The sequence below is a fragment of the Bufo gargarizans genome, chromosome 2 (assembly GCF_014858855.1).
Source record: "Bufo gargarizans isolate SCDJY-AF-19 chromosome 2, ASM1485885v1, whole genome shotgun sequence".
NCBI lineage: Eukaryota > Metazoa > Chordata > Amphibia > Anura > Bufonidae > Bufo > Bufo gargarizans.
This window is the reverse complement of record NC_058081.1, coordinates 60,454,141-60,514,932: the sequence shown is the minus strand read 5'-3', so window position 1 is coordinate 60,514,932 and position 60,792 is coordinate 60,454,141. Positions and strand designations below refer to the sequence as shown.

Sequence of the window (60,792 nt, the reverse complement as noted above, 5' to 3'; positions counted from 1 at the left end):
ACTGATGTCCTATCCTCATAATAGGTCATTAATATCTGATTGATGGGGGTCCGAAACCCGGGGCCCCTGCCGATCAGCTGTTTGAGAAGGCTGCGGCACTAGCAGTAGCGCCTCGGCCTTCTCAGCTTTGCCTAAGCCAGTGACGACCCTTTCATCAGTCACATGACCTATGCACAGCTCCAGAGAAGTGAATAGGGCTGAGCTGCGACACGAAGCACAGCCGATGTACAATGTACAGCGCTGTGCTTGGTAAACATGGAGAAGGCCACGGCACTCCCATGAACGCCAGTGCCTTCTCAAACAGCTGATCAGTGGGGGTCCCGAGTGTCAGGTCACCACCGATCAGAAACTGATGACCTATCCTGAGGATAGGTCATAAGTTCTAAAGTCTTGGAAAACCCCTTTAATGTCAGGACATTCCCTTCAAGGAGCATGTGACGTTGTCCATGTGCATAATATTGTGCACCTTGTCTGTTGAAGGCATCTGTGTTGGTCCCATGTTCACGTGTCCTCATCGCTGAGAAAAATTATGTTTTAATATATGCAAATGAGCCTCTAGGAGCAACGGGGGTGTTGCCATTACACCTAAAGGCTCTGCTCTCTCTGTACTTGATAGGGGCAGGCAGGCATGATAACATTTACACTACCTGGCCCTGTCAATCCAAATGCAGAGGGCACAGCAGTTGCAGAGAGAGCAGAGCCTCTAGGTGTAATGGTAACACCCCCTTTGCTCCTAGAGCCTCATTTGCATACAATAAAACATCATTTTCTCAGCAATGTGGGCACATATGAACATGGGACCAACACAGATGCCTTCAGCTGCCAAGTGCACATGTAACAGGTACGCCAGTGTCATGGGTACAAATATGCTGAGAAGATGCCCTTTAAATTTGAAGGAGTGCTACGAGAGTCGCAGGAGGTTGTATATTGGCCTTCAATTCTTCTTCATTCAGATCAATTAGGTTGAAGACCTAGGTGTTTAAACATATAGCACAGTATAAACTGTATGCAGTTGGCCTCCATGTTTGCTTGTCACTGTTCTCTCCACAGGGCATCTCTGATCTTAAAATTCGGGACCAGATTATTCCGACCCTACATAGCACTAGTCTGTAACCTGTTGGGGATGCCGAGAGTTGTATTTTTTACAGCAGCCTACGGAATATAGGGTGGAGACCACTGCTGTATTCTGTATGATTTTGCAGCCCTGTGTGATGGAAATATAGGTAGTGGACATGTCCCGCACTATAATGACAATTCAGTTATTTTTAGGTGTCCTATTTAAGTACAGCAGGTAGGTCGGCTACAGTGAACCCCGCTGTGCGGCTCCTTCATCTCTTCTTCACGCTCCCGTATTAAAAGCCATTTCCTGCTATAAAATAATAAGAATCTAGTATCTTACCGTAATGTGGTTCTATGTAGGACTGCAGGTAAGGGTTGCATGAAATTAGAAACCACACCTCTTGCCCACAGGCTGAGCCTGTTACTGCAACTGATGTGCAATACCAGACACACTCCATATGGCCAAAGTATGTCCCATTCCAGAACCACGGGGAAGCAATATGAAGTGTAAAAAGGCGTCACTCTTCTGGGAAGGATTTCTATAAGATTTTGGAGGGTGTCTGTGGGAAGTTGTGCTCATTCATCCAGAGGAACATTTGTGAGGTCAGACAGTGATGGTGGAGGGTCTTGAGTGGTTGTACCGAGCCCTGACCTCAACCCCATCCAACACCTTTGGGAAGAACTGGATGGCTGATCATGTTGGGAATGTCTAGCTCATAATCAGCCATCCAATTCTTCACAAAGGTTTTGGATGGGGTTGAGGTCAGGGCTTGGTGCAACCATTCATTCACCCTCCACACCAAACTCACCATCTTATGTCCTTATGGAGCGTCCGTTGTGTACAATGTCTTGTGTGCTGTAGTATGAACAAGGGGCCAAAGCCTGAAAACTACAGTAGGCACTGTGTGTTCGTAGCTAGCAGACTTTGGGCATATTCCAAACCCGGATTAAACCATCAGATAGATCTTTCTAGTGATGACGTGCTTTACACCTCTCCAGCTGCCACTTGGCATTGTGCATTCTGATCTTGGGCTTGTGTGGAGCTGCTTGACAGGTTGTCGGTTTCCAATGTGGATCAGCACATGGATGAGATTTATTTTTGCTGCTGTTGTAAAATGCTGGACTTTCTTCTCAGAATTCTGCAAAGGAAACTCTGCATCGTACACGTCCAGCCTGTTTTAAGTAATGATCTGTCCTCAGACAGAGGACCCCTAGTTGATTAGCAGGGGTTCATACCTTTTTGTGCCCCCATCGATAAGCTGTTCTGTATAGTCAGCGCCGGTACTTACACTGTCAGCATTATAGTGGACACTGTCCACAACTGCACCTCTGCTCCTATTCACTAATCACGCTGCAATTATGAGCGTAATGTAAGTACTGGTGATGACTACACAGACGAGATGAACGGCAGGGTGTTGGACCGCCAATCCTGAAACATATCAAAAGTTTTCTGAACACTCAGTGATCCTTTAAAAATAAGTTTTCTAAAAAAGGCAACCCCACTGAGCTCTGCTAAAATAAGTCCAATGCCCAAGAAACTTCAATATCCTGCAATGCCACACATGGAGCTGAGATTTGGGAAGTTGTTTGCAGGATCCTTATGCTGTACATAGAGCTTCTTTGCAATGCTCCATCAGCCATCAAAAGGACATTATTAAAAATGCTCCCCTGTTGAAGTTGAGACCACAGGTGGTAGCGATGAGACAGCATTCCTCCTCCGGTTGTAAACTTCCCCTGGTGGCACCTTGAGACATAACATTATTTCAGTGTTCCAGTGCTGCTTCTGTACGTATTTCCTGCACACAGTGATGTGTTGTGCATGCTCATGACTACGGGGCATTTATAGACCACCCTGTACGCAGTGATGTGTTGTGCATGCCCTTGACAGGTCACAGTATATATAGTATACCTGCCCAGCAGTCATGTGAGGCTACTTTCACATCTGCATTTTCCTTTCCAGTTTCGAGATCCTGCAGAGAAATTTATAACCAGATGAAAACATTTCCATTTTGTCCCCATTCATTGTCAGTGGGGACAAAACTGAACAAACCAGAATGCATTCCGTTCCGGTTTGTTACGTTCCCATGCATGACACAAAACCACTGCAAGCAGCGTTTGTGTGCGGCATGGGAAACTGAACATGCCGTATCCGGTACCAAAAACCAATTCAATGGTGCCGAATCCGTTTTTTTCGGGCACGATAAAAACTGATCCGGCACCCATTGACTTGCCATAATAATTTTCGATATAATACAACTGGTTCTGTTCTGAATGATCCGTTTTACCCCGGTTTTGAGATCATCTGCCGGATCTGAAAACCGGAAAGGAAAATGCAGATGTGAAAGTAGCCTAAGATAGCCCTGCACACAGTAATGTGCTGAGCATACTCATGAATGTGGGACAGGCATAGGCTACTTTCACATTAGCGGCAGCCTTCTCCAGCAGGTGAACAGCCTGCCAGATCCGTGCTGCCGCTAGTGCAAGCTTTCCGCCAAAATAAGGCTCCATTCACACGTCCGCGGAGAGGTGCGGACCCATTAATTCTCTATGGGGACGGAATGGATGCGGATATCCGTAGTTTCAGGTGCTGCACATCTCGTATCTTCACAGCATATGCAGCACCTGAAACTACGGATACTGGAAGCCTGTGCTAGCATTTCTCCTGCGGTGTTGCGATCAGTGTGTGAAGAGTGGGAGAAGAGGGATGCATTGACAATCCAACACAATGGGCAGCACATTGAACACATTTTATAAGTGGTCAGAAACTTGCAAATAACTCATGAAAGAATAAAGTTACGTTAAAACCAAGCACACCATTGTTTTTCTTGTGAAAATCCCAATAATTTTTATGTGTCACATGACCCTTTTCCTATTTAAAAAACAAAAGTTGGATTCAAAATGGTCACCACCCATCTTGAAAAGTTTCCCCCCTCACATATTAACTTTCTGTTTGTGGCAAATTAGTATATCACCAACCATTCCCATTTTATTAAGGTGTATCCATATAAATGGCCCACCCTGTATACAGCCCGCACACAGTGATGTGTTGTGCATACTCATGACAGGTCACATGACTGCGCAGCAGACATAGACAGCAGAGAGCCCCTGTACAAAAAATGCTATATGGGCCCTTTGTATTTAAAGAACTAATTTACTTCTTCACCTCTCTGGTCTGTCCTTCATCTGATGGATCAAAGTTCATCAATAATTCTCAGGAACCTTGGTGCCCTTTTTATTGTGGTGTGGGCCCCCATAGCTAACCGGCCCCTGTGCACAAGCTGCCCCAATGGTATGTCTGTCCCTGCTGTGACAGCAGTGTAGTGATCTGTGGCCGCATGCTATCGGGTCACCTGTCGTCAATATGGCTGATACACTGCATGCAGGAACAGACGGATTCCAAAGGCGGGTGCAATGGACATTTTTGCCCTTTTTTTAATTTAGATTTCCATCTTTTCTTGCTGACCAAAATAAAATATTCGGAGGTAACGTTCATCATTAGATAGTTGAAGGAAGATTTATAAAACTGATGTAAAAGAAAACTGGCTTAGTTGCCCTTAGCAACCAATCAGATTCCACCTTTCATTTTTCAGAGCTCCTAAGCCCTCATTCACATTTCCGTGTCAGTATTACGTATATGTAAAAAAAACTGTCCTTATTCAATCCGTGTGTCCGCTTTTACCTTCCGTCTGTCATTCATAAACCACAGACGTTGCGTAGCTGAAAATTAATTTCAAGAGCATTTCCTATCTTCCGTGAAAAAACGGACGCACCACAGATGCCATTTGTGTTGTGTCCATGGTTTTCACGGACCTGTAGACTTCAAAGGGCGTGTTTGGTCCGCATCACAGACCAAAGTAGTGCGTATCATAGTGATCTTACAGATGTGTGAACAGACACATTTAAATGAATGGGTACGTGGAAAATGCGGGCAGCACGCTTCAGTGAAAAACGGAAATGTGAATGAAGCCAACGCCTGTCTTCCTTTACATCAGATTGATACATCTCCCCCTTTGTGCTTATCACTGATCTAGACCCGGCGCCATCACGTGTAGGCGCTGTACGTTCTGCATGTTTGGGACGTGTTGGGTATAATTATAAGTTATTGTACTACTCGTGTTTCCTGAATAAATCGTGTCATTGCATGCGTAAAATACATTATTGTTTCTATTTATAATATGTCTTGATTATCACCTCCATTTATGACTTTATTTAAATAGATATTAAAGTTTCAACTAAAAAAAATAAGTAAAGCACCTGGGCCACATAAGTAATCATATGAATGAATTATTACTAGATGGACCATGAGGTTTTCTTCAGCCGTCAATCTTCTATGTTCCTAAATGGAATAAAACTATAGAAGAGCACTCGGGTATTCTGGTTACAAGTAAGCTAAGCAGCAGTGCTCAATGTCAGGCAGCAGCTGCAAAAGCAAGTACCATTTTAGGATGTACAAAAAGAGCTAAAAACCTGTGATCCTAATGTAATGTTACCCCTCTATAAACCCCTCGTAAGGTCACCTCTTGAATATGCGATTCAGTTGTGAGCTCCGTATACTATAATGGTTCGTGCACATGAGCGTGCGTGCCCGGGCTGCTATCTGCCATGCACGGCCACTGTCAGTGTGCACGGTGTTTGTGGACTCATCGACTTCAATGGGTCCACAAGAGATGGTCCGCACCGTAAAAAAAAAATAGGACACGTTCTGTTTTTTTGCAGTGCGGAGGCACAGACCCAAATCCCACAGAAGATCTTCAGAGTGCTTCAAGTCCATCCCTTCGTATCTTAAGGATTGCGGACCCACTCAAGTGACGGCGTCCACATCCGTAATACAGAGCGCACATGGCTGTTTGCGGGATGCAATACGGGCACACAAGCTCGTGTGCATGAGCCCTAAAAAGTATAGGAGAGCTAGAAAGGGTTCGGAGGCAGGGATCAGAGAAATAAATAGGATGGAGGGGCTCTTCTAATGAGAAGCTTGAAGAATCAGCTTGGAAAAGACACCTTAGAGGTGATCGCATTCACATGTATCAATATAGGCGTGACCAATACAAAGAACTGGATCCGGATTTATTCCTTCCATGGACTTTACGGAGGACGTGTGGAGGAATGGGGATTCAGACATTAGGGAAGGATTCTTTACAGTGCCCTGCCCCAGGAGGTTGTAATGGCAGATACTATGCCAGCATTTATAAAAGGGCTTAGATGCTTATATAATAGCAAATGGCATGGAACTTAATAGACATGTTTTTTTTCCAACCTTCACTTTTGCTATATATTTCTACAGATCTCTGCTTGCTGTCTTGCAGTTGGAACCTTCATAGCTTACTTTCCATGTGACATCAGGAGCACAACTTATTACAGCTACAGAGTAGATATCCAAGCGCTCTCCTCTAACAAGATGTGCTCGGGTGTGATCCTCACATGACCAGGGCAAGGTTTCCTCCTCTGAATGAAAACTAGGACTATTCTCATGCAAAGAGTGCAAGCAGAGATCTTGAAACTCATGACAAATTTGTGAATACGCTTTATTTATTGTAACACCACTTTGAGCAACAGTTCAGAGGGTAGGGTGGTTGTAACTGGAAACGAGCAGTGTATAGTGTGATGGAAAAATGAATCCAGCCAGCAAAGGAGGCAATATGGACAATCACAGTACATTAGTAAGTGTCTTGTAGTAACTTTCTTTACATGATAAATGCCAATGGCTGAAGTGAGACAACCCCTTTAAGTTTGAATTAAATTTACTTTCTTTTGGAGGGACGGATGGCCCAAACCATTTATGGTCAGGGCCGGCGCTTCCATTAAGGCAAGGGGGGCAATTGCCCCCCGAGTCCTTAGGGGCCCCCCGCACCGGCCCACAACTAACTATATTTTCGTGGGGGCAGTGGCGGACAGTCACACGGAGATGAGCGCTTCTATTGTAAAAGCGCTCATCTCCATAGTCATCTGTATTGCCATCATCAGGACAGTGATACAGATGGCTGTGCAGCAGGGGAGGGAGAGGTGTGTCCCTTCCTCTGATAGGCTGCAGGCACTAGGCCGGCAGCCTATCAGAGGGCGGCGCGATGACGTCATCACGCGGCCTGAGCCGTACAGCGCGGGATACAGGCTGGAAGAGGCCTGCATCGCTGACATGGAGGTAAGTATAAGTATTGTTTTTTTATTTTATTGTGTACAATACTGGTGGCTACTGGCACATGTTGATGGGGGGCTCTGGCTACTGGCACATGTTGAGGGGGGGGCTCAGGCTACTGGCACATGATATAGGGGGGCTCTGGCTACTGGCACATGATATAGGGGGGGCTCTGGCTACTGGCACATGATATAGGGGGGGCTTTGGCTACTGGCATATGATATAGGGGGGCTCTGGCTACTGGCACATGATATAGGGGGGGCTCTGGCTAAACATCAGGAACACTTCTGATATAGAACACCCAAACACAGTGTAAGCCTAATCTTAGAAAGTATGTCGGTGTTTGCATAGTGTATTGCTCCGGTGCAGCCAAGACCATGTTCACACAGCCAGATTACACATTGGAGAAGTCTGTTGTGCCTTTGCAATGGAAATCTGCAGCAAAAATCCACTGACCCATGGAATTCGGCATGGTGTTACAATTTGCACCATTGAAGATTTTTGCCTGCAGCTTTAGCCCCATACTATGGGGATACTCCGCGTGTAGCCACCCCCTCCGATTTCCGCAGCAAGAAATGACACATTCAAATAGTCATGATTAAAGTGCACCGGTCAGCAGATCTGTCCCTATGACACTGGCTGACCTGTTACATGTGCACTTGGCAGCTAAGACATCTGTGTTGGTCCCATGTTCATATGTGCCTGCATTGCTGAGAAAAAATAATTTTTAATATATGCAAATTAGACTAGAAGCAACGGAACAGACACCCGCACCCTGGAAAAAGTCTATGGTGTACCAATCTGCCTTAGGCTACTTTCACACTAGCGTTCGGCTAGCGTTCGATCGGATCCGTTCTGAACGGATCCGATCATAATAATGCAGACGGAGGCTCCGTTCAGTACGGATCCGTCTGCATTATTTTAGCAAAAAAAAGCTAAGTGTGAAAATAGCCTGGGACGGATCCGTCCAGACTTTCAATGTAAAGTCAATGGGGGACGGATCCGCTTGAAGATTGAGCCACATTGTGGCATCTTCAAACGGATCCGTCCCCATTGACTTACATTGAAAGTCTGGACGGATCCGCACGCCTCCGAACGGCCAGGCGGACACCCGAACGCTGCAAGCAGCGTTCAGCTGTCCGCCTGTCCGTGCGGAGGCGAGCGGAGCGGAGGCTGAACGCCACCAGACTGATGCAGTCTGAGCGGATCCGCCTCCATTCAGACTGCATCAGGGCTGGACGGCTGCGTTCGGGTCCGCTCGTGAGCTCCTTCAAACGGAGCTCACGAACGGAAACCCGAACGCTAGTGTGAAAGTAGCCTTAGACTTTTCCTGCCATTCATCAGCGCAGGGCGCACTATGAACAGCACAGGCAGCGCACTGAATGTAGGCAGGCTAATATAGCTAAATTATAAAGTACATGGAAGATATACTGTATTGGACTGTAGTATTCAGGGTAAATTACCACGTTGGCACTTTGCGATGAATAAGTGGGTTTTGGGTAGCAGTTTGGGCACTAGGTCTCTAAAAGGTTCGCAATCACTGACCCAGAGGCTCTGCTCTCTCTGCAACTGCCGCACTGTCTGCACTTTGATTGGCAGGGTCAGGCAGTGTAAATGTGATCACGCATGCCTGGCCCCGTCAGTCACAGTGCAGAGGGTGCTGCAGTTGCAGAGAAAACAGAGCCTCTAGATGTAACAGCAACGCCATTGCTTCTAGAGGCTCATTTGCATATATGAAGACTTTTCATTTTTCTCAGCAATGCGGGCACATATGAACATGGGACCAACACAGATGCTTTCAGCTGTAACAGGTCAGCCAGGTTCATAGCGACAAATCTGCTGACAGATGCCCTTTAAGAAATTCCTACCATTTTCTGTATTCACAATGCAGAGCTTGGATAGTCTGATCCTGCTGTCATGTTACCTCTTTCCATCTGTTCCCAACATGAAGGAATAAAGCAGCTTGCCTGCGGGATCAGACTACAGGGGTTAGTTTGTAGTCTGTAACTATGTAGACCCATAGAACTGCATAGCTGCTGTATACACAAAACAGTGTTTGTTTTAGGTACAGGGGCAGCCTGACGGAGTTCACCATACGCAGAATAGCCGGTTAATCCCGGGAATCGACGGATCCCCAATGACTAGGGGGAGATCCGACAAGAATCTGGTTGCTTTCCAGCATAAATGCCGGCTTTTGGCCATACAATAAGTCCTGCATGCACAACTTTTTGTCTGGTCAAAAGCCGTCATTTTCGGATCCCATTGTAGTGATTACGGAAACGTCAGTTCCTGGCATTAGCCGGCATGAGAATTGGGGATTTCTAAAAGCTGATAAGACCATAGCCTGATCTAATCAGCAATGAAGTATGTGCTCCCATGTCTACGCTGGACCGTGTCAATGGAGTGTCATCTGTCCTTCAGAGCACAGACAGCAGATCCAGGGTCATGCAGGGAGCACAAAAAGGAGGACAAACAACTGCAAATTCAGGAATAACCACATCCACTGATAAGTAAGGAAATTACAGTATCGTCATATAGTAACATTACCCAGGACCTGTCAGGTAGCTGCTCTTATCTGCTAACCTGGGCGTTAAAGTTTTGAGTACTCCTCTGTAGAGAGAGACTAGGGCACAGGAAAACAACGAAATCACAGCAGCCATACAAGAAACTGTTCTACTTATGTGACTGTACTGAAATAATTCTGTACTTAGGTGATAAGCGAATATCAAGCCAAACAGTACCTTAGATACTATAAAGACAAATACAGAGGCCTAGTGAAGAACTACAGAACACTCAATAATCAAAAAGTACTATATAAAATGTAAAAAGGTAAAAACCCAGTGGGGACACGATGTAAAAAGCCCCACACTGAGCCCCTGCAGAACAGAGACGTGCACAGGTGTATCAACCAGACTAGGTAAACATGGGAAATAGTGTATATAGGTTAGTACAAAAAATGCCCTACCTATAATTGGCAAATAACTATATAGAAGCCAAAAATCCGTAAATAAACCGAGGAGTGTGTCAATGAACAGTCTTCTAAATGAGTAACATACAGGTTGTGGTGTAAATATAAAAGTAATATTATATAGCAACCATGCGGAATATATACAAAAAATATCCCCAAATACTAACCTGTAGTAGTGTAATCACTGGGTTGTATATATACCCACGCAGGCAATATCTAAATCTAACCATACACATAAACTCCACAGCAAGTATAAAAAAAAAGTAGGGCGGAATCAGTTAGTAAGATGATCAATTACTAATTTTGATACGTGGCCTGGTCCACCTGGCACAATTGCTACCTCGACGTGCGTTTCGCCAACCCACTGGCTTCGTCAGGAGACAAAGGTAAGTGCAAAAGTAGGGGTATAAATATTAAAAGAAGCACCTGAGTTCAATATAGGTCGCGCTCCCCGCATGATTAGGACACCAACATCACAACAGCGTGCCAGATCGTCCCCACGTGACAGACGTCAAGCGTGCCCACGCACCATGATCGCATCCCCAAATTGGATATTGCGCGATGATACACTAGACAACGCCACCGGCCATCACCCTTGAGACGGGTGAAGCAGAGCACTAGGCGATGCTACCTTCCAGCGCATGCACAGAACGCGGCCAAACTCAAAAAAAGACCCAATATTGAAATAAAGGGACTGGCCAGGTATCGCAATAGAGGGAAGACCATAAAGTACCAAGTATGTTGTGCACAACACTACTAAAATCCAATTGAGCAACCACAGAATGTAAAACAAAAAAATAAATGGTTAAAACAAAAGAAAAAGAACAAAAATAAATTACATCAATTTATATGTGAACATAACTAAAGACAATTGAGTTGAGACATAATCTAGATTTGCATATAAGCAAAATTACAAGGTAATTATACCATAATTTTGTACAAAAATACTCTGACAAAAAAGTATGCTATATTAAAAATAATACATATATCTCTATAATGTCATGTGACAATATAGTGACAATTATTTAACATGATACACTAAACATACTGTAAGTATGGAAAAGGTGAATAAAAATCCAAAACAATCCATATGTGACAATAAAGTGACTTGTGCAAAAATTTGAAACAAAAGGTTTCCTCTTCAGTCATATCTCATCTTGGCCTTTTTTTGGGTCCATAAGATCTTCAGAAAAATTATTCTCACAGGTGCTACAATGGGTGTTAATCAAAAAAGAAAAGAGAAAAAATTAGGAAGATAAAAATAACCACAATTATACCCCAATTATAAAAGAGCGCTGTATTCAAAGAAAGGACTTAAAACTAAGGACATCATTGAAACCCTAGGGCAGTGTTGGCGAACCTATGGCACTGGTGCCAGAGGCGGCACTCGGAGCCCTCTTTGTGGGCACCCGCACCCTTGAAAAAGTCTTTGGTGTACTAATATGCCTTTGATTTTTCCTGTCCTTCATCAGTGAAGTGCGTACTATGAATGGCACAGGCAGTGCATTGAATGTAGGCAGGCTATTATAGCTAAATGATACATGGAAAATATACTATATTGCTATTCAGGTTAAATTACTGGCTTGGCACTTGGCGATAAATTAGTGGGCTTTGGGTTTCAGTTTGGGCACTCAGTCTCTAAAAGGTTCACCATCACTGCCCTAGGGAATCTTAGTTTTAAGAACTGTAATCCATTTGGTTTCCTTTTGTAGAAGCATCTTTTTAACATCTTCTCCCCGATAGCCCCAAATAACTCTGTTTATACCCCTCACACATAGTCCCTTTGGGTCACAATTGTGTTTATCCTTAAAATGTAACGCTACCGGCTGTAATTTGGCCGTATCCTCCAAATTGGTCGTAAATGCCAATCTAATCTTGCTAGCATGTTCTAATATACTGTACGCACCCAAAGCTTTCTAGTTGTCATGCCCACATATAACTTGTTGCAGGAGCAGGTGGCCAAGTATACCACTGCTGTAGATCTGCAGGTAATATGGTGGACAATCTTATACTGTCGGACTCCTCAAGTGTGGATGTCCTAACCATATACCTGCAGGCCTGGCAGTTGCCACATGAGAGGATATCCCCAAAGATTCTTTGTTTTCTCCCAGGTTATCATCTTTGAGATCCTGATCCGACAAAAGGATTGGCCAATAATTTGTCAGTATACTAAACTGTGTAAAGTAATTAACACTGAAGAGGACAATATACAGCTACAGATGGATCTAGATAGATTAGAGGCTTGGGCAGAGAAGTGGCAGATGACGTTTAACACTGACAAATGTAAGGTTATGCACATGGGAAAGAATAATGCAAGTCACCTGTACATACTAAATGGTAAAACACTGGGTAACACTGACATGGAAAAGGACTTAGGAATTTTAATAAACCGCAAACTAAGCAGTATAAACCAGTGTCAGGCAGCTGCTGCCAAGGCCAATAAGATAATGGGTTGCATCAAAAGGGGCATAGATACCCGTGATGAGAACATAGTCCTGCCACTTTACAAATCGCTAGTCAGACCACACATGGAGTACTGTGTACAGTTCTGGGCTCCTGTGAACAAGGCAGACATAGCAGAGCTGGAGAGGGTCCAGAGGAGGGCAACTAAAGTAATAACTGGAATGGGTGGACTACAGGAGCCAGAAAGATTATCAAAATTAGGGCTATTCACTTTAGAAAAAAGACAACTGAGGAGAGATCTAATAACTGTATAAATATATCAGGGGTCAGTACAGAGATCACTCCCATCATCTATTTATCCCAAGGAGTGTGACAAGGGGACATCCTCTATGTCTGGATAAAAGAAGGTTTGTACACAAACATAGAAAATGATTCTTTACGGTAAGAGCAGTGAGACTATGGAACTCTCTGCCTGAGGAGGTGGTGATGGTGAGTACAATAAAGGAATTCAAGAGGGGCCTGGATGTATTTCTGGAGTGTAATAATATTATAGGCTATAGCTTAATAGCTACTAGAGAGGTTGTTGATCCAGGGAGTTATTCTGATTGGAGTTGGGAAGGAATTTTTTCCCCCATAAGTGGGAAAAATTTGCTTGTGCCTCACAGGTTTTTTTTTTTGCCTTCCTCTGGATCAACTTGCAGGATAACAGTCCGAACTGGATGGACAAATGTCTTTTTTCGGCCTTGTATACTATGTTACCCCTTATTTTGCCCCACTGTGAATTGAAGGGTGTTATAAATCAGGGTTTCATATCGGTATTTTTTTAGTACTTACCAAAAGGGAGTCACAAGAAGATTGTTTTGCCCTCAGATAACCCTTCCTGATATCCCGTTGGTTATATCCCCTGTTATGGAATCAGTTAAATAAATCATCTGATTGGGTCTTAAATCGTTCGTCACTGGAGCAGATCTAGCGAAGCCTCAAAAATTGACCAGTCGAAATGGCCTTAATAGTCTGTGGATAGTGAGAAGATCTTGCATGTAATAATGCATTTGTAGACGTTGATTTTCTGAAGAGAGCCGTGGAGACCCTGCCATCACTGTCCCTGATAAGTAGGATGTCCAAAAATTCCACCTGAGCTCAACTGTATTTCCATGTCAATTTGATATTAAGATCATTTGTATTTAGATGTTGTAAAAAAATCTTCCAGTTCCGCCTTGCCAGATAAACATAATGTTGTCGATATATCGGGACCACGAGATCACCAAGTCATGGCCAAACAGATTCTGGACATGGTCTCTCTTTCACAGCCCGTGGTCATGACATATCGACATATATAAAGACTCCACGTCGCATGTAACAAAAATCGTGTCATCCTCCATATGGACTCCATTGAATTTTCTCAGGACATCTGATGTATCCTTAACATAGGATGGCAGGGTCTCCACACATCTCTGCAGATAAAAGACACCTCACAAAGACCACCTATCCTGGATACAATGGGACGTCCCGGAGGATTGGTACTGTCCTTGTGTATCGTGGGTAGTAAATAAAATGTTGGTGTCACCAGATGATCCACCACTAATCCCTCTTTTAGTCTAGGAGTGAGTATTTGGTTACACACTCCAGATTGTAAAATCTCATCTAGTTCCATTTTAAATCAAAGCGTGGGGTTATAGTCCAGACGTCTGTAACATTCTTTTTGGTTAAGTTGTCTTAAGGCTTCCTTTTCATACATCTGTGTCTGCCATAACACAACATTTCCCCCCTTGTCTGCTGGTTTAATACCCACATATTTAAGATTGCGTAATCCTTCAATTGTTTGTTGTTGATTCCCTGTAAGATTATGGTGATTCAGATCTGTGGGAATACATTCAAATTCCTATTTTACCAATTTCATAAAAATGTCCACAGATAGACAAATAGAATGAGGGGGGAAAAGCTGTGAACGGCGACACAGATGCATGGGTAATTTAGAGGTAATTGTATTTTCCTGCTCATCTAAAAGATTGTAAGTCATCTAGTGCTTGTTGTTCTGCAGCTGATGACAGCTCTGTCATATCAGAGTTTTTACTGAAATGTTTCTCGAGTAATAGCTTCCTTCGAAATAGCTCTAGAACCTTCACAGCAGTGAAGAGATCAACGCCATTGGAGGAATCAAAAGTGAGACCTTTCTCAAGTACACCTATCTGAGATTGTGTAAGTGTATATGTAGATAAATTAATTACCTATAATTTATTCTGTGTCTCTTTTCCATCCCGTTTATGTTTCCGATTTTTCTTTTGATAGCGCGGGTGTTTGGTGTATGAGGGTGAGATACCCGTTCTATTCCATCTTCCAGCACCCCCCGTCTTTCTAAAAAATTATCTCCACATGACTCTTCCGAAGTAACTGCCACTGATAGACCTTCTTAGCCTGAAAGTCCACTAGATCTCTATGGAACTTTTTGATTTTTAAATCTTGTATATTCTTTTCCCAAATACAGAGAGTTTCTTATCAAAGGCCTCCATCTCCTCTCTGCCAAGCAACTCTTGTAGTTGTTCCCTAACTTGATCTATTTCTTTTTCGATCTGGTCCAATGACTTACGATCAGACCCAATCAGAAGCTCAATCAAGGTTACAGAACACTTATTCAGGGATTCCTCCCATCTGGAGATAGAAACAGCTGATACTGTCTTTATCACAGAGCGCCTTCACACTGTGCGCAAGCACAGCCAACAGCCGAGGACCAGGAATCAGTAAGTACAGAACCTTCACCTCTTCCTAGTATTCGCCCCATAAGACACAGAGGCATTTCTCCCCCACTTTTAGGGGGGGGGGAATGCTTCTTATGGGGCGAAAAATACAGTACCATATTTTTTGCTTTATAAGACGCACTTTCCCCCCCCCTGGTGTGTCTTATAAAGTGAATACTAATGAGCACTATCATTATGAAAGCACTCGTTAGTATGCAGGGAGCAGTGACTGTAGCTCTGCTCGGACTGGCTGTACTCGCTGCTTCATGGTCTTCTTCTGGGTGCCGTTCTGCTCTGTCTCCTGACTGTGCGAGTGCAGCGCAGGCCTGGAAGAAGACCAGGAAGTGGTGAGTGCAGAAGTGCCGCATCAAGAGCAGGAGAGGTAAGTTTCTTTAAGTCTAATCTGATCTGAGGTCTCAAAGTATGGGGATCTGATACAGATTAAGGGTCTGATGTGAGGTCTAATAAAGACTGGAGGTCTGATGTGAGATTTAATAAAGATAGGGGATCTGATGTGAGGTCTCATAAAGAGTGGTGGTCTGATCTGAGGTCTGATGAAGATTGGGGGGTCTGAACTGAGTTCTGATGATGATTGAGGGTCTGATCTGAGGTCTCATAAAAATAAAAAATAAATTGAGCACTGGGTCTGGTACTAGCCGGACTCCAGTTCCCTCTGGATCCCACTAACTAAAATTGGATCCAGTGGGTTTCCATATTGGACTCCAGTATTCTGCTAGACAAAATATCTCTGCTGCATTTTAATGTGTCCAACATTTTTGCCAGAATCTGTGATGGAGGCTCCTGCCATAACCTCTGTTGCAGATCAGAACCTAACTTTATGCAGTTAAATTGCCCATGAGATAAAAGTAAGATGGCCATCGTCTACTAATTGAACGCGATCGCAGACCACTGTCAAAATTGTGATCTGTAAGTGTTAGAAAATTTTGACGGTGGTCCTCCAAAAGTACAAGTGTATGGCTAGATCCTGCCGATTTCAGCCAATCATTTGCCATTTTATACATGTCCTGAGTGCAGTTTTTTTTTTTAAACTAAACTGCCTCCTTGATCATTCAGTTTCCTCTACTGTGCTACTTGTGGAATCTGTTGTACAAATGATACCATGGACGATACATTCTTCTGTCATGCATAAGTCTTCTGCTTGTGGAAGGCAAATATTAAATCTGTGTAGGTCAGGGTAATCTGCAGCTTCCTACTGTGCAAACACCTTAACGTGAAAGTAAGAGGTTAGTACATCTACTCAAATACAATCTAAGAAAGTGTGTTACTAATGTGTATTTACTAAGGGTTCAGGTGTAAGTGGACTCATATCTCTGAGAGCTGAGCCTAGATAAATAACTCAGAAGTCGGGCTGAATAATATGTCTGCAGAGCCAGCTTCTTAGTGGCCATGTTAACTCAGCTATTTTACTGCAGAGTTACTGCAGAGATTAACAGAAGATTAACACGCCAAGTATGCTCCAGCTCAATGTTGTGGAGAGATTTAGTTCTCCTGGCTGTGTTCTTGGAATTAAAAGGCTTGTCCAGCAGGATTACATGTTTTTCTAAATATGGGGCAAAATGGGTTAATAAAAAAAAAAATCACTCACTTCGCTGATCTCTGCTGCTGCTGTTCCCGTGTGTCAAACCAAGACCAAAAAGTGGAGACCAGATAGAAGCCAGAAGGTGTCATAATGGGACCCTAAGCACACAGCCAAGATAACACAGGAGAGGCTTAGGGACAACTCTGTGAATGTCCTTGAGTGACCCAGCCAGAGCCCTGACCTGAACCCAATCGAACATCTCTGGAGAGACCTGGAAATGGCTGACCACCGTCCCCATCCAACCTAAAAGAGCTTGAGAGAATCGGCAGAGAAGAATGGCAGAAGATCCCCAAATCCAGGTGTGCAAACTTTGTGCCGTCATCCCTAAGAAGACTCGGAGGCTGTAATCACTGCAATGGGGCTTCAGCTAAGTCTTGAGTAAAGAGTCCAAATACTTATGTCAGTGCAAGATTCTAGTTTTTCCTTTTCAATAAACTGGCAAAGATTTCTAACATTCTGTTCTCACTTTCTAATTATGGGGTATTGAGTGCAGAATGATGGGGAAAACGTGGTTTATTTATTTATTATTTTAGTGCAAGGCTGCAACATAAAATGTGGAAAAAAAAAAGTCAACAGGTCTGAAGACTTTCGGAGTGCCCTGTATATTTCCTGCAGACCTTTACATCTTTCCCCATCTGCTGAAATGAAGCAGGGAGATAACCCAAAGAGAAATGTCAATGGCACAAGTTTCTGGGGTCTTAATTCGTGACCTGAAGAGTCAGAGGACATCTGAATTAATGTTCTGCACACTTGACCAACGTGATTCTTACCTACATGATGGATCACAACAAATAATTACCAAATGGTGACATTCACAATGTTCGGAGGGAATATAGATTTCCATACCAGCTAAGGCTTCGTCCACATCTGCGTTCGGCTCTTCTGGTACTCTGTTCTGGCAGAATACTGGCATTGCCATAGCTAGACACCGCCAGATCCCTATTCACTATTTTCACTAGTGGAGAGCAAATTGTCTCTCTCTCTGGAGTACCTGTTTTACGGTTCTTTTACATGGGCAGGTGTGTTATCGGGGATTAGTGTTTGTAAAGATGCTTGTTCCCGATAATCTGACAATGTATAAGGTTCCGGCAATCACCCGATAAACAGGCAAACGCACATTCATCAGGTGATCGTGTCATTCGGACAGCACAGAAAGTCATTGTTCCTCTGCAGTAGATCATGGTGTATAAACAGGGAACTGCTGCGCTGGAACAATTACTTTCTATGGGGGTGATTGCTGCAGGTAAATGCCGCTCTCATCTCTGCTGAGTGATCAGGAGCATCTGCTTCGTTCACGATAATCTGACAGATCATCGGTCTGTGTACAAGGTTCCTTAGGGCTCATGCACACAAACTTATTATTTTTTTTTGCATCCGATCTGCATTTTTTGCGGGTCGGATGCGAAACCCATTCCCTTCAATGGGGCCACAAAAGATGCGGACAGCACACCAGGTTTCAGACACTGTTCTATAGAAACCTTGGCGCACATGGCCAATATCTGTATTTTGCAGATCCACAAAAACCCCAATGGGCATGTGCATGCACCCTTACACAGACAACTCATTGATCTGAATGGATGCAAAGTAATACCTGATTTCCCCTGTGGTTCGCCGCAGGAAAATTGAACATTTCTAAGCTGGTTTCCACACTGATTGCAGCTGATCGGTTGGAGCAGGGCGACATTTGGTGATCAGCTAATTGGCAAGGGATCCTCCTAACAAGGATTGTCCAAAGCAGAGAACCCCTTTAGAGGTTATCCGATATCTAAAATATTCCCCCCCCCCCCCCCCAATGCTCGGGTCCCTTATATGGATTATACTGTATTTACCTGTACCCCGGCATTTGCATCGCTCCGGATCTCCCTGCACGGCCGCTACTGCATCTCTCGGATCAAAACATCCGGTGACGGGGGGGAGCAGCCAATACCAAGCTACGACGGGGAGATGCTGCGGCAGCCATGCAGGGATCTGGAGGGACGCAAGTGCCGGGGAGCATTGAGGGGGATATTTTAGATATCGGATAACCCCTTTATGAAACTGTGCACCAGCATTAGCATGGCCAAGTAACAGGATACTAGTAAATATAGTACTCTTAATGAAGCAAGGGGCCCTTGCGGATGTCATGTAGCTGTACAACTCTCTACTCTTGCATTGACCTCCGCTAACAACGTTGCACAGGGAATAAAGCGGACAGTATTATCTGGCACCCACTGCGGCCACCTCTGGCAGAGGATGTAAGCACCCAGTATGCAAGGACAATGCTGTGTAGTATATGTTTTTCTGTGAGTTTATTATTGATTATATTTATCGTCGTCCTGCCTGTTAATTAGTAACCTCCACGCCTTAGAAATTAAACCATAATCCCATTAGGCTGCAAAATACCAAAACTTCCTGATAAGAGCATCAGACTTTATATAAACTGAGCTTCCTCCGGCGACCATTAATCTATAAGCACTGGGGCAGAGGTAGGTGGCTCTGGTGTGTTCTGTATTCTCTATACTTCTTTTACTGTTCATTCAGGTCTGTAATCTCCATGGACACGTGTTAGGCTAGGTTCACATCTGCATTATGGTATTCTGGCACTATTTTCTGGCACAAAGCCCGCATTCTTGCCGGGTATGGCGATTCCGCTACTCTGCACCTCTGCTGGAACAGAGTACTGGAATGCTAAAGCACAGATGCGGACAAAGCCTTACCTATAGTCATATAGTACATTGGGCTTAGTGTGCCTATGCTTTCAATGGGGAGAGGCAGACTGGCCATATTCCCGGAAAAATTCCCGGTGTGGGCCAATGCCCAGGGGGCCGCCTGAGCAGTCCTCATGGCTGCTGGCAGGGTACGTAACAATCTGATCTCTCAGCCCTAACTAATGCTAGGAGCATCAGGTACTTCTGCACCTGGCCAGAGGCCGCAGGTGCCCTCCTGTATTCGGCCATCCTCAGGATGATGGTAGGAGGGCAGTGTTTTATGTTGCACTGTGGTATTTGTTTTTGCTGGGGAGATATTTTGTGCTGCACTACGGTAATCCTGGCCACGCAACTTCTAACTACGCTTTCAACTTGGGGCCACGTTTAGTTTTTTTAATTCTTTTTTCACTTTAAGTTCTCAGTCCTTTAGTGTTGCCGTTGTCACAGTGAGAGCCAGCAGGTGCAGACCCATAGAAGACATCATGGTACACACAGTATTTGGACAAGTTGATAGGGAAAAGGGAAGTTAAACATTTGCCATATTTGCTGGATGGCAAGTTGGCAATGGTCCTATAAACATCCTTGTTGTTACAGGTGAGGTCTCCACTCCGTATCCTGTCTCGGCAAACTGGTGCGGTAAATGGCAAGACTGCATGGGAATTGTCTTGTGCCATTACAACCTAAGTGCTACAGATCCTTGACTTTCTTTTAGTACATACATCGCATTGAAAAAGTAGTCATCAATTGGTCCCACTGGGTTTTATTTAGGGGTATCAGAGTACAGGGGGCTGAATACAAATGCACTTTTTCAGATTTTTATTTATGAATTTGTGTATCATTTTCTTCTCACTTCACACATACTTTCTACTCCGTGTTGGTCTATCACATAAAATGTAACGTGAAAAATATTGCAAAGGTCAAGGGGTATGAATACTTTTTCAAGGCACTGTATATATGGTACCTTGGCCCACTTACTTATACACCATCAACGGAGAAAACCTTAAAATCCACAGCCCTGCTTTTGCGAAATCTGTGTTTTAACGCATATGGCAACGAGGTCTTCAGTGCACACCCTTGGCCGTTCTCCCACTCCTGTTGAGTGATCTTCACTGTCTACTTGCCTGGACCAGTTATGCAGCGCATGCGCAGTTTGGATCTCAGCATATGGGAGCGCTGACTGAGATGTGCAAGTTTACAGAGCTAGAGAGGAAGACGGCAAGGATTCCTGGCCCTGTCACTTAAAGAGGTGGCATATAGCTAGGATATGCCACCACTGTAAGAGAGGTGTGGGTCTCACCCGAAGTCAAGGAGAGTGCATCACACATGCGCACACGCTCTCCTTTCACTTTTATGGGAGTTCCGAAAATAGCCAAGCAGTTTAGTTTGGCTATTTTCGGAACTCCCGTAGAAGTGAATGGAGAGCGCACAACGCATGCATGGCCACCTCTCCATTCACCTATATGGGACTGCTGAGCCAGCGCTCGCCTATTTTCGGAACTGTCATAGAACTGAATGGAGGGTTGCCACTATGGCTATGGCGGGGGCTCCGTTTAACTAAATCCTGGCATAGCAAAGGGTACAAGGTACAGATGTACTGATGTGCTGTGCCAGCATGTAACCAAGCTTGAGGACGGGGGCACTGGCAGCGAAGTATGAAATCCATACTCCAGTACAGTGCTGTCATTTCAGCTGAGTACTCAGAATATTGATTTTAAAGCGCGTTAGCGCCCTGGACTTTGGGTGCCTATTTAAGTAGGAAAATGACAAAATCGATTAATAAAGTATATTAGGAAGATCATTTTTAGAACATTTTAATAGAAAGTTTTACAAAAGTTTACTCTTTAAACAAGAGGCGTCGTTTTACTCAGCAGGATCAACTCTACCAGTATGCTTATAGGGTTGAACCTGCTGAAAGTGGAAGATGTATAGTGGTCAGGAGATATTACTCTTATCTTTTATAGAGATGTGCAAGTATAATGGGAACATGCTGTCCTCGCTGCTGAGATCTGAACTGCAAATGTGCTGACCCAACATTTACCGGCGCATGCGCAGGATTACAGGGCCAGGCAGGTAGACAGTGAGGATGCTTGGCCCTGTCACTCAAGAGGAGGGAAGAAGTGGCTAATGGTGAAGGGCGGTGGTGAAGCAGCTCCATACGCCTCATTAGCATATGAATTAAAGTGCACATTTCTCTACAAATGGGCCACTCATTTAACTCAGCATGATCAACCCTAACAGGCAGTATTTCTCCTGTTTTGTTTGCCAGTGATTAAATATGTTTTCAAGGAGAGTCCAAATGTAGGGTTAACATCCTGGATAGGGACATCATGTTATAATAAATCACCTGGGTCGCTGAGATTAAAGGTGCTAGACTGATGAGGTAAGCACAAAACCGACGAGAATGAACTCGGTGTTCTCCTCGGGTATCTATAAACAGGAAGATAATTGCCGAACGCCCGTACAATAATCCATTATGTAATAATCTACATGTACTGATCCTTTCTATCCCCGTGGAGCAGCAGGGCCTGGGGCTGGGGTTGTATTCTCTTCCTTCCCCTTAGGCCTCTTGCACATGAACGTTGTGTGCCCGTGGTCGTATTGCGGCCCGCATACGGTGGGTCCGCAATACACGGGCACTGGCCCGTGTGCACTCCGCATTTGAATGGGTCCGCAATCACGGAGATGTGGAACAGAAGCACGGATTGAGACCCCACGGAAACGTGGTGTTTCTGTCCGTGCCTCCGCACCGCAAAAAAATAGAATGTGTTCAAATTTTGTGCGGTCCGGACGGATCACGGACCCATTCAAGTTGAATGGGTCTCGATCCGTCCCGGCGGCCACATAGACGTTGCCGTGCATTGGGGACCACAAATTGCAGTCCCCAGTGCACGGAACGGCTGCACAACGTTCGTGTGCAAGAGGCCTCTCTGGAAGATCTAGGAGAATAGTTAGAACTAGGTCCGATGGGAGGAGACACATTTTTTTGGGTGGTGACCCATTTATAATGGCTGATAATAACCCAGAGACATATTTCTGATAGGGCTGCTGCTATAAATAAGTCCCTGACATTTCAGCAGCACATTCCTCTGTGCAGAAGAGGCTCCATCACAGGAAGGTTCTGCAGATATAAACCTTAAAGGGGTTGACCAAGATTTTGATATTGATGGTCTATGCTCAGGAAAAGCCATATGGGAGGGGTTCGGACCCCCCCCCCCCACCGATCAATTGTTCTGCAGTAGCCCCTGCACCGGAAGTACTCCGCTCCATCCGTTGTGTAGTGCAGGGATCAGCAAACTCCAGCACTCCAGATGTTCTGAAACTGCAACTCCCAAGAAAGTGCGCATGCTGGGAGTTGTAATTTCACAGCAGCTGGAGTGCGGAAGGTTGTTGATCCCTGGTGTAGTGGATGGAGCTGGTAACTACAGTGCTGTTCTCATTGAAGTGAATGGGAATAGCGCTGCACAGGATCGGACTGGCCCAGCAGAGGATCCTCCGGTGGGCACAAGCTCTGACAATAATTGACCCTTAATAAAACAGGGTCCGAAGGACCTATATACGGAGAGGGTGGGCCCAAAAGACTTCAGTCCGACGCTGGCGCTGCAGTTACAAGCTCCTTCCACTACACAATGCATACTTACCAATGTTTAAATTAGTAAATTCGGGGCATCTAAACCCTGCATCCTGGGAACGCCCCCAACTTTGCCTGGGAACACCCATTTTTCCCCTTGCGACAGACCGAATTTGCCAGGACAGCTGGCAACTGGTTGGAGCTATGTAGCTGAAGCACTGACTTTCAGCACTGGACAGCTGATCGGAGGGGGCGTAGGGTATCGGATCAGAGGAAAGGATAATCAATTTCAAAATCCTGGACAACCCCTTTAACGAGGGCCTGTCACACCCCCTTTCAGAAAAGTGTCGAGGACGCCGAAAAGTGACAGATGCAACAATAAAAATAAAAATAAAGTCGTACCTGTGACTTTTTAATGCCACTTTTCAGGCCCACAAGGAATGGGAATTCTCCCTCTATGTTTTGCCATTCTTCTTCTATTCTTGCTAGAAGTTTATGGATAAAGGTACAGATGGGAGTTACCAACTGGGGGTGTTCCCCTGCACAATCTAGCATTGTCCAATCAGTGCTGCTACTGGTAGTTTATGCAGGGACACACGCCTAACTGGTAACACCCATCTGTACCTTTAGGGTCCATTCGCAGGTCCGCATCCGTTCTGCAATATCGTGAACGGGTGCGCACCCATTCAGTCTCAATGGGGCAGAAATGGATGCGGAGGGCACAATATGCTCTCCGCATCCGCATTTCCGTAGCGCGGCCCCGAACTTCCGGGCTTCGGCCCTGAATTTCCGGGCTTCGGCCCTGAACTTCCGGGCCGCTGCTCTGCAAAAAAATAGAACATGTCCTATTCTTGTCCGCAATTGCGGACAAGAATAGGCAGTTCTATGGGGGGTGCCGGACGTGTGTATTGCGGATTCACAATTTGCGGATCCGCAATACACTACGGACGTGAGAATGGACCCTTAGGCCTCCTGCACACAAACGTTTTTCCCGGTCCCTTTTTTTGCGTTCCATATACGGTACCATTCATTTCAATGGGTCCGCAAAAAAAAAAAAAAAAAAAAAAGGAATGTACTCCGTATGCATTCTGTTTCCGTTTTTCCGTTCAAAGATAGAACATGTCCTATTATTGCCCGCAAATCACGTTCTGTGGCTCCATTCAAGTCAATGGGGCTGTAAAAAATAAACGGAGCAGATACGGAATGCATCCGTATAACTTCCGTATCCGTTCCGTTTTTGCGGAACCATCTATTGAAAATGTTATGCCCAGCCCAATTTTTCTATGTAATTACTGTATATGCCATGCTTCCATTTCTGATCCGCAAAAAAACGGAAACCAACCGGAAAAACTGAACGGAAAACACTGAAAAATCCATACGCTCGTGTGCAGGAGGCCTTATCCATAAATTTCTAGCTGCAATAACAGAAGAACGGCACAACATAGAGTCATAAGAAACTATTCTCCGGAATTGGTATTATATAGGGAATGCAAGTAGCTACAGAAACATGTCGGGGGGGGGGGGGGGGGGGCGGACAGCTCCTCTTTAAAGTCACACTTTCACCAGTAGCTGTTTCTCCGGCAAGAAAAAATTGCAATATGTGGCATCAATTGCAGTATTAAACCGGGCGATCTGGTTGCCAAGGAAACTGACACCCTAAGACACTACTGCATAGCTGTGAAAAGCAAGACTGCTATACAGTGATAACGCCATCTGTTTCCAGACAAATGTGGCCATAACGACAGGATTGTAGATATTAACCGCTTCCTGCCATAAATAATTTTCTTTTCTTTTTTTTTCCCTCCCCATCTTCCAGAAGACAAAACTTTTTTTTTAGTTTTCCATTAAAAGAAGTTGTAAGTCTGTTTGTTTTTTTATAGGACAATTTGTATTTTTTAAAGGCACCATTTAATTCACCATATCAGGCCGATAACAGGCCGAACTGGGTGCACAGATGTCTTTTTTCGGCCTTATAAACTATGTAACTTTTTTTTTGGGGGGGGGGGGGGGGGGGCAGGGGAAAGGTGTTACTGCATTTACTGTGTGCTAAAACTGACATGTTACCTTTAGGGCTTATGCACACGGCCGCAATAAGCGGGCACCGTCCGTGTGCACCCCGCATCACGGATGAGTACCCAATCACTGGTCAGTGTGGAATGGAGGCATGGAACCCCACAGAAGCATGTTCTATTTTTTTGTGCTGCGGACAGATCACGGACCCATTCAAGTTAAATGGGTCTGGATCCGCCGCGGCAGCCGCACGAATGACGCCCGTGCATTGGGGACCGCAAATTGAAAATTTGTCAATGGGGACAAAACGTAACTGAACAGAACGGAGCGCTCCTAAATGCATTCTGTTCCATTTGGTTACGTTCTCATACCGGAGAGCAAACCGGTATGAGACGTCATGGGATGCAGGGCAAGACGGATCCGTCATGACCCACAATGCAAGTCAACGGGGACGGATCCGTTTTCTCAGTCACAATCCGTCTTTGCTATGTTAAAGATAATATAACTGGATCCGTTCATAACGGATGCAGACGGTTGTATTATCAGAATGGAAGCGTTTTTGATGGATCCAGCAAAAACGCTGGTGTGAAAGTAGCCTAATGTTTTTTTTTTTTATATTGAATAATCAAATTTTATATAAATATACTGGGATTTAAGGCACTTCGGATTAAAGCCCAGCATCAAGCGCCAAACAAGTACAGCACTTGGCCGCTAGGAGGTTACGATTACCGTACAGCTTTGTCTACACTTACGATGTAGAACTGACTCCATGGTAACAGACTACAAACAAAGCCTGTGTAGTCTGATCCCCTAGTCACATGTTACTTCTTCCCATCACCCCTTACTTCTTGCTAATTTACAGACAGTAGAATAGGGAGCAGTGGGAGTGTAGATATGACTGCAGGATCAGACTACCAGTGCTTGTAGTCTGTAACCATGGAAACCCATAGGTCTGCATGCAAGCTGTATACACAAAATGATATTTTTAAATCAAGGCTATTTCCAAAGTTGCTTCATTATTTTAGTTTCAGTTGAACATTTAGGACGCCTTCACACGCGGCAGATTTTGTAGCAGAAAATTCTGCGACTGAAAATCAGTTCATTTGAATGGGGACGGCAAGCACATGGATATCTACAAGCCCCATTCAGGTGAATGTAAAATTCTGCAACAAAATCCGCCGCGTGTGAAGGCGCCCTTAGGCCTACGACCACTTGTGTCAGTTTTCTGCATGTAGTTGTGGAAGCCCAAATCAGGAGTAGATAATAAATAGAGAGAAGGTATAAGGCCTCATGCACACAACCGTTGTGCGTTTTGCGGTTCGTCATTGATATAAAAAGGACAAGAATAGGACAGGTTATATTTTTTTTGCGGGGCCACGGAACGGAGCAACGGGTGCGGACAGCACACGGAGTGCTGTCCGCATCTTTTGCGGCCCCATTGAAGTGAATGGGTCGGCATCCAAGCCGCAAAAACTGCGGCTCGGATGGCGGACCAAAACAACGGTCGTGTCTGTGCATGAGGCCTAAAGGACTGATCCGATTTTCCCTCTTTTTTGAATTCACTTCTGGTTTTGGCTTCCAGAACTGCATCTGGTAACCTGATCATGTGGCCAGACCCTTAGTCATTAAAAATTCATTATTGGTAGCAGTTTTACGACCTTCACTGGACAGTCAGAGGTTGGAGACCATCGGCGTGGTGTAATGAGGGGCTGTACTGGCACAGAATGGACACTTGTCTATGGAGGAGATAATTCCAGGTCAGGAGATCTTATCTAGGATGAGACGCTGACAGGACTAATAATAGCTGCTCTCTCCTGGTCTGGTAATTATAAGGTGGAGTCACATCTCAGCGCTGTTCCCTGTAATCATACAAGCCCGCACAGATCTCCACCAGGTGTCCTAGAACCTCCTCCGCGTCTCCTGTAGGGCAGAAGCCCCGCTATATGCCAAATCTGAGGTATTGGTCCCCACATGTTTGACAGTCATGCCCGTACGCCGATTCACACAAGAGAGTTTTACTTCTGGTTGTGTTCTGCTTTTGCAATGGACATCACCTGGACTGAACCTTCACCCATTCATTTTAATGGGTGTATGCGCATGAACATAATTTTTACTGATCATCTGTCTATTCAGGAAGAAAATCACAGCATGTTCTCTATCTTCATCCGTTTTTTCGCACAGAACTGGTCCATTCAAGTCAATGGTCAGTAAAAAAATTAATGGTTTCCCATAGTTACCAACATTTCAGTTGGTAGAATCGGGCATATAATTCCCGCCCCCGGGAACGTCCCGAACCTCCCCATTTATGCGCAGGCTTATGTTAGGCCTGCTCTTTTTTGGCCTGGTACAGCACATATTTGTCGGGACTGTATCTAAAAATCTGGGACAGTCCCAGAACAGTTGGAAACTTTGGTATCCGGATGCAGTCTGTTTTATCATGGACGGTGGCTAGTAGCTGCTGTGTGTTATGTTTCAGTTTTTCTTTACAAAAAAAAATAAAAATATCAAAAACTGATTAGATCCTCGTGGAAGAGAACGTAATAGATTCAGATGGGGGAGATTTATCAAAACTGATGTAAAGTAGAACTGGCTTAGCTGGCCATAGCAACCAATCAGATTCCACCTTTTATTTTCCAAAGCAGCTCTGAGAAATGAAAGCTGGAATCTGATTGGTTGCTATGGGCAACTTAGCCAGTTTTCCTTTACACCAGTTTTGATAAATCTTCCCCACTGTAGCAAACTGAAGGAAAGAAAACGTCAGTTTTTCACTGACAGAACTCGGACAAGTTCTGCTTCGGTCAGAGACCTTACTGTAGTAGAACGGATTGGTTCTCACGCTATAATCCGAGTACAGTAATGGCAATGTGGCCAAGTTACTACACATGACGAGACTGTGATACAACCAAATCCAAACTTGCTGGGGGTCATTTATTAAGGGACTTGTGACTATTTTACTTGTACAAATAGTCTCGAGTCCCTTTTTTTACCTGACCTTGATATAATAATAAGTCGCCCAGCTGGTTTAACGCCCATGTTCGGCAGTTGAGCGGGATGAGGGGGGAGCGGGGGAGTGTTGGAGTAGTTTTTCTCTCCAGGCGCTTTAGATTTGCGCACGCCTCATCATAAATCACCTAAATTTTCCGGCAGCGCAAATCTAAGACTGGCGTAAAAAGCTGATCAAAAGTGACTTTTCCAGCACAGAACTCAATTTCAATATACGGTATATATGCAATGTGCCAGTCCACAGGGGTAGAACACGTGAGGTTCACGTGGGCCGAAGTGTACACACAGTTAATCGGTTACTCACGGTTTAGCAGACACCTCCCCGGGCCAGCAGGGCGGTGAAGAACAGCACTGGATTCTCCGGGGCACACTCTATTACAGGGGACACCGGCCAGGTGGTGATCGAGGTGCCCTTGATGGTGATTGGGTTTCTGAGTGCTTGTGCGGCTGGGCCCCTGACTTAGGTAGTGTCATGACGCCAGCACATTGATGGTGCAAAATGTTGAGAGTGGTAATAGTGTGAAGTTAGAAGAACGAGGCAAGTTTAAATCCAACTGAGAACTTTACTATAACCAGGTTCTTGATAACAGTTTACATCCAGTAATAAAGCAGTCTCTGATACACATGCAAGTTGGATGTGATGAATCCCAGTAACAGGCTATACTTCTAGTAATGTCTCAGGCTAGGGTAGTTAGTTATGTACTCGCTGATATTCAGTTCCTTCCCTTGCTTCAGTCTCAGTTGAGGTAGTTCAAGTTAGGGTTGCCACCCGTACGGGAATGACCCGGACAGTCCGGGTTTGTAATCCTGTGCCTGGGTACAAGCCTTTCTCAGACCCGGGCACAGGATTCAAACTGCAGACTTGCACTGTGCACACCTGACAGCTGGCGGTTAGCGGCAGCGTTGGGTGTCAATCAGCGGCGGCGGCGGCCGTATCCTGTCTGCTTGGCCCGTTCCTCAGTTACAGCTTGCTCTCCACAGCTGGACCCACTTCTGGCCTGTGGAGCGCAACGTCCGTGTTCGGGTTTGGCTTGAAGAAAAGGTGGCAACCCTAGTTCAAGTCTTAATCTTCTACACACAAGTGATGCAACAGAAACCGTATCTGTCCTTAGAATAACAGTGAGGCTGCCGGAAGCTAATAAATCCTTCACCTAAATACAAAGGCGCCTAGAGCCCGGAATAATGGCTTTGTCCTTCCTTTGTCTTTTCCACAATAAACTTCACAAAATCCACTTGCTACTCCGGAAGAGTGAATGGTAGAATACAGACTTCACCTCTGCCTATCTTTCTGGCTTGACGCTGAGATACAAGTTGGCTCCTCTGGGCCGTGGAGCCCAAGAGAGAGAGCTGAGAGGAGAGGGGGCATCTCCTTCCCCCTGCTCCTCACTCCATCTCCTTCTTTTCACTCTCACCAACTCCTACATCTTCTCAACTGACTAACTAGGCCTGAACTGTGCTATATATACTGTGGTGCTACCCCCATCTAGTGGTGGAATGTGTGTAGTGCACCGGACAGCCTGGTAACAGGGATTTCACATAAGGATGAAATACAGCATGATATAACACGTGACACAGAAATCTTTTGCAGTGCCCACGTACACTAGTGGGACGCTGCATATATATATATATATATATATATATATATATATATATAGGCTATGGAATGATACACGCACAGTCGGCATGTTCTATACTGTCTGGATTTCACCATGGCCGCAGTCACTGTTTTTACACAGCGTGTTATTGCGACCCTAATGTGACGAGGCCAGTCGCAGTCTTGTCCTAGCCTTAGTGTCTAATAATGGGTGTTGCAGAATTGCATGGGACTCACAACCAGGGGCGGATTAAGTGCATGATAGGCCCGGGCTGTCTACCCAACTCCCCATTTTAATTTTTTACCCTCCTTGGCCTTTGGGGGGAGGAGGGGTGTATAATGGTGGATGTTATTGTAGGCCAGGGGTCAGCAACCTTCAGCACTCCAGGTTATCTGAATGGGTCCTACAGAAATCTATGGGGGGGGGGAAATCAACCCCATTCAAAAGAATGGGATTTATACTCAGTTGTAAAAGTCTCTACATCAAAACTGCCATGTGTGAATATACCCTGACACTTCTCATAAAGCCACATGCTTCTGTTGATTGACATTTATTGTTTATGATAGTTTTCACTTCGTTTTTCCACATTCCTACGTGATAATTGACAGTACAGTTCTGGCGGGAAAAATGTCCCAGTCCCAGAAGTGCGCTACATTTCTCTCACACGTACACAAACTACTACACATCCATCCCGCCACCACATCACGTGACCCACCACTGTATTTGAACGTAAGCGTCGGCGACTGGAAAGCCGGTCACGTGGTTACACTCAACCAATGACATGCAGAGTAGGGCTAAATAGTATTCCATTCATACCTAGTATTCGGCGACTTAACACTAGAGGGCAATGGGTCTTTGGAGAAGACATATTGCCGGAGCCTTATTCCATAGCTTTTAAGCGGTGGTCTCGGGTAAAATGGCGGCTGCGGCGGGCACATTTTGCACAAAGGTTGAGCGGTTGAACTTGACCTCGTTATTTTGTAGCAGTGCATGGTTTATCAATACAGGTGATGTGTTGACGATTCCATGTCGGTGGTGACGCCCCCTTCGTCACGGAAAAGAGGTGGGGTTAAAAGTGATGTGACGTCAAGGTTTAAAGAGCCAGCTCCCGAGCTCCACGTTGCTGACAGGGAGGCCGTGATGAGCAGAGTGACCGGGACACCGTGAGCGGCTGGACTTGTGTGACAGTGAGGGCAGCGGCCCGGCAAGGTGAGCTAAGGCTGCCGGGGCCCCAAGGCTTCATTTATTATGTGTGCTCTTTACCATAACCCAATTATACATCTCAATGTCAGTGGATCCTGGCGACCTGTCATCCTGTCCCTTCTTGTGCCCTCGGTACTGGAAACCATGGTACATGGTAGTGTCAGCCCTTGTCTGTCACCCTATTACCTTATGTATTGGGATGCTGCCTTCGTGCCCTATACTCTGGAGGGGGGATCGCCTTCGTGCCCTATACTCTGGAGGGGGGGGGGGGGGATCGCCTTCGTTCCCTATACTCTGGAGGGGGGGGGGGGATCGCCTTCGTTCCCTATACTCTGGAGGGGGGGGGATCGCCTTCGTTCCCTATACTCTGGAGGGGGGGGGGATCGCCTTCGTGCCCTATACTCTGGAGGGGGGGGGGGATCGCCTTCGTGCCCTATACTCTGGAGGGGGGGGGGGATCGCCTTCGTGCCCTATACTCTGGAGGGGGGGGGGGGATCGCCTTCATGCCCTATACTCTGGAGGGGGGGGGGGGATCGCCTTCGTGCCCTATACTCTGGAGGGGGGGGGGATCGCCTTCGTGCCCTATACTCTGGAGGGGGGGGGGGGGATCGCCTTCGTGCCCTATACTCAGGGGGGGGGGGGGGGATCGCCTTCGTGCCCTATACTCTGGGGAGGGGGGGGGGGGGATCGCCTTCGTGCCCTATACTCTGGGGGGGGGGAGGGGGAAGATCGCCTTCGTGCCCTATACTCTGGGGGGGGGGAGGGGGAAGATCGCCTTCGTGCCCTATACTCTGGGGGGGGGGGGGGGGGGGGTTCGTGCCCTAATTAATATAACCCATTTGTGTGTCTCAATGTCCGTGTGTCTCACTATACCACCTTATTATATTGGACTGTTGCCTCTGTGCACTGCACCGTGGGGTGGTTGCCCTCCTTACTATAGCCGATTTGTACGTCTCCGTGTCTTGGCGCCCTTTTCTTCTGTCTATTGCACTTCTCCACTGAGCTGTCACCTTTCTTGCCCCGTGCTGTCACTCTATTGCTTTGTTATAATGGATGGTTGCCTCCAGACCCCGCACTGCTGGTGGCCGCCCTCGTGCCCTGCACCACAGGGTGGTTCTCATGCCCTCATTGCTACGGCCCATTTTTACTTCTCAGTGTCCTTGTACCGTGTGCTGTCTCCCCGCTGTCCTCATGCTGAGCAGATAACAATGAAAAGTCAAACGTATTTGTGTCTTCAGTGAACGCCGTCCTGTAGGTTATACGGCATCACCCCCCCCCCCCCCCCCCCATTATGGACCGGGGCACTGGCACTAATATTGTCTGCATCTCTCCCCCTATAGAATCCATCATGTCTGGTCCATGGCTCCTTCTCGCCTCCCTGCTGCTTGGTTCTGTAATCGTGAGCTCCTTAGACGATTCGGCTGCTCCTGCCTCCCGTGATTGGCTGAGTGCGGCTTCCTTCCTGCAGGACATATTGGAGCGGTATGGGGAGAATGAGACCCTCTCATTGCCGCAGCTGCAGACCCTGCTAGAAAGACTGGAGGTTGGACGAGGGGCCAGGCAGTCCCGCAACATATCACAGGTGGGTTATATGGCTAATCCTGGAGCCGGGAGGCAGACTTATCATAACTGGTGTAAAGGAAAATTGGTTTAGGTGCCCATAGCAACCAGTCAGCCTCCACCTTTTATTTTCCAAAGAAGCTCTGAAAGGTGGAATCTGATTGGATGCGGGAAGCTAAACCAGTTTTCCTTTACACCAGTGTATTGTGGAGGGAAGACCCGCTGCCCATATCTCCCACATGTATGTAAATCATGCCTGGAGTAGTATTTTCAGAGTCAGGGCTCATGCACACGAACATATTTTCTTTCCGTGTCCGTTCAGTTTTTTTTTTTTTTTTGTGGACTGTATACAGAACCATTCTTTTCAACGGGTGCGAAAAAAAACTGAAGTTACTCCGTGTGCAAAGGAACATGTCCTATTACTGTCCACATGACAGACAAGGATAGGGCTGTTCTGTTCCACAAAATACAGAATGCGCACAGACATCATCCGTGTTTTTGCGGACATCATCAGTTCTTCCGGACCGCAAAATACCTACGGTCATGTGCATGAGCCCTAAGGCCACTTTCAGACGAGCGAGTGTCGTGCTCTGGACTTGCAATGTGAGTATGCGGCAGCTCCTGTCCTGACCTCCCAGCACTGACTGTGGCGCATAGCATTGTATTGATTTATGATGCTATGTAACCCGTAGAGGTCTGGAATGTATTGGATAACACTGCCATAATGCTGCCAGTGTTATCCAATACATTCCACAACTGTAAGGGTTACACAGCATCATAAATCAATATAATGCTATGCGACCTCGACAGTGCTGCGAGTCCGGAGCGTGTGACACTTGCTTTTCTGAAAGTGGCCTTAGGGGATGTCCACAGAAAAATGTTGTCCTTGTTGTTGGCGGCCGTGTCCTTTGTGTCTCGCTTTCATTTCAGTGGAAGGTAGCGCTGAGGGACACGTCCCTTCTCGAAGCAGCCGCAGCTATAAGCCGCTTCTTCGCGATCCTCATCCCTGCCTCCTATTAAGATGTGTGGGAGGCAAAAAGGACAACATTTCAGCTCCGCTGGCCGCCCCAAAACTCTGCAGTCAAATCCATTGTGTGAACGCCCCCTAATAACGGTTTGCGTTTTAGTGATCAGCTCAATCCTTCAGAAGTGGGATTCTATAGTGTGTGTGTGTGGTCTGATCTGATCTGTAGATTTGGGTGGTAATAATACCAAGGACAGATCATATCTGATGGATGCATCAGCTGTTGTAAGACATGGGTGAGCCCCGCAGTGTGGCGAAAGGGGTGCTTATCAATTCTTTTATTATATTACCCCCGTTTACAGGGCTTTTTGGGCACAAAAGGACTGTGTATGTAGGAGGACACCCTTTGGCACAGCAATGAGATTTCTGCTAGGGTACATTCACATCTGCAACCAGATTTCACCCGATCCAGCATTGCCGGATCCCCAGCGGTTGTTCGTCTGCTCCTGGTAAACTGTAGGATCTCCACTCATTCCCAAAACAAAAGGGATCCACCTAAAGACCAAACCCCTTTGGCAATGCACAGTGATTTCTGTCGCCACTTTCTAAACAGATTGCTAGAAAATGCCCTTTGCTCGGAAAGTTGCATCAGATTATCAGAAATCTCTGTGCTGGGCCAAAGGGGTTTGGTCTTTACATGGATCCCTTTTTGTCCTGGATGTGAGAGGGGATCCTAAAGCTTACTCACTGGATTTAAACTCCCTGTAAGGACGCATGCGCACGACTGTGTTCTGCATCTGCGTCCAGTCCGCATTTTTCCACTAATTCGAGATCATGTCCTATCCTTTCTTGTATTGCGGATGATGGGAGTGATAAAAATGCGGAGTGCACACTATGGAGGTTCTGTATTTTGCAGATCTGTGGTTTACGGACCACAATAGGGACTCAGTCGTGTGCATGAGGCCTATTATGGTGTATATAGAGTACGTGTATATGGCCTGGCGGATGAACAGGTAATCTCCAGCTAATCTCGCCTGGCACGATTAGCGCTGACAGGAAGGGGCGGCAGCCGTTGTAGAGCGGGGTGTTGTTCTCTCCGTCCAGAATACGTGTGAATGGTGTAAAGTGGTTTATCTGGGGTTTTCCAATAGATTAACACACGCAGTGAGGCTTTACTGAACAGAGGGCTCTTTATAGAGACCGTAATCGCCACGAACGCCCAGTCCTTTCATCTACAGCACATTGTAGCCCGTGAATCCTACACGTTCCACCGTAATGGGACCTGAGGCGTGCTGGACTGCCAGCTATTCTAGATTACAGGATAATCCTAGTAAATGTACCCGAAAAGGAAGAAATCCAGCCAAAATGTTGTCATCTGGCCAGCGACTCGTCTGGGACCCGCCAACCCCTTCCAACGCTAGTGCAAAGCAAAACTGTAGGAGTCGCCCATAGGAACCACTTGGGTTCCCATGTCCATATTTTGAGGGTAGTCCTCAATGCACTCCACATGGTCACATTTTTGGTGATTGATGCGGATGGTTGGTCGCTGACATGATTTGCGTCCTCCTGGTGAAGCCGCTGGATCACTTTTGTCCTCCTTGGATGGACAGCTCTGCCCCCTAGTGGTGGTTTCCGGCCTTATTGACAGAATGGGTGAAGCAGCCCTAGAATGTTTCACAAATGACGGCATTTTTAATTCTTTATGCATCTTTGACTATTTGGGAGGGGGGAGAGGGTGAATTCACTCTGGATGCCTAATGCTGCCACCATAAGAGGTGACATGGCCTGTATGAACAGTAGTAAATTGGAGGAAGCAGCATGTTACACCTGTGCGCCCATGACAACTCTTCCTGGTCTGAGTTTGGGTCAGAACTATTAGGCCCCTTTCACACGGGCGGGTATTCCGCGCGGATGCAATGCGTGAGGTGAACGCATTGCACCTGCACTGAATCCGGACCCATTCATTTCTATGGGGCTGTGCACATGAGCGGTGATTTTCACGCATCACTTGTGCGTTGTGTGAAAATCGCAGCATGCTCCTCTTTGTGCGTTTTTCACATAACGCAGGCCCCATAGAAATGAATGGGGATGCGTGAAAATCGCAAGCAATATTTTAACTCTCCTTAATCCACTTGTTCGCGCAGCCGGCATCTCTTCTGTCTTCTTTCTTCAGAACCTGGGTAAAGGACCTGTGGTGATGTCACTACGCTCATCACATGATCCATCACCATGGTGATGGATCATGTGAATGACCATGTGATGAGCGCAGTGACGTCATCAAAGGTCCTTTTCCTCACAGATGAAAACAGAAGAGATGCCGGCTGCACGAACAAGTGGATTAAGGTGAGTTAAATAATTTTTTATTTATTTTTTAACCCCTCCAGCGCTATTATACTATGCATTCTGTACTCAGAATGCTATTATTTTCCGTTATAACCATGTTATAAGGGAAAATAATACAATCTACACAACCTTGAACCCAAACCTGAACTTCTGCAAAACACATTGCACCCGCACGATAAAAACTGAACAGCGGAACGCAATCACAGTCAAAACTGACTGCAATTGGGTATCTACTCGCGCGGGTTTGCCGCAATGCACCGGGACGCATCCGGACCAGACCTAATCCGGACATGTGAAAGAGGCCTTACAGGGATGTCCCAAACTGTATTGCATTCACATCATTGTATACTTGCCCCCCCCCCCCCCCCCCCCCCACTGCCCTCTTTTGAGCCCCGGGCCTTCTTTCCTGACATTTTTAGATCTCTGACCTACATTGTAATGCATCTGCTCAGTGAAGCTCTCTGCAATCGGCTTCGAGACGCAGAAACTCCCCCCCTCCCCAAAGTGTGAGCTGACTGGGTACGGCTAGTAATTGCAAGGTCATAGACACACACCCTCATGTCATCTAAAGGTTTTAACATTTTGTTTTGTTTTTTATTTATTTTTATTTTGGGGTAGGATCGCTTACAGGATCCCTATTGCTGATTCTGATTGGCTACCACCACAATGTATGTATCTAAAGATGGCCGCACACATTCAATGCATGCCAGCCATCATCTAACGCGTATGGCGTGTGTCCCAAACCTCCTCGAAGGATGGGGGAAGTTGGATTTCAACGTGTCCGATCCCTTGGTTATCAATAGAGGGTTTGGTAGCAGCTTCTCCACATGCATGCTCGGCTAAGCCCAGTGTGCACGTGTATGTCCAGCTTAACCCGATGTCTTCTGTATGGCTATTGGCCGGCTTTGTCACCGTCTGTATCTTTCTTGCAGTGTCTCAGCGCCTCTACCCTATTCTCCGCTCACAACCTGACCTCTGATTCCACGGTCGACGCAGGGGGTCTGCAAAGTCTCTGCCCATCAATCCTTCAGCAGTTGGAAACAAAAGCGTGCCAAGAGAATGCCATCTTTCACAATGACACCGAGACGGAGGGAAGACCTAGCAGCGCTGAAGGTAAGAAAGAAGCCACCTTCACCACTTGTGTTCGGAGGTCAGTGACTGAAGGACATCAGGGATTTCGGGCTGCGGGCACGACTGGCACCTTTTTTTTATAACTTCCTTTTGATTAATGGGTTTGATTTAAGTTGGCAAGAGCCTAACGGCATTAGCGGCGGTAAGAAGGTATTAATGTGGACCATACGGCTGCTTTCTTTTCCAGGTCATGTCATTGGAAGGCGTTAGGAGTTCCTGTTTATGGGGTTTCATTCAGTCTTGGTTCTCCCCAGGATAAGCCCATCTGTGAAGACCTCTCTGGGTCTGACCCCCTTTATGTCACTTTAGTATAAGGGCACTTCCTCCCAAAATTATCAGTAACTATAGGTCCATGTTGTCCTTTTATTTCAAGTTATTTATAAATGACGCTTAAAGGGGGGGGTGCAGCTTTTTAAAGGGCATCTGTCAGCAGATTTGTCCCTATGACACTGGCTGACCTGTTACATGTGCACTTGACAGCTGAAGGCATCCGTGTTGGTCCCATTTTCATATGTGTCCGCATTGCTGAGAAATATGATGTTTTACTATATGCAAATGAGAATCTAGGAGCAACGGGGGCGTTACCATTACACCTAAAGGCTGTGCTCTCTCTGCAACTGCAGCACCCTCTGCACTTTGACAGGACCAAGCAGTATAAACATTGCAGAGGGTGAAGCAGTTGCAGAGAGAGCAGAGCCTCTAGGTGTAATGGTAACGCCCCCGTTGCTCCTAGAGGCTCATTTGCATATATTAAGACATCATGTTTCTCAGTTATGTGGACACATATGAACATGGGACCAACACGGATGCCTTCAGCTGCCAAGTGCACATGTAACAGGTCAGCCGGTGTCATAGGCACAAATCTGCTGACTGATACCCTTTAAGCGTTTTTGGCTGACCCATCCACCCCGCCAGAGAGGGACGCATACTTGCCTGCTTTCTGCCACTCGGTTCTGGCTCCTTCGTCCCCCCTGTCATTGCTGCACTTTTAGTTCCCGCTTTCAAACTTCCTTTGGCAACACATCACGTGGACCAGTGCATCTGATGACTGGCCGCACTGGTGACGGTGAACTGTCTCCTGAAGCGGCATGAGATCTCTGTCCACCGCAAGTTGGGACTGGAGTGCTGCAGTAACGGAGGGTGACCAAAGGAGTGGGAAGCAGGTAGGTATGCATCCCTCCACACGTCCGGCCGGGTGTGTGACAGCCAAAAAGGCTTAAAAAGCTGGACAACCCCTTTAATCACTGTATACTTGAACAGTTGTGCAGTTTTCTCATATACTTTATATTACAGTTCTGTCCCATCTTCAAGATATCAGCTTGCTGTCAGTGAATGAGAACCCTTGATTGCATTCAGCGGCAGTAACCCTGTATATAGTAGAATAGTAGGTCATCCTTCTGAGAAGTGCTAAAGGCCAGGTGATCACCATTATATGCCATTGCATCTTCCCTTAGGCCTCTTTCACACGGGCGAGTTTTGCGCGCGGGTGCAATGCGTGAGGGGGAACGCATTATTGCACCCGCACTGAATCCGGACCCATTCATTTCTATGGGGCTGTGCACATGAGCGGTGATTTTCACGGATCACTTGTGCGTTGCGTGAAAATCGCAGCATGATCTACTTTGTGCGTTTTTCATGCAACGCAAGCCCCATAGAAGTGAATGGGGCTGCGTGAAAATTGCAAGCAAGTGGGGATGCGGTGTGATATATATATTTTTTCTTATCTGGCCCAAAACCATGACGCCCGTGTGAAAGATGCATAAGGGTCCTGAACGGCCCTGATCCCATATGTAATGGGGTGACCTAGCTTTCCAAGAAACCAAAACGCTGAGGAACAAGTGAATAGAATTTCTCAGAACTTGTCAGACGAGGATGACTGGTAAGAGCCGAGACAGATCGGCAGATTTTTGGAGGGTACGTGCGACGTGACGTTGTTAGACCAGTTCTTATGCCTCCTGCAGCCTTAGTTGGGTGTTACATGCTTAGTCTTGCTGTAAGTCTGTTTCTATGTCCTTATACTGCATACACATCCCTTACTTTGTCCTCTTGTCCCACAGTCTGGGGTTTTGGGTTCCTGGCAGTCACGCTGATCAGCCTGTCCTCTCTCCTGGGTGTGTTCTTTGCCCCATGCATAGAGAGACCCATCTTCCGACGACTACTTATCTATTTCATCGGCCTGTCCATTGGCACGCTGCTGTCTAATGCTCTCCTGCAGTTGATCCCAGAGGTGCAGTACCAGTTTCCACCACAGAGGGAACCCACGCTCTACAGAACATTGAACCACACTGACCATTCATATACTGTACAATGGGGGAGGGTGGTGGTTATAGTTGTATCTTCATCGCCTTATTCTTCTTCCATGACATATCTGTGGTATGGAGAAGACTAAAGCATCATTCAGTGTCTCCACCTAGCTTCTGCCTTCATGTAACCCTTATAGAGTGCACCCGTCTCCTGTAATACAACATACCCTAAAAGCTGACCCGTTCATTTAAGGGGAGGGGGGGGGGGTCCTAGTGAATGCTGACGTCTCGGAAGGTGCTGCCTCCATTCCCCCATGTCCTTGATGAGCTGACAGATCTATCTGTAATTCAGTGTATATGTTTCTGATGCCCTTTAGCCGCCATTTTGCGGGAGGAGCCACTAGTCATATTTGCAAAAGTTTGGTAACGTCACATGGGATTACCATTGTGATATCCTTCCACTACTGGTTCACAAATCAAAATGGCGGCCACTGTGACAGGTGAATGTTAACTCAATCGGAACCGCCGCGCTGTGATGTGTCTACCGCTCCTTACAGAATACAGCGATAGAATATTTTTTTAATGATATTGTTAATTTTATGTCAATTCAACATCTTTCTTGTTTTCAGGGTGTAATTAACGTCTGTATTTCTGCTGTAACCGATGATCCATTTGTTAAAGGAGCATAAAAAAAACTCATCCCAAACGTTCAAAAATGGCAGCAGTTCCCGTGACCTCCTCCTTCTCTTCCTTTATCTGGTTCCACTTGCCCCCTTTACTAATAGTGTTGAGCGCGAATATTCGAATAGCGAATTTTAATCGCGAATATCGGCACTTTGAGAATTTGCGAATATTTAGAATATAGTGCTATATATTCGTTTTTAGAATATTCGGCATTTTTTCCATCTGAAGTGAACACGTGATTCCTCCCTGCTTCTTGCTTGTGGGCCAATGAGTCATGAATCATGTGTTCAGATGTAAAAATGAGGAATATTTTAAAGAGGACCTTTCACTAGAATAAAAAATCTAAACTAACAGACATGTAGGGCGGCGCCCAGGGATCTCCCTGACCTTACTGTTATACGTGGAACCTGCCGGCGCCTCCTTCTCCCATGCTGTACATCTGGCCAATCGCAGCGCTCAGCTCATAGCCTGAGAGGCTTTTTTTTCTTTTCTCTCAGGCTATGAGCTGAGTGCTGCAATTGGCCAGCGCTAAAGCATGGGAGAAGGAGGCGCCGGCAGGTTCCACTGGGTGGAGCCTAACATATGAAGATACCGGAGCCTATACCAGGAGAACGGAGCGGCGCCCAGGTATAACAGTAAGTGCAGGGGGATCCCTGGGCGCCGCTCTACATGTCTGTATAGTTAGTTTAGATTTTTTATTCTAGTGAAAGGTCCTCTTTAAAAACTAATATATAGCATTATATTCTATAGTGCTATATATTTGTTTTTGACCCACGCCTGTATTGAGCGTGCAATATTCGCATATTGCGCGATCATTACCTTGCTGATTTTCGCGTAAAATTTATAAAAAAAATAAGTTGAATATAACGAATTTGCGAATATATGACTAATATTCTACAAAATATTAGCGAAATATCACAAATTCGAATATGACCCCTGCTGCTCATCACTATTTACTAATGCATGTGAGAGATGGGGTATAGGTGGGGCCGAAAGGGAGGCAGCATGCTGCAGCTGAAGCCTCCCTCTCGGTGTGAGGACGCAATGGAGACCATGCTCTTCTGTCCTTGGTGGAAGGTGGGAGGAAATAGAAATTCAAAAATTCTAGATGACCCCTCCTATGGGAGTATCGGCTACAGCAGAATTACCTGGAGTTTTTGGTTTCCTCGGTTATATATGGCTGGGGCATTGGATCGATGTATGAAGAGCCATTCATTAGAATGTCCTGGTGCAATGCCCTCTGATCTGGGATTGGTGGAAATCATGGGACTCATGCACGTTAATACTGAGCGCAATACATACAATATAGTCATGACGGCTCATTAAAGGGGGTTTAAAACCGATGGCCTATCCTCAGGTGGGGGTCTGACTTGTAGCACCCCCTGCTGATCAGCTGTATGAACAGGCCTTGGTGCCTAGACCAATGACGTCATGTTCATCAGTCACATTTCCCGTTTAATTTAATAAGCCTGGGCTGCAATACCAAACGCAGCCACTACACAACGTATGGCGCTGTGCTTGATATTCTGTGAGGAGGACCGGAGCATCGCGACCTCTTCAGACAGCTGATCGGTAGGAGTGCCGGGAGTGTCGCCCCCCACCGGTCAGATATTGATGACCTATCCTGAGGCTAGGCCATCAGTGTCAAACTCCTGGAAAACCCCCTTTAAGCAGTTGTTCAGGATAAGCAAAACATGGCTGCTTTCTTCGGGCAGATAAATACCACATTGGTTATGCCTGGTAAAGCGGATCTCCTTCAGTAAAGTGTGTGTCGCTCAGCTGCAATACCACGCACAACCTGTGGACAGGTGTGGCTCTGTGTTTGGAAGGCGCAGCCATGTTTTTGTGATCTGTGCAACCTTGCTAACTGGGAGAGAAGCTGGATCTTGCTGGGTTTGAGACTTGAGCGAAATGTGCATGAGGCCCATGACTTGATAGATGTGATCAGACTGTGTCTATGGAATCGGATCATTAATCATCTTTTGTTCTCTCCCGTCCCTGTGATTTGAATCCTCTGTCCTTCTTTCCTCTCTAACATCCTTATCTCTCCCTGATGTCTCTGTTTTGTCCCCCCCTCCCCCTTAATTCCTTCTTTAGTGTGGGGTTATGGCTTCCTATGTGTCACGGTCATTTCCCTCTCCTCCCTCCTGGGGGCCGGCGTGGTTCCCTTCATGAAGAAATCCTGTTACAAGCGTCTTCTCCTCTTCTTCATTGCTCTCGCCATTGGGACCCTCTATTCCAACGCTCTCTTTCAGCTCATCCCTGAGGTATGGGGGACCTCGTACAATCCCGAGACACCGTGTGTATGCTGCGTGGTGTGAGACAGTGCATGCGTAGTCTTAGTCGCTGACGTCTTACAACGTTCCAGTTACCATCTACTTAAAATGGGGGTCACTTTATTTTACTTCTCCACTGTGGATTTTTTACTTGTACATGTTTTCTTCTCTATTCCCAGCAAAAGTTCACATTCTGTTGATGAAGCAGTGCACACCACTCCTATGTGGCACAAATCTGGCCTGTCTTTCATCAGGCTCAGTTGGGTGAACCTGACCAGTTGTAGCACCCCACACAATAGACCAGGGCAAGCTTGCCCCTTCCACCAGCTAAGAGCCCCTGCTGACAAAACTTCATGGGAGTCCGTCCAAACTGGGGACCCTCCGCAGAGTCTGTGTCCCCTGCTTCCCTCCACAGCCTTATCTGACTGTGGCAAATTGAAACCGCCTTAGGGTCCATTCACACGTCCGTATGTGTTTTGCGGATCCGAAAAAACACTGACAACGGCAATGTGCGTTCCGCATTTTGCGGACCACAAATCGCCGGCACTCTCATAGAAAATGCCTTTTCTTGTCTGCAATTGCGGACAAGAATAGGACATGTTAAATTTTTTTGGGTGGATCCGGAAGTGCGGATGCGGACAGCACATTCCGGCCCTATTGAAAATGAATGGGTCCGCACTTGTTCCACAAAACTGCGGAACGGATGAGGACCCATTTTGCGGACGTGTGAATAGACCCTTACTGTGTCTGTAAAGTGCCGTTATCCTGCCTTATAACACGTCATCCAAGCCAAAAAGTTATCGTCAGGTGGGATGGTGGGGTTTCCTCCTGTCCTGTAAGTAGAAACAGAGTCAGCATAGATAGGATAGGCCTTCACTAGCTGTTAGGTGGGGTCCGGCATCCTGCACCCTCACCGATCAGCTATTCAGATGGTACTACACTGCACCGTCAACTGCGGTCTCCATTGAAGTCAATGGAAGCAGTGCTGCAGTTGACAGTGGTGTGTGAACAGCCGCGATCGGTGGGGGTGCGGGCTGACGGACGGACCCCACCAGTCTGCCAGTGATAACCTATCCTGAGTAAAAGCTGGACAGTCCCTTTAAATCTCCTGAACTACGGCACATTTAATCCCTCTGATTTCCCCCCCCCCCCCTTCCTGCCAGCTAGTGGCGACTGCCATTTTCGACACAGAAACCCCTATCAAACTATAAATTATGAATCTGAGTGCCCTGTTTGGGTTTCTGAGAGATCTCTCCATTTTGAGACGCTCCAAAGTAGTAGTAAAGTATGCCTTCAGCTTTGGATGTGAATGGAGAAGAAAGCACAAGCAACGTAAAAAACAAAACAAAAACTTTATTTCTCATTTTATGCACTTTTAAACTGAAACGTTGTAGAAAATGCTCAAAAGCGGAGGTTGTTTTCCACTTGAGGCTGAATTTGTGCAGTTTGCAAAAGAAATGGGCTATAAAGAGGAAGACTGCTACTTCCCGCTTCTGGCTTTGGCAAAAAAAAAAAATGCATCAAAAACTGCTTGTGTGATTTAGCCTTGCAGTGGTTCTCCAGCTTGCCAGGCCGGGCTCCTTGCAGTGGTTCTCCAGCTTGCCAGGCCGGGCTCCTTGCAGTGGTTCTCCAGCTTGCCAGGCCGGGCTCCATGCAGTGGTTCTCCAGCTTGCCAGGCCGGGCTCCTTGCAGTGGTTCTCCAGCTTGCCAGGCCGGGCTCCTTGCAGTGGTTCTCCAGCTTGCCAGGCCGGGCTCCTTGCAGTGGTTCTCCAGCTTGCCAGGCCGGGCTCCTTGCAGTGGTTCTCCAGCTTGCCAGGCCGGGCTCCTTGCAGTGGTTCTCCAGCTTGCCAGGCCGGGCTCCTTGCAGTGGTTCTCCAGCTTGCCAGGCCGGGCTCCTTGCAGTGGTTCTCCAGCTTGGCAGGCCGGGCTCCTTGCAGTGGTTCTCCAGCTTGGCAGGCCGGGCTCCTTGCAGTGGTTCTCCAGCTTGGCAGGCCGGGCTCCTTGCAGTGGTTCTCCAGCTTGGCAGGCCGGGCTCCTTGCAGTGGTTCTCCAGCTTGGCAGGCCGGGCTCCTTGCAGTGGTTCTCCAGCTTGGCAGGCCGGGCTCCTTGCAGTGGTTCTCCAGCTTGGCAGGCCGGGCTCCTTGCAGTGGTTCTCCAGCTTGGCAGGCCGGGCTCCTTGCAGTGGTTCTCCAGCTTGGCAGGCCGGGCTCCTTGCAGTGGTTCTCCAGCTTGGCAGGCCGGGCTCCTTGCAGTGGTTCTCCAGCTTGGCAGGCCGGGCTCCTTGTACACCCGGCCGGAGAACCATGGGTGCTTTACCTCGGTTCAAGGAAAACTCCACTTCTAGAGCCGCTTTCTTGGTCATTGCTCCAATGGCAACTCCCTATTACACTGTTCTTATTGGAGGTGCTCCTACTAGCTGTGGGAAGTCTATGAAATTCAAGCAGAATTGCCCAGGGCGTGTTGGATTTCCTGTGCCCAAACTATATAAGGTGCCAGTTCTGGCCAATCAGGCCAATGATGCCCTCTACAATAGTGACAAGTGAAGTGCCATGGGCAGGTGCCCAGGTCGCACACCCCTAAAGGTGGCCACTTACATAGGTAGGTGTGATCCCATTCTCATCCTGAATCGATGGGGCACCAAAACCACAAGGCCTTCTTCTCACTGCGTGTGCAGAAGGCTATAATGGATTACTAGGAATCCAGGCAGGTTGAGGGTGATGCAGGGTAAATGTCCGGGCCGGACCTAATTATTAATAGTATCTTGTGAGAGCAAGTCATGTGACTGAAAACATTTGTGCAACTTGCTGTCTGAGAAAAGTCGCCCCCCCCCCCCCCAAAAAAAAAGCCAACACGTTTGAAATTTCTGCAGAAGTCACAGTTGCGGCATGTCTCATCGCAACCCCCGGTGATGGTCAGGTGCCATGATGCCTCGCGACATTCACATGACCATATTTTAGATCCGCATCCGATCAGCATTTTTGCGGATGGTTTCACTTTAATGGGACTGCCAAAGATGCGGACAGCGAACGTGTGCTGTCCACATCCGTATGTCCGTTCCGTGGCCCTACTAAATAAAAAAATATAACGTGTCCTATTCTTGTCTGTTATGCCATTTCTAACCAAGGGCAGGACATGCTGATCCGCAAGATGTGGAGGACACACAGCCGATGTCAGTGTCTGGTGGATCCCCAGTTGGCGGACCACAAAACGGATTCGGCCGTGTGAATGCCCCCTAATGCAGAGGAAGAGTAGAGCAATTGCCTATAGCAATCGGATTTCAGATGAACTTGCTGCTCATCAGGTTAGAAGAAAATACGGCAGCTCTGATCTAATGTACGTTTCAGCTGTGGGCACCCAGAGGTCCTATCATTCCCCCCCCCCTCCCCCCCCCTAAATTTTATTTTTTTTATTAAGTCGCGAGTGCCTCGATCATTTTTATGAATCCTATGCCGGCGGGCTTTATACTAGGGCCCATCTATGAAGTCTGCCTGTTGCATCTACTGCGCACAGTCCCAGCTAGGTAAGCGATTCCAATAGTAACAGAATTGGGAGTTGCTATTTAAGCAGTGTCGTGGTGTATGTGAAGAAGCTGCCATAATGGACATTACTTGGATGTATGTCCTTTGCCCTTTATCTTTGATGCCAATACTGGGTCGTGACTCTTATTTCTTACTGTACTGCAGGCATTCGGCTTTAACCCGCAGGAAGACTCTTACATAGCCACCTCCGCAGTCCTCTTTGGGGGATTTTATCTTTTCTTTTTCACTGAAAAGGTCCTGAAGATGCTTCTCAATCAGAAACATGAGGTAATGTCTCGGTAATGATGGCGCCGTGCTGACTTCATTGGGAGCAGCATGGTAATAACGAGCTTCCTCCGCATCCATTCCTGCCCCATTGAGAATGAATGGGTCCGCACCTGTTCCCGATATTGCGGAACGGATGCGGACCCATTTGCGGACATACGAATGGACTCTTATACTGATGTCCTTAACTCTGCAATAGGTGATCAGTGGTGGGTCCAACACCCGGGAGCCCTGCCGATCAGCTGTTTGAGAAGGCACCAGCGCTCGTAGTAGCGCTGTGGCCTTCTCGCAGTTTTCCCTAGGCCAGTGACAAGTTCTCCGTACTGTACCGTATTAGACTGTATGGGCTCCGAGGAGCCGAAGTAAGTTATTCTCGAAGTGGCGCTTTGAATCACTTCGGTCGTTGATTTTTAAAGTGGGACAAGCACTTTAAAAAGTGAAACCGGACTCGACTTCGAATCCAAGGTACCAGTTGGTTTTCCGCTTTAAAAATCAACTACTAAAGTTATTCAGTGAAGTCACGCGCGACTTCGAGAATGCCTTACTTCGGCTCATCGGAGCCCTTACATTCTAATACTGTACGGAGACAAATCTCAACACTAATCCTAATCCTCATCGGATCCCCAAAGTGTGAATGGGCCCTTTAGTGTCTGTCAGTGACTAATTCTGTCCGTTCCCTCCTCAGCATGGGCACAGTCACTATACCGCCGACACCAGCAAACGGGATGCCGAAGAAGGGGTGACGGAGAAGCTGCAGAATGGTGACTTGGATCACATGATTCCTCCACCAGGTGGCAGCGAGTCTGACCTGCGACAACACCTGGGTGATGAGAAGGTTGTGGTGGGGTCGCTGGCTGTGCAGGTTAGTGATGACTCTCCTTCTCCTCCATGCATGCACCCCTTATGATTTACAATTGGCGCACACTTACATGTCCTGTATCTTCTGATGTAGGAACTCCCGGGGAAGCAAAGCTCTTGTTACTGGCTCAAAGGGATCCAGTATTCTGACATTGGCACACTAGCGTGGATGATCACCCTGAGTGATGGACTCCATAATTTCATAGATGGCTTGGCTATCGGCGCCTCGTTTACAGTGTCCGTCTTCCAAGGGGTCAGCACGTCTATCGCCATCCTGTGTGAGGAGTTTCCCCATGAACTTGGTATGTTAACCGATGCCAACCAAAGCAAGATCTGCCATATTGGGCTCTCCATGTTCTGGATTGTGTGCCAAGTAAAAGTCCTATCTTGGATGACATTTTTAAAGGGAGACTGTTGCCTCCAAAATTGGTAGTAAGCATATCTCTATGAAAGGTAGGTACACTGCAGCATGACCATACCTTTCTGGTGAAAACCCAGTCCTCCAATCCTGAGACAGGCTTCTTGTGCTGTTATGCAAATAGGTTTTTGGTGCACTGTGGGCGGGGCAGCTCAGTTTGGTGCACCATTGATCCAACATTATGCTGCCCAACAGCTCCCCCTCTTGTTCGAGTGACAGCCCCTAAGATTTCTGACCCTGTATAGATTACACAGGGGAAGCTAGATGCTCCGAATGGAGTAGCCCCGCCTATTGCGCACCAAAAACGTATTTGCATTAAAAAAAATGCGGATTGGAGAATCCAAGAAGCTTTTTATCAGGCTGGATTTTCACAAGAAAGGTATGGGTTTGTTTCGGGACACCTACCCTACATGTATGCTTACTTTGAAAGTGATTTTGGAGGTGAAAGCCTCCCGCTGAAAAAATGTGCGAAAGAACTGCATTAAGGATCCATTCACACGTCCATAGAATGGGTCCGCATCCATCCGCAAACTGCAGAACAGGTGCGGACCCATTCATTCTCTTAAGAGGCAGGAATGGATGCGGAGAGCACACGGTGTGCTGTCCGCATCTGCATTTCCGGAGCACGGAAAAAAATAGAACATGTCCTATTCTGGTCCGCAATTGCGGACCAGAATAGGCAGTTCTATGGGGGTGTATTGTGGATCCGCACTACACTACGGACGTGTGAATGGACCCTTAATGCTAATTCCATGAGGAAATCCACTGTAGTAAGGTTACGGTAATAAGATCTAGGCCTGCGGGGTTGCGGTAATAAGATCTAGGCCTACGGAGACTTTCATACTTGCAATCTCTTAGCAGACACAGGCTGCATTGGATTATTCCCGTAGTTCTTATTTTAGGTGATTGCCGTTTTAAAGGGCATCTGTCTGCAGTTTTGTACCTATGACACTGGCTGACCTGTTACATGTGCACTTGGGGGCTGAAGACATCTGTGTTGGTCCCATGTTCATGTGTGTCCACATTGCTGAGAAAAAGGATGTTTTAATATATGCAAATGAGGCTCTAGGAGCAACGGGGGCGTTACCATTACACCAAAAGGTTCTGCTCTCTCCAACTGCCACGCCCTGTGCACGTTTATTGACAGGGCTGGGAGTGTGGACATTTACACTGCGTGGCCCTGTCGATCAAAGTGCAGAGGGCACAGCAGTTGAAGAGAGAGCAGAGCCTCTAGGTGTAATAGTAACGCCCCCGTTGCTCCTAGAGCCTCATTTGCATATAGTAAAACTACATATTTCTCAGCAATGTGGGGACACAGGAACATGGGACCAACACAGATGTCTTCAGCTGCTAAGTGCACATGTAACAGGTCAGCCAGTGTCATAGGGACATAGGTACAGATCTGCTGACAGATGTCCTTTTAATATATTCCACAGTTTTATCAGACCTGTCATTTAGAAGTCCAAAATTTTATTCTGAATAAAGGGTTTTCTTACATTGCAAACTTATCCCCTATGCGTCCGTCCCATAGAGAGTGAATGGGAGAGCAGCACGCAGGCTTTACCTGCCGAGCCATTCATTTGATCAGTGGGGGTCACAGCGGTCAGGTCACCACCAACCAGATACTGTGGATAGGGGTTAAGTTTGTATTGTGGGAAACCCCCTTTATTTTGTTGATTTATCATTTTAGGGGTCAGGGCTATTTTTATTTTTATTTTTTTTCTTATACAAAGGTCTAAATCGCCTGCATAAAGCCTCATTCACATGTCTGTGTACGTGCTCAAATCCGTGAGCAGGTGGTCAGTGATGCATGCATGAAGGATCAGTGTTGGGGCCGTGTGTCCGTTTTCTCGGTTTTTAGCTGCTCGTGTTTTTTCAGTGACGCTGAACAACTGAAAAATAATTTTCAAAGCATCTTTTCCTAATCATCCGTCAAACATGGATGCAGCGCGGACGGCATCCGTGTTGCATCTGTGGTTTTCACAGACCCATAGACTATAATGGACGTGATGGATCCGTTAACATGGACAAAATGGAGTGTGCATCCGTGCTGTAAACCCGTATCCACGGACCGTGCTAAAACACTGTGTGAATATGCACATTAAAATGAATGGGGACGTGTGCTGTCCGTGGAACACTGACGTGTGAATGAGGCTTAAGGCCCCTTTCACACAAGCGAGTTTTCTGAACAGATGTGATGCGTGATATGAACGCATAGCACCCGCACTGACTCCTTACCCATTCATTTCAATGAGTCTGTTTTTACATGTGTGTATTTTTTCACGCATCAGTTCTGTGTTGTGTGAGAATCGCAGCATTTTCTGTATTCTGCGTTTTTCACGTAGCCCTGGCACCTTAGACATGAATGGGGCTTCCGGTTACAATGTGTGTTTGTTTTTTTTGTTTTTTTCACTGATAGGAGATGTTGTTTGTAAACGCATTGCACCCACGCAAAAAAAAACCCTGAACGCAATCGCAGACAAAACTGACTGAACTTTCTTGCAAAATGGTGCGAGTTTTACTGAATGCATCCTGAGCCTATCCATATCATTCATGCGAAAGAGGCCTAAGGGATTTTATTGAGCCCCCTGCACCAAAGAAGTGGCAGCCTAAAGTTTCATTGCATTACCTTTTTTGTTTCCACCCAAAATTTTAGCTTTTTTTTTTTTTTTTTTTTTTTCTTCTTTTTTCTTTTTTTTTTTTTTCCTGTTTAGGCCTCATGCACACAACTGTATCTATTTTTGGGGTATGCCCAAAAAAATAAATAAATAAAATAGATACCAGCTGTGTGCGTTGCGCACTTTCCTGTTCTGCACATCCTGCGTTGTAAAAATGTTACTCTCTACAGTACTCTTACAATGCAGCAAAATTAGGAGCTTGTACGTCTCAATAAATTCGGCGCATTTTAGTCCATTGTATCTTTTTTGCCCAGATGCGGTCCTCGCCATTGAAAAGAATGGGTCTGCATCTAATCCGCAAAACGTGCGGATCATGTGCAGACCAAAAATATGGTCATGTGAATGGACCCTAAGGAAAGGGACACGCTCTCATATCATGCCCTCTTCTCATGGCAGGAGATGGAAGAGAAATGGGCGCAATAGAAAGGACCCGTCTCAGTTCCGTCCCGCGCAGTGAGGGGAGAGAGCGTGACATGGGAGCTCTTCTCTCTCCTCATTCTAGTGGTCAGTGGGGGTCCCAGCACTCAGCCCCCCACTGATCAAAACTTTTGATATCTCTGTGTGACATCAAAAGTTTAAGAAAAACTCAGTGACCCCCTTTGTGATGCACAAGAAAAGACCACGTATCACATGGGCAGAGCTCTAATACATGGGGTGTGCCGCAGCAGGGTCACATGGCATTGCCACATTGTGATCTAATGAAATACCAGACAACTGGGGAGTTATATTTTTTTATCGGCTGCTCCTAATGATATTCTTATCAGTTCATGTCCTTGATGAACTGCCTATGTGACAGCCGTCAGTGCATAGTATGACAGTGCAAAATGAAGTCATTATGAACACTCGGTACAGTTTGGGAATTTATGATGGTTGCACAACATGATCATGAACCTTGGAAAGAAGCTGATTGTGTGGCCCGCGGTTAACTGTCTGCGCAAGTGATTATTTCCAGGTTGGTATCTGGCGCCCCCTGCTGTTTGTGGATCTGAACCTTCTTCTGCTATGTTGTGTTGCAGGCGACTTCGTCATCCTGCTGAATGCTGGGATGAGCATCCCTCAGGCGCTCTTCTTTAACTTCCTGTCCGCTTGCTGCTGCTACCTCGGCCTGGCTTTTGGGATTCTCGCCGGCAGCCACTTCTCTTCCAACTGGATCTTTGGTTTAGCTGGAGGAATGTTTCTGTACATCGCTCTGGCCGATATGGTGAGTAATACCGTATTGAAGGAGGACTGGTGGTAGGATAGGGCGGTGCAAATGAACATGTTTATTAGGCTCTGTGTTTGGAGTATATGGCAAGCGTATACATAAGCTTCTGGCCATTCAATGGCGGCCCCAAAAAATTGACTTTTTGGCCTCTGTTGGGCTGGTATACTACTTCGTGTGCGTAGAAAAGCATAGTTGACTATGCTTTTCTATACAAGGGCACCCCATAAACTGTACCCTGCATGGTGCTAGTGGTTTTATTATGGGAGTGAATGGATAACATATGCCGTTGTATGCCTGTACAATAGGTCAGTGCCTTCCATCAGGAACAGGCAACACTCCCGACGGCTCAGATGTGATGTGAACAGAGCCTTTAAGGGGTTATCCCATTATAAAGACCTGTAGGATAGAGGGATAGGTGTCTGATCTGATGGGCCCTCACCGATCACAAGAATCAGGACCCACTGTTCCTTATTGGAATAGAGCGGGGGGGGGAGGGGGGGGGTCACACATGCGCCATTTAACTCTGGTGGACTGCCGGAGATAGCCGAGCGCTTGTACTCTGCCATCTAAGACAGTCCCATAGAGTTAAAGGGGTTATCCAACCTCTATAATGCCCCCATAATTCCCGGGCACCTCATAGGTTATACTTGCCTCGCTCCCCGGCACCCGCATCTCTCCTGATGCCAAAATGGTCGCTGCTGCATGTCCCTGTCACGTGCTATTCCAGTCAAACAGAAGAGCACTGAATTCTCCATGATCGGTGGGGGTCTCAGCAGCCGATCAGACGCTTGTTCCCTATGTTGTTGAGAGGGGATAAGTCTTTATAATGGGACAACTTCTAGAAAGGGGCGACCATATAGTTCAATGGATGCACAATATTTGCTGGATGTCGTACCATGTGCAGTTGCATCTCCCCGTGCCTGATATCAGATGAGACCCTGGTGCAATTCTTTGACTTGGGTAATGGTGATGATGGAGGAAGAAGGTGGGGATGCACAGAAGGAGGGGCGCCGATAGGATATATCTAGCGGCAGAGGGGAGACTTGTCAGTGAAACGCCAGACGCAGTGATCACTTCTAGACAAGCCCTCTAAGGTTACAGCCACATGTGGCACATACTCTGTGGCTTATTAGCAGTGGAATTGTGTACAGGGCCGTAGATAAAAAAAAAATTTTTTCCTTGTGGGGGGGGGGGGGGGGTGTTCAGCTTTCTCAAATTATAAGAGCCCCCCTCCATTTTAGTTTTTTTTTTTTTTTTGTATGAAGAGGCTGCGGTGCTTCATGGGCGCCACAGTCTCTTCTTGGGCCATAGGACATCTTCAGACTAAAAAAAAAATACCCCAAATTGGGTCCTAAACTGAAAAATTTGGTCACCAAATTTTAAATACATATAATTGTAATAAAAAAGACATGGAGGAGAATACAGCACCACATACCTCTTACATCCAGGTACATCTCCTGTCATGTAGACCTTCTCTTTCCTCTTCTCCTCCATTTGACCCAGACCACCATGGCAAATTCTTTCAGCCGCATCTCGTCTCTACAGTTTGTAACACAGACACGTTAGATTTCTCAATTTTTCCATCAACCTCCTCATCCTGGTGTCCCCACAGTGTCATCCTGCTGCCAGCCCCAATACTGTGCCCGTTGTGCTCCCCAATGCCCCAGGAACTATACTGCTGAAAAAATAGTGACCCTAATGGACATAATTGGGGTAATTTATCAAACTGGTGTAAAGTAGAACTGGATTTCCAAAAGGGCTGTCAAATATGAAAGGTGGAATCTGATTGGCTGCTATGGGCAACTAAGTCAGTTCTGCGTTACACCAGTTTGATAAATTACCCCAAATGTTCCTATAGCATCTACAGCAGCTATAATGTCCCCTAGAGTGCCCCCAGTAATAATACCACCCTCTATTGTGCTCCAGGCAATAATCCCTGTATAGTGTCCCCAGAAATAATAGAATTGCCCCTACAGTGCCTCCCCAATAGCAACGCCCCACATGGCAATTTGCCCCCACATGGCAATTTGCCCCCACATGGCAATTTGCCCCCACATGGCAATTTGCCCCCACATGGCAATTTGCCCCCACACAGTCCCCATATGGCAATTGCCCCCACACAATAGTTTCCCCCACACTGCCCCCACATAGTAATTTCTACCACACTGCCCCCACATAGTAATTTCTACCACACTGCCCCCACATAGCAATTTGCCCCCACATAGCAGTTTGCCCCCACACAGTCTCCACATAGCAGTTTGCCCCCACACAGTCTCCACATAGCAATTTCCCCCACACAATAGTTTCCCCCACACTGCCCCCACATAGTAATTTCTACCACACTGCCCCCACATAGCAGTTTGCCCCCACATGGCAATTTGCCCCCACACAGTCCCCATATGGCAATTGCCCCCACACAATAGTTTCCCCCACACTGCCCCCACATAGTAATTTCCACCACACTGCCCCCACATAGTAATTTCCACCACACTGCCCCCACACAATAGTTGCCCCCACATGGCAATTGTCCCCACACAATAGTTTCCCCCACACTGCCCCCACATAGCAATTACCCCCACACTGCCCCATATAGAAATTTGCCCCCACATAGTAGTCCCTCTCATAATTTGCCCCCACATAGTAATTTGTCCCCACATAGTATTCCCTCCCATAATAATTTGGCCCCATACAGCCCCCACATCCCCCCCCCCCATGTACTCTATTTATCTTCCCTAATATGTCCTCCTGTGTCCCCCCCAAAGTAGGCACATGAAATAAGAAATAAAAAAAAATGAACAAAAAATGAAAAGCTAAAGACTCGCCTATGTCCAGGGCCAGGCGCTTGCTCGCAGAGGAAGGCGGGATGAGTCAGGCGCGTCACAGTGCTGCGTCCCGGCACAGGTGCGTGATGACGTCATCACGCACGCCTGCGCCGGGATTTCACTACCGCATAGGCCTCAGGCCTACAAGGCCTGAAGCCTATGGCAGTGATCGGCGACGGGACAGGAAGCTATGCGCTCCCGTGCCCCGCCGCAGTATGTGGGCGTTCGGGTCAGCGTTGGGCCCCGGGCTGCCGACCTGAACGTCCGTATTGTAATCCGCCACTGGGACAGCGGTTTATCTACGCCCCTGCACTGTAATACAGTAGCCGCTAAGTGGATGAAATGGTAAAAATCTCTCATCCACACACAGCAAGAAATCCGCACTTAAAGGGGTTGTGTCACTTCAGCAAATAGCATTAGTTATGTAGAGAAAGTTAATACAAGGCACTTACTAATGTATTTTTATTGTCCATATTGCTTCCTTTCCTGGCTGGATTCATTTCTCCATCACATTATACACGGCTCGTTTCCATGGTTACGGCCACCCTGCAATCCAGCAGCGGTGGCCGTGCTCTTGCACTATAGAAAAAAGCACCAGCTTATGTGCGCACCTACGGTCCCGGGCCCCCAGAGAGGCTGGAGCTTTTTCCTGTAGTGTGCAAGCACGACCACCACTGATTGATTGCAGGGTGGTCATAACCATGGAAACGAGCAGTGTATAATGTGATAGAAAAATGAATTCAGCCAGCAAATGAAGCAATATGGACAATCGCAATACATTAGTAAGTGCAACTTTCTGAAGTGACACCACCCCTTTGACTTCACTATAACACAGTCGGCACTCCGCTGTCTGTGGTGCGGTGCACCTGTCCGGGGCTGCCGTCTAGCTCACAAATAGAGGAAGAAGAGGAGCGGCACTCGCAGATTAAATGCAATTCTTGTACATTTTATTGCCACATCAGAAGAATTGACGCGTTTCGACTCACACTTGAGTCTTTTTCAAGTAGGTCAAGTGAGTCGAAACGCGTCAATTCTTCTGATGTGGCAATAAATGTACAAGAATTGCATTTAATCTGCGAGTGCCGCTCCTCTTCTTCCACAACCCCTTTAACTTGACCTGTGGTGGCGGACTCCATCTGTAGCATTTCCATTTATTTTGCAGTTTTTCATTGTTTGCAGTGCAAACATTGTACCCCCCCCCCCCCCCCCCCCTTCTAGGATTTTGCTTCTCCAGAAATACATTCCACCCATCCTGAGCTTATCCTAAATGCTCGTGTCCCTTCAGGATTTCTAGAAGCTTGCTAGTGCATTTTAAGTAAATCTATATGTATATGTTACATGGTCATGTGGCCAAGGAGATTAAAAACTGAGAAGGTCTCCTGTAACAGGAGCTGAAATGAGATGCTTTCCTATTGTTCTTCGGACTCCTTGGTATAGACCTCATGGTCCCACAGAGGTTACGTTTCTCCTGCCCATCATAACACTTTATTTTTTCTCTCTTCTCCAGTTCCCAGAGATGAATGAAGTCAGTAAAGAGGATGAGGAGGGAGGACGTCCCCTCACTGCCTTTCTCATACAGAATGCCGGCCTGCTGACTGGGTTTTCCATCATGCTGCTACTGACAACGTTCTCTGGTCAGATCCAGCTGGGATAGGCCAAGGATGGAGACTTGTGAGGAGGAAACTGGACCAAGGGAAGAGGAGCATTTTACAGCACAGTGTTAACCCCGCATACTGGTGGAGCACTCCATACTGGTGGAAATGCCGCCATTTGTACCTGAAGAGGGCCTTCCCACTACCTACATGGCGGCCCGTCCCACACCCAAGGAGCATCAGCGGTGACTGACTATTTCTTCCTAATGCGATTCGATTACGAGCCCTGTACCAAATCCGTCACGACCAAAACCAACAACCCCTTGCTCTCCTTTCACATCAGTCTCTGACGTGGAGATTTGAGGACTCTGGTTTTAGACGTTTATCTTATCATATTGATAAGTGGATTTTATTCCAATGGACCAAAGCGACTAGACAAAATGGTTGACTTTTCTCCATGTCCCGTGCAACAGAGGCGACAACCCCCTCAGCCGTTGGAGCCGCGCCGAACCGCTGCTTCATTGGCACCATAGCCGTTCCGTTATCTCTTCATCCGGCGGCGTCCGATGAACTGACCCAAGAGCCGCCGGTTAAAGAGAACAACTCAGACTGACGGGACCGAATGCGTCCCATGCTGCTGCTCTGTCCAAAAGCAAAGTAGTGTATCCCGAAGTACAAGGGGGAAGAGAACTAGAAACCTTGTTGTGCATGACTGGCGCTGCGCTGTAAGCTTGCCATATTATAGTGGACATAGCACAGTCACGGGAGGGATCGTCCAGTGCTGGGGGTGGATTTGCACATTTTTGGGATTTGTGTGCATGTTAGTAATAGTACTTATTAGAGAATGCTGAGCTAGTATGTCTTCTAGAGCAGCAGAGCTGAGTGTGTGTGTGGTCCTGTAGCTACGATAGTACAGCCCTCCTTCGCTGTACTGCCATCATTCCTTACCCACAATGCTTTTAGAAATACTCTGTTGGGAAGAAACTTCATCTTTTTTTTTTTTTTTTTTTTTTTTTTTTTTTAAGCGGTATCCAGGGACACCATCTGTGTCCGGATTGGCAGTACAGCAGAGGAGAAGATGGCAGCCATTGTTTGTTCTCTTCTTCCTCCTGAAAAATCCCATCTCAGGTTGTGACAATAAAATATTTAATTGCAGTGTCGTTGCGTCCTTTCTCAGAGCAGATGTTGGAAACTTTCCTACGAAGTTGCTTGACTAGGTAATATGGATTTACCGTAGTACTGGTCACAGCAGCAGAATGGTAGCATCTCCTGGATGGTAAGGACTGGAAAGCAGGTCCGTGGAGTCGGTAGATAAATGCTCCGACGACTCCGTTTTTGGTACTTCCGACGACTCTGTATTTTTAATATGCGAATGTATTTTATACATTCCTTGAAGGAAAGAAAAGCAATATCCATGTCATTACCACAGAACTACTGGCTAGGAAGCTGCTGCCTTCTCCTGTGTGCGCTGATCTTCTGCTGAAGATTGGGCAGTGGGGGCATCCAGGAAGGGGCAGGGGAAGGGGCATTTATTGTAAAGCCTGATTTTCCTAGAAGAATCCCATAGTCATGTTTGAAGTTTAAGCTAACGATCTGAGTTTACAAGTTTTTATAGCCTCAGCTGAATGACGGCAGTTTTTCAAATGGTTTACAGCTTCAGTCTTGAACCATTGACCATCCATTCCCGTCACTTATACAAGTGTCTCTAGTCCTGCAAAACACATATTTACTTAATCAGTTATCAGTGAGAGGCTAGGACGTGGACGTTCCCTGTAACAGCGGAACACAACACAATGGAAAGTATAAGTAGTGCCGCTCCTTAACTGTGCGTTGCGTGCCATATAGTGAAGCATATGAAAAGCACGCTTCTTCATGGTCACTTAACGTGTTCGTTTTGCGGTAACGTGATGCACTGCATGCATTGGCCTTTATTCTTACAGTAGAGAAGTATCGTATTTTTCGCCCTATAAGACGCACTTTTTTCCTCTTTTCCTCCAAAAGTGGGGGGAAAATAGCAGTGCGTATACGGTAATCATATCTAACTTGTGGGTATTGTTAAAGTATTCCAATCATCTTAAATCTAGCGCTTTACTACTAACTTCTTGGCAGTCAGGAGGCCGGGTGGGCGCCCGTAGGGTAGCTCTACGTCATGCGCCTGCTCGGCCCACTTTATGAATGAAGCAGGCGCGTTACGTAGTGAGCTACGCTGAGAGCGGCCGCCCGGCCTCCTGACTGCCAAAAAGTTATTGGGGAATCTGTGGATGACACTGATGGGGGATCTGTGGATGACACATAAGATGCTGTATATGTGCCATCCACAGATGCCCCCATAACAGTGCCATCCACAGATGCCCCCATAAGTGTCATCCACAGACCACCATTAATTCAAAAGCACACCTTTTGGTTCTATATATATATATATATATATATATATATATATATATATATATATATATATATATATATATATTATATATATATATATATATATATATATATATATTTTTCTTATTTTCCTCCTCAAAAACCTAGGTGCGTCTTATGGGGTGAAAAATACAGTAATTAATTATAACTTTTTGTGAATTGGGAGGGGACATTTAAACTTTTTTTTTTATTCCAATTAGATTTTTTTTTTTTTTTTTAATCGGATAATTTTTATTTAACTTTTTGTAAATTGCAAAAATACGGAGAGAGAAAATAGCCTGTACAATATACATGCAACAGTCAATAAAAGTATTACCAAAGCATTACATGATCGGTCATAGAATTAATTCCATGAATACAATAAGTATCATCAAGCATATTAGAAGACGTACATGAGATCAAGTAATATTGTTACACAGTATACCTTGTACAAACCAAATTTCCCACCCCTTTCGGTTTATAAACAAAAGACCGTTTCCCCCCCACATACAAGTTCCTGTAAGTAGATGATATCAGACCGCTCGAGGAACTGTTTGTAAGAAGTTGCTGAAACAACGGCACCATAGTACACTTCAACGATAAGGATTTAGCCTGTGTCTGGAAGGCATGACGAAGTTGTAGAAATTGATAAAAGGCCATGTGCGGGAGACCAAATTCATTTCTTAACTGTTCAAAGGACTTAAAAACAGCCGCATTCTGTAGCTGACATAAATACCTCACTCCCAGGGTGAAAAGCCATCTAAATGGAATAATTCAGGAAGGTGCCGATTTTTCCATATTGGGGGAAAATTGCGTAAACCCTTTTATTGATAGCAGCGCCCGACATATCTGCCAGACCTTGTGTATCATGAAAAGTGTGGGATGCCCAGTCAGCTTGCCAACAAGTCCACTATTTTCCAATAAAGCCACCAGAGAATTGTGACCAATAATGTGTGCCACCAGTCTGGCTGGGGCAATATCACCAGGAGTCCTCCTCCATCCCCTCAACTGTTGCAATTGAGCCGAAATGTAGTAGAGCCATGCATTCGGGACTGAAAGCCCACCCTCCTCTTTCCCTCTCTGCAGAGTGTCCAGTCCAATCTGGGCTTTTTTTATGGCGCCAAATCAGATCCCTAAATAACCTATTGTCATGGAACCATGAACCAGACGTACAACAAGGGATAAGTGGAAAATAAGAAGGTTTTATTGAAGAGCAAGCCGTAAGCAAAGTCCGAACGGATGGCTAAACCGAAGCAGGGTCTTGCGGAGACAGAGGTCAGGAACCAGAAGGGTAGTCAGACGAAGCCAGGAACAGGAACCAACGGGGTAGTCAGACGAAGCCGGAATCAGGAACCAACGGGGTAGTCAGACGAGGCCAGGATCAGGAACCAGAAGCAGCAGCAGTCTTGGAAGCATGTGAACACAGGAGGACCAAGCAAGGAACTGAAGCCACAGACCTCCTATATATATGAGCTAGGCATCCAGCTCCTCCCAGTGGGAAGGAGGAGCCGCAGGGTGGGAGGCTACAAGAAAACCCAGAAACCAAGATGGCCGCCAGCACATGTCAAACGAAGGGAACAGCAAGGAGGTAAGACCATGACAGTACCTCCCCCTCAAGGGCCCCTCCTCCGCGGAGTAAGGAACGGTTTCTGAGGGAAGCGTGCGTGGAAGGCTCGGAGCAAGACAGGAGCATGGACATCTGCGGAGGGAACCCAGGAACGCTCCTCTGGACCGTAACCACGCCAATGGACCAAAAACTGCACCCGGCCGCGGACCAGGCGTGAGTCCAGGATATTGCTCACCTCATACTCCTCACGATTGCCCACTTGGACCGGACGAGGCCGAGGAATCGAGGAAGTGAAACGATTACACACCAGTGGCTTCAACAGGGAGACATGAAACACGTTGGAGATCCGCATGCCAGGAGGAAGCGCAAGGGCATAGGCTACCGGGTTTACCCTGCGAAGCACTCGGAAGGGACCAACAAAGCGAGGCGCCAGCTTGGGAGTGGGCACTCGAAGGTTGAGGTTGCGGGTGGACAACCATACGCGGTCTCCGACCTGGTAGGAAGGAGCGGGCGCTCGTCTGCGATCAGCCTGGAGTTTCTGGCGCTGCGCAGAGACCTCAAGGGACCTCTGGATCTGTACCCAAGAAGCACGTAGGACGGAAAGGTGATCCTCCACAGCCGGAATATCCTGGGGAGAGAATACCTCCGGTAACACGGCAGGTTGGAACCCATAATTGGCCATGAAGGGAGACGTCCCAGAGGAAGAGTTCACCGCCGTGTTCCTGGCAAACTCAGCCCAAGGCAGGAGGTCAACCCAATTGTCTTGGTGATCGGAGACATAGCAACGAAGGAATTGCTCCAAGGCCTGATTGGATCGTTCTGCGGCCCCATTGGACTGAGGGTGGTAGGCCGAGGAGAAAGAGAGATGAATCCCCAACTGGGAGCAAAAGGCGCGCCAGAACCTGGACACAAACTGACTCCCCCGATCCGACACAATCTCCTTGGGCAAACCGTGCAACCGGAAGACCTCCCTGGCAAAAATCGAGGCCAACTCTTGTGCAGAGGGTAACTTCTTGAGAGGAACACAGTGGCACATTTTGGAAAACCGATCCACAATCATGAGAATGACCGTATGGCCTCGGGATGCAGGGAGGTCCACAATGAAATCCATCCCCAGGTGTGACCATGGACGCTCCCCGGTGGCTATGGGTTGCAAAAGGCCCAACGGAAGGTGCCGAGGGGACTTACTCTGGGCACAAACGGAGCATGCCGCTACATATGCGGCGATGTCGGAACGTAGAGAAGGCCACCAGAACAGACGTGAAACCGCCCAGGACAGCTG

General features: G+C 46.7%; 1 protein-coding gene across 2 annotated transcripts; it reads left to right on the top strand.

Moving 5' to 3' along the window:
* The first annotated feature begins 30,768 nt into the window (after positions 1 to 30,768).
* Positions 30,769 to 56,695, top strand: LOC122927306 (metal cation symporter ZIP14-like). 2 transcript variants are annotated; one of them, XM_044279023.1, is made up of 9 exons: positions 30,769 to 30,970; positions 32,305 to 32,546; positions 36,764 to 36,944; positions 39,020 to 39,189; positions 45,849 to 45,971; positions 46,654 to 46,830; positions 46,921 to 47,128; positions 50,939 to 51,123; positions 55,456 to 56,695. In XM_044279023.1, the coding sequence occupies exons 2-9, from the start codon at positions 32,313 to 32,315 to the stop codon at positions 55,600 to 55,602; spliced, it is 1,425 nt and encodes a 474-aa protein (XP_044134958.1). In that variant the 5' UTR covers positions 30,769 to 30,970; positions 32,305 to 32,312; the 3' UTR covers positions 55,603 to 56,695. The 2 variants fall into 2 exon arrangements, with proteins under 2 accessions (XP_044134958.1, XP_044134957.1); XM_044279022.1 differs by lacking the exon at positions 39,020 to 39,189 and adding an exon at positions 41,987 to 42,156 and having other exon boundaries at positions 30,780 to 30,970.
* Positions 56,696 to 60,792: the final 4,097 nt, after the last annotated feature.

What these genes read in the sequence shown, in the direction of transcription:
- LOC122927306 (XM_044279023.1), top strand. Translation starts at nt 32,313, where the DNA reads ATGTCTGGTCCATGGCTCCTTCTCGCCTCCCTGCTGCTTGGTTCTGTA. An exon ending in AGTCCCGCAACATATCACAG is followed by an intron (nt 32,547 to 36,763) that starts GTGGGTTATATG and finishes TCTTTCTTGCAG; the next exon opens with TGTCTCAGCGCCTCTACCCT. An exon ending in TGGGGTCGCTGGCTGTGCAG is followed by an intron (nt 46,831 to 46,920) that starts GTTAGTGATGAC and finishes CTTCTGATGTAG; the next exon opens with GAACTCCCGGGGAAGCAAAG.